This window comes from Helianthus annuus, chromosome 10, assembly GCF_002127325.2.
Source record: "Helianthus annuus cultivar XRQ/B chromosome 10, HanXRQr2.0-SUNRISE, whole genome shotgun sequence".
Taxonomy (NCBI): domain Eukaryota; kingdom Viridiplantae; phylum Streptophyta; class Magnoliopsida; order Asterales; family Asteraceae; genus Helianthus; species Helianthus annuus.
In genome coordinates, this window is record NC_035442.2 from 165,835,286 (window position 1) to 165,907,374 (window position 72,089).

Below are 72,089 nucleotides of genomic sequence, written 5' to 3' on the forward strand. Positions count from 1 at the left end.
ATTAACCCCTGAAAGGGCACCTCCTAATTCCTTCGTTTGCTTAGTTAATTGTAGGGATGGCAATAGGTCGGGTTCGGGTCGGGTATTGCCAATCCCATACCCATACCCGGTTGTAAAATCGTGTCCCATACCCGTCCCAATACCCGTCGGGTATATGTCGGGTAATTACCCGTCGGGTACCGGGTATACCCGTGGGTATCGGGTATACCCATTAGTTTGTTAAAAAATTTACATTGGGATTTCCAAATACATTTTTTACTATTATAATTATTATATAATTTTATTTATGTAACAACTATTATAAATTAAAATATACATTACATACATATAAGTTTTAGCATAAATTAATAATAACTTTATAATATTTATATACTTATATGTATATACTTCACAACATACAAAATATAAATACTATCATCAAATACATATGCTAAAAGAAAATTTATTTTTTCACATTATGAACATACTAAAATAAATCACTAATAGATAAGGGTTAATGGAAAATAAAAATATAAATTAAAAACTTCGGGTATATGATCGGGTATATAGTTCGGGTAAACGGGTATGTGGTTTCGGGTATCACCTAATCCCATACCTGACCCATACCCGCGAAAATTTTTAAAATTAAACCCATACCCGGCCCAATACCCATCGGGTATCGGGTATACCCGTCCCATTTGTGTCGGGTTTCGGGTATACCCGTCGGGCTCGGATATTTTTGCCATCCCTAGTTAATTGTCGGGTCAAACCGTTTAGGTAAAAAGTCAAACTTGGCAGCTTTATGAATATTAATTAAACCATAGATGCAGAGGTTATAAATTATATTTTAACACTCTAATAACTTGGTAATGACTATTAGAACATGTCTAAGCTGGTCCAACCTGACAATTCTAAGTTTAGGGTCGGTTCACAACCAAAAGTCGTAAAAGCTTGACTTTGCTTTGACTTTTCAGTTCTGACCCGATTAAGCTTGATTCTTCCATATTTTAAGCTTCCATTAGGACCATATTATTCAGTAGTATAACCCTCTGGAGTTATATTGCAAGGTTCCTTGTGGTTTGAATTATATGCTAGTTTCCGTTATTATGCTTATAAACGCCCATTTTGCCCTTTTGACATAAGAATGAGATTTTTAGAAATGAGAGGACAAAAACATTTGTTACTGATATATATGTTTGTCCCGAAAATTTGACATCAGTTCTTGGTCCCAAATAGGAGTTATGCTCGATATCGTAATTAGAAGCTTTTAACTAAGTAAATTGCGATATCTTGCATAAAGCATGTTTAAACTTGAATTTTGACCCAAAACTCATTACCTACTGTTAAGATATTATTTTTAGGGATTGTTGGAGTTATTGATCAGATTATAAACTGATCATATCATAGAGTTCTTGTATTATTCGGTAAATGACGATAATACCCTTTTCATGCATAAAATGAGATTTACAAATAATTCGAATGCCAAACCTTTTCCTACCAATTTAATATATTAAATAAATTATTTTGAGCATTCAAAACTGATCAAAACCTCAGATTTCCATAAAACCCCTTAATTATCGTCAATTAGCGATTTTTATGCTATTTAGGTGCATAGTATGGTTTTAAACCATAATTAACACCTAAGACTTGTTACCTACTGAATTTATACACAAATTTTAATATTATTACAGTAGGTATAAGTCGTGAACTCAGACTTCCAAAAATATCCATAAAAGCATATGTGAAATGACCAAAATACCCTTTCGGGGCATAGTTTGGCCATAAATGGTAAATTTCACATATGTGTAATATCTTACTGATGTAATGAGATAAATTAAATATTTTTACTGATTAGAAAGGACCAGAACTTCAGTTTGTTATAAAATCGCTTTTATAAGTATTAAAATTACCAAAATGCCCTTACGGGACTTAAAATGGTTTTAAATACTTTTGGGGCATATATGTTGACATCCTACTGATGTATTGACATATTCTAAGCATAATAACATATGGAACTTGTATATGATTCATTTGATTACCCGTTACGCATTTTACGCGTTCGGATCGGTTTATGTAACTAGTTTACGTATGTTTGCCGAAACAGGTTTAACCTTATTATTTTTGTCTCGAAATCCGGAATGTGTTTAGTTTACCCATATTATACAAGTATCCAAACTTGTTAGGTCTAAATAACATTCTATTCCGGTCATCGCTTAATCTAGCATGTCGTACAACTTTAGATACTTTAAGCTAGCCGGTCTAAGTCTACGACTTAAATAAAGACCGTTAGCATTCTAAATTGGTTATATATTACCATCACATCAGACTAGAGCCACCCGGTAAAAGCTACCTGCATTTAGATAGATTGGATAGAACTGAGTTATTTTGCTGTGAATCAAGTATTAGCTCAGGTAAATACTTTTAACTTATTTTCCCTTATACGGGCTTGGGATACGGTAGATTAATACCGCTTGGTCGGGTGTGGATCAATCAAACGCCGGATTGTGGCTAGTAAATCCACAAAACCTGTTTTGATGCTGTTCTGTTAATAACTTAAACATTGGGGGTTCACGACCGTGTCCTGGATATATCCTTGGCTCATTCATTTGTAAATGGCCACAACAAATGCGCAGGGTGTAGGCATACACCGAAAAGATGCCAATAATAATTTATTAATAACCCACAAGTTGGGGATAACTCCTTTATGGGTTTTATAAGTGGTAAGTCGTTTAATCATGTCTCAGTCTCTGTACTGGGCCCCAGATGTACGGTAAACATGTAATTCAGTATACAAGATTATCTTTAAATAATTGTCCCAAGTTATAAAAGGTTTTGTGCCTTGTGCACTTAAATCAGTTTTCATAAACTCTTTTCAAATGAGTCGGTTAAATTGTATTTACCAGTGGAAACTGACGTATTTTCAAAAGGCTAAGTGGCAGGTACTACTCGTAATAGGCTGGGAGTTGCTCGGTGTCGAAAAAGAGGATCTTGCAAATCCTTAAAGATGCCATAAAGTCTACTAAGCTTCATTTTATACATTCTGTAATGATCCTCCTGTGGATTTGATATTACAGACTCGTCTATAATAAATACTTTGATATTTTCAAATATTTGAGTTTGTAATAATATTTTATAATCCAAGACTTCCGCTGTGCTATTCTGTGTATGTTTGACCATGATGATATCAACTACGTCACGATACTCCCCACCGGGCCCACCGGTGACATGTAGAAATATCGGGGTGTGACAAATCGGGAACCAACTAACGAATGCCAAAGTGCTGTACTTTGTGAATTTCGTTAAACGAATGCCAAAGTGCTGTCTAAACAAGACTGAACTTTGTGAATTTCGTTAAGGTTCTGATCTCGTGACCATCGTTAGGTTTGATGTGGTTTTACACTAATACGTATTCCACTCTGTTAAACTAAATGTTTAACTACCCGAAACTCTACACCATACTCTTACAATCAAAATGGATGCTTAATCATCAGAAGATTCAGAACCATAAAGTAGATGCTTAGAATCAAGATGCTTGTTTAAACAAGACTATATGCTTATAAGGTGAGTCATTCTCTTTTTATTAACAATGTTTTACTATACTCCAATTATTTTCAAAGTTATAATTACAGAGATTAAGTCATGGTTATCTTGAATCACTAGCAAGTGGGGTATTGTGCACATTACTAATTTCTCACGGTTAGGTTCACAAACCTAACAGTGATAATCATCACTACTTGGGTGAAAGGACCCAGTAGTGGTATGACCATCGTCACCAGGGTGTGACACGGCGCCAGATAAAAAAATAAGATAGTAGCCGTTGTAATCGCTCTTATGCTGTAATTTATAACAATGTGTCTTTTTTGTACAAACTGAATGAACTCACTAGTATTTCCTGCTGCCCAAATGTTTTTAAAATGCGTTTCAGGTAATTACAGTAGATCGGAATAAGAGTTGGATACGGCACCAAAAAGCTTACAGAAGTGGCTTAATTTATCAATTAAATTAAATTGAGAAAAGTTGTTTTATGTATTCGGGTTTATCCCATATTAAAGCTACCTTTCAAAACATGGTTTTATCCCATCTATTTAATAAATAAAATCCGGTGTTTTCTAAACTCTGATAATTTTTCCTAACTCACGGTCCTGATAAATTTCCGCTGCACTACTTTTCTAAATAACCACCGGTACCACTGAACTGGTTCGCGGCTCCCGATTCCGTCCAGGGTGGGGTCGGGGGTCGTGACATGAATCTTCTGATGATTAAACATCTTGTTTGATAGTAAGTTTATGGATCAGAGTTTTGCTAATAGTTAAACATTTAGTTTAACAGAGTGGAATACGTTTTAGTGTAAAACCATATCAAACCTAACGATGGTCACGAGATCAGAACCTTAACGAAATTCACAAAGTATAGTCTTATTTAGACAACACTTTGGCATTCGTTAGTTGGTTCCCGAATCGATCGGACAGAATATTGTATCGGTGATTATTGGTTAGAACACCAACGTATAGAGAGAAGAATAGAAGGACTGAGCAAAGAAAAATGAATCCTAAGCTTCCTATTTATAGGTAAGGGATAAGTCTTACCCCATATATACCTATTTAGATATTAGGGTAAATTGCTTTTGAGTCCCCGTGTTTTATGGGTTTTAACTAGTTAAGTCCAAAAGCAAAAAGTTTAACGACCTGAGTCCCTATAAGCATTTTCTTTAACCATTTGAGTCCAAATTTCTAACCCAGTTAGAATTTTGTTGTTAAGTTTTGTTAAATGACCAAATTACCCCTATAAAACACATAAAACACAGGGACTCAAAAAGAAAAAGAATATATAATAATAATAATAATAATAATAATAATAATAATTATTATTATTATTATTATTATTTAAAAATCATAACATCATCTTCACCAAATGGATCAATAAACCCATGATAATAATCGACAGTCTCAAATCTCACTGTTACGCCATAAAATCAGGGCAATAACCCAACAATATTCGCATACAACCAGCTCATACACTTACACTCCAAACATGGCCTCATCAAAGACGCCTGCAAGCTGTTCGACGAAATGCCTGACCGAAACGTCTTCGCTTGGAACGCTATAATCTCCGCCCATATTAAGTCCAACAACCTTGATCACTCCGAAATCTATTCAACACAGCCCCATGTAAAGATTCAGTGACCTACAATTCAATGTTGCAGGGTATGCAAACAGTGCGGGATATGAAACAAAGGCGATTAATTTGTTAATGCAAATGCATTCTGTGAGGCATGAAGCGCGTGTTGATGAGTATTCGCTTACTAGAATGTGTAACGTGACAACAAAGTTGGGGAATTCGTGGTACGGGAAGCAACTCCATTCATTTATGGTGAAAATTGGGAATGATATAAGCGGGTTCGCAGTAAGTGCGTTAGTCGATCTGTATTCGAAAAGCGGGTGCTTTGATGAAGCTTATAACGCGTTTAACGGCTGCAGTTACGGGTCTGTTGATGTGGTTTCGAAAAACGCAGTCGTTGCTGCGTGTTGCAGAGAAGGAAAAGTAGATATGGCGATGGAGATTTTTTCGAATCAGACCGAGTTAAACGATGTGGTTTCTTGGAATACGATGATCGCGGGTTATGCAAACGGGCATGATAAAAACGCCATTGAATTAGCTCGTGGTATGGAGCGAAACGGGTTTAGATGGAATGCGCACACGTTCACTAGCGTGTTAAACGCATGTTCGTCTTTAAAATGTTTGAAATTGAGGAAAGAACTTCATGCCAGAATGTTGAAACAGATGATAAACTTGAATTCGAATCCCCCAATTAACACAAGTCTTGTCACCAATAATAATAATAATAATAATAATAATAATAATAATAATAATAATAATAATAATAATAATAATAATAATAATAATAATAATAATAATAAGAATAATAAGAATAATAAGAATAATAATAATAATAAGAGTAAACTGCGATTTTGGTCCCTGAGGTTTGACCACTTTTGCCACTTTAGTCCAAAACTCAAACCTTTTAAATCTGGGTCCCTGTGGTTTCACTTTTGTTGCCATTTTGGTCCAAAAATGAAATCAGCTCATATTTTGCTAATAAAATCCTGTTATTTTGTCCTTTTCCTCAGGGGCAAAACGGTCAATATAATTTTATTATAACACATTATTAATTAAATTAATGAAATCAGCTAATATTTAGCCATTTTGCCCCTGAGGAAAAGGACAAAATAATAGGATTTCATTAGCCAAATATGAGCTGATTTCATTTTTGGACCAAAATGGCAATAAAAGTGAAACCACAGGGGCCCAGATTTAAAATGTTTGAGTTTTGGACTAAAGTGTCAAAAGTGACCAAACCTCAGGGACCAAAATGGCAATTTACTCTAATAATAATAATAAGAGTAAACTGCCATTTTGGTCCCTGTGGTTTGGGCACTTTTGCCATTTTAGTCCGAATATCAAACTTTTTAAATCTGGGTCCCTGTGGTTTCACTTTTATTGCCATTTTGGTCTAAATCTCAAATCAGGTAAGATTTCTAAAAAAAACCTGGTTTTTGTCCTTTTTCTCAGGGGCATTTTGGTCATTATACTTTTATTATAACTAAATGTTAATTATTAATTAAAAATAAATGTATATAACTAAACCCCTCTCTCTTATACACATCCCCTCTCTCTATCTAACTATCTTTCTCTCTCTCAGTTCTCTCCTCAACCAAACCCCCACCCCTGCTACCTCTGTGACAGCCACCAACACCACCAAATTTGTGGCCGCCAACACCAAATCCCAACCACACCACCACTGTGGCAGCAACCACCTCCATCTGAACCCCAACAACTTCGTAAAAAAAAGTCATCAGATTGGAACATGTGTATGGCTTCCAGCTCCGTCACACTCGTCTCCGGCAACTTTTCTTCTCCAACTGTCACTAACTCTTCGTCTCCGGCAACTCTTCTTCTCCTACTGTCACCAACTCTTCGTCTCCGGCAACTCTTCTTTCCGGCAACTCTTCTTTCCGGCAACTCTTCTGAAAGATAGAGTTGCGTATGATTCACGGCATCCTCCTATTCATTATGTTGCAGCTAGTGAGGATTTGCATATTAATCTGTTTTTACTGTTTTTGTTTGATTTTGGTGAATTTTAATTAGTTGAAGTGAATTAGGTTTGTTTGATGATGTGTTTTAATGAAATGTAGGCAGGTGATACTGTGTTTTGTGTTCCGCATTCGTTGGTGTAACGCTTGAGAGAGTTTTGGGGAATGAGACTGTCGGTAAGATGTGGTTCTGTTCTGGATTCATGGTGACGGTGGTATTAGAGAGAGAGAGGGGGGGGAGAGAGTAAGTTTTGAGAGAGGTTAATCAATTTTATAATTTTATAGGTTAAATGAAAATCAGTTGGACAAAAATGTCCCTGCACAAAAAGACAAAATAGACAGGTTGCAACAGTAAAAAAGAGGGTTTTTGAATTTTGGACTAAAATGGCAATAAGAGTGAAACCACAGGGACCTAGATTTAAAAAGTTTGAGATTTGGACTAAAATGGCAAAAGTGCCCAAACCATAGGGACCAAAATGGCAGTTTACTCTAATAATAATAATAATAATAATAATAATAATTATTATTATTATTATTATTATTATTATTATTATTATTATTATATTCTTTTTATGTCCCTGTGTTTTATGTGTTTTATAGGGGTAATTTGGTCATTTAACAAAACTTAACAACAAAATTCTAACTGGGTTACAAATTTGGACTCAAATGGTTAAAGAAAATGCTTATAGAGACTCGGGTTGTTAAACTTTTTGCTTTTGAACTCAACTAGTTAAAACCCATAAAACACAGGGACTCAAAAAGTAATTTACCCTAGATATTATCTACCTCATGTATATCTTGTTGTTAAACTTTAGCTGTTTAACTTTACTTTAACTGGTTAATTAAGTAACTTACTTAACTGTTTAACTAATTAACTTACTCAGCTGATTAATTAATCTTTACTTAATCTTACTTAGCTGATTAATTAATCTTACTTAGTTGTTAAGTTTACTTATCTATTAAGGTTTCTTGATTGCTAAGTTATCTTAACTACTAAGTTGTCTTAACTGCTAAGTTTTACTTAACCATTAAGAAGTTTACTTAATTACTAAGTTTACTTAATCGCTAAGTATTCTGGTTTAACAGCTCCCTGGTTATGAATTCTAATTTATAGATACCCCGGAACCCGTATTAGCGTATTAACCCAAATTCAACTTTATCGATAATCACGAGATTGAAACTCTCACAACGAATGACAAAGTATAGCCAGATATTGGCAGCACTTAAACATCCATTGGATCGGTTTTAATCGATCGGATATAGACCATAGCAGTGATCGAGTTATTACCCTGATATCGCAGCAGAGTTTCGAGACTTTGATTGTAAATTTGAAAGAAACAGAGAAACGATCAACGAAAAGAACGAATTTTTCCGTCAAAATGTGAAATCTGAGCAAGTGCCAGACCCCTGGCTTTATAGCCATTTTTGGTCTCTCCCGCGCGTCGCGCACGGTTCGGCCTTCCCTGGCGCGTGTCGCGGGGAGGGTCGACCTGGCTTCGGTCGCCACGTATCCCACGTAGGTCTGACACGTGTCGCAGTGTCGTGACGCGTGTCCTTGGCCGCCCTTCTCGTCCAATCACGCGTTTTTCCTTGATTTTCGTGCTGATACTTATCGTGTATGCTCGGGTCTCGATCCCAATTGGTTTGGTTTTTAATTGCGAATTTAATAAGACTATTTTTGTGCGATTTGGTTCGTCGAACACCAAGATTCCTTAACCGCTAAATTTTCCATATCGAGTATACAAGTTTCATCGCGCGCACTTCTGGTTTTGATCACATGTTGTCATTGAGAGTATTTTTGAGGGTTGTTACAATATAGCAACAAAATGTTGCTAGTTTATAGTATGAAAATAATAATATTTCACTGTTAAAAAGGTTTTAAAATAATTGGAAAATCAAGAGATCGTCATTATGACAATTATGTCACAAAAACATCTCAAAATCATGCCATCCTATTTCTGCCACAAATCATTTCGTTATATAACTTTCGCAAGTGATTGCATTTCCGTCACATAAGAGTCTCAAAACTAACTAGCGACGAAACGATTTCAACGATTATTTTCGAGCCTAGTGATTTAAGTACTTTATATATATTTTAGAGTTAACTTTCGTTTTGCTCCCTGTAGTTTTATCATTTTAACGGTTTTGCTTCAATAGTTTAAAAATAGCTATTTTCCTCCTTGATCTTTCGAGTTTGTCACCAGTTTGCTCCCTGACTCTAACTCAGTTAAAACATTCAATTAAAAGTAGGGGTATTTCGGTAGTTTACTCCTTGGCTCTAACTCAATTAAAATGTTTAGTTAAAATTCGTGGTAGTCGTGGTCGGCAAGTGGTAGTTGCAGGTGGTGGTGGATGGTTGGGGATGATGGTGGCCGGTAGAAAGAATGTGGTTGGAAAGATGTGGGATCAGAAAAGAATGACTTTTATACATGTAAATAAACAAGTTTATAGGTTTATTTAGGTGAAAAGACTTACATGCCCTTGCTTTTATCTATAAAATTACCGAAATACCCTTCTAGCTAATGGATTTTTTGGATGGAGTTAGAGGCGGGGAGCAAAATGACGATAAGTTAAAAAATCAGGGAGGAAAATGACTATTTTTAAACTATTAGAGTAAAACCGTTAAAATTACCAAATCACAAGGAGCAAAATGGAAGTTAACTCTATACTCCCTCTCTCCTATTAAAAGTGTTCTATTTTAAATTTTCAAAGTATTTATTTATAAACTTTGACCTTAATAATTTTGTTTGTGTTATAGATAATACTTGATGAAAGTTATATGATTTGATTGTGTTTCATAAGTGTTTTTATCGGGTTAATTTTCATCAAATTTATATAACACAAAAATATATAATTAAAGTCAAAGTTTATAAATAAATACTTTGAAAATTTAAAATAAGACACATTTTAATGAGAAGGAGGGAGTATTTTAAATTAGTGATTTAAAATTCACGCGTCAAACAAAATCTCTAAAGTACGTAGCATGCATGACTTAACCGTGTTCACACATATCACCAAATAACCGCGCGCACTCAACTATTTTAAATTAGTTAACCGCCACAAAACCGTCGTACCCCTCCAAACAGGCACAGTACCCCTTCATGCATATATATAAACAACTTACATGCACACTTACTTTCAGACAAACAAACAAACAAACGAGATATACATTAACTGTCCTCTCTAAACAAATTCAAGAAGAAGATATGGAAAATATGGGGTATGGTTGGGGTGTTGGATCGGTCGTCGCGATGCTTTTGGTGGTCGGATGTATGTTGTTTCTGCCGCTGGGGATGGGACCCGTGGCACCACCGTCGATTCCGGTGATTGTTCTGCTTCCTTTGTTGTTGGTGGCCGTTATCATCTTTCTCTCCGTTGCCTCCAACCCGAATCGTTGATTAGTTTTCTTCTTCTCGAATGAATGAATGTATCTCAGATTTTATATTATCATGAATATTATGATAATTGCATGTTGGGATTGATTAATTTTATATATTTGAGATTCTGTTAAGAAGAAAGATGCACTGTAAGATCATTTGTTAAAACTAAAAATTAAACGATTAAGATAAAATAACCTCATTTATACACTTAATTCAATTCCATGCTCATTTTATGTAATTGGTAAGTCAAATTTTGTTAATGTTGAAGTTTTTTTTTCTGCAATTTTTCGTAAAGCGTTTTATCATATTATTAAATAATCAATATACTGGCCCAAAAATATATAAGTGGAAGAGAAGGGAAAAACGAAGTATCTAAAATGGAGAAACTAATTAGGTCATATGTACATGTTTGATATTAAGGATAATTTTCTATTAAAAATCAAGAGTATTTTAATTATTTTTTAATAACCACTTGAGAAGTATGATGTTCACTCACAATGATTCAGATGTTAATTAAACGTTGTTCGAAAATCAAAAATGATACAGAGGCCCAAAACCCGGACAAGGATAACCATTAAAATTTTATTCAAACCTAGTTATTTTTGCCCGCGCGTTGCAACGGACGATGAAGATTCGGTCGGTATTGTATTTCGGTGCATTCAGTGTAGCAAATAAAAGAGAAAACCCTAAAAATATATTGTAACATGGCTACGGCGATAGTTTTTTTTATAATTTAAATGACCAATTTAATATAAATGACCAAAAAAAAGAAGGTTTATCTCCGTTAGTTATTGAATTTTTACGCCTCGCTTGCGGTATGCGCATATAATGTATATATGTGTGGGTCATCGGGGGCAAAAGTGAAAGTGCACTAAATTTAACGTTATTTTACTAATTTCGTGAAAATAACGTTAAAAGCTGAGGACGGTTAATCATGCATCATGTGGTGGCGTTGATAGCTGAAAGACAAAAGGGTACATGTACTAATCAGTCTTTGTCCTGATTGAGTGATTGCTGAGTGTTATGTGCCTTATGTCCAAGGCTTGAGGCAAAACTATCGAGCCGGGGGTGTCACTAAAAGCAGCATCTCTATTCCTATGGGGTAGAGGTAAGACTATCTACATCTTACCCTGCTCAGACCCTATCTTTGCTTTGCTATTGGTTGGATTTACTGGGTATGATGATGATGATGAAGACTGAGCAAATCTAGAGAATACTCATGCCTCTTGGCCCAAACTACTGAATGAATCGTATTGAATTGCATAGATTAAATACATATTAAACAAATAATGATGGCTAGCATAAAGTAAAAAAAGTTACATCTTTACCATACAGTGCTTTATTCTTAGTTAAACGTAAGTAGTAAAGTGGGCCATCCAGTTAGTCAACCACATGGGCTTCAATAAATCAAGAGTGCATGTTGGGCTTGAAATAGCTTTGGTCAACAATTGAGGGCGGCTGTTAATAAAGTTTGTTGGGCTTCAAAACCAATTTGGGAGAGATGCACAAATCAAATCTAGTTTTTTCTAGAACCTAAAACAAGGTCCGGGTTTGGTCAACAAAGTCAAGAACCGGTAGAGTAGAAACCGGTTCCAGGTACATTCGGGTTTTTGACTGGTTTGGCTTGGGTTTTCAGATTTTGGTCGGGTTTTTTGGGTTTTAGCCAGTTCGGGTCTAGGTTTTTACCAGGTAGAGGTGGAACCGGCTCGGGTGGTTCCGGATCGGGTCTGGTTCGGTTCCTTTTTCTACACCCGGGAATGGAATTGGTGTACCCGCAGGTCCTTCGTCCGGGTATGGCAGGAAGCAGGTATTTTGTGCACCCCAATGTCAAATACACATTTACTCTTCTATTCAAAATTGAATAGACAACTATTCTATATAGACCAAAAGGATTTAATCTTCTATGTAAAATTGATCCCAAGTATTTTGCTTCTTTTCTAATTTCATAGTCAACATTTGAATTTCATAGATTTCCAAATTTCATGTTCCAGGTTCATCAAAAGGAGCTCAAAGTTCTAATCAACATTTGCCATGTGGCATAAGTTTTTAGTTTATTTTGAAAAAAAAAAAATTATCATCTACATGTGGCATAAGTTTTTAATTTATTTTGAAAAATGTTTTTTTTTTATCATTTAATTTGATTTTTCTATGAAGGACATGTTTCTCTTTTGGTTGTTATATCGAGTACCGGTATCGTATAGGAACTACAAGAATCAAACCGGTATCGACTGAAAGCCCGTCACAACACACGGAATTTTAAACTAGTTTAACAATGCACAGAAATGGTTCTATGGATTCACTTTTAATCATAGAATCTACGAATGATGTGGCATTTATAATAAACACACCTTTAAAAAATAAGATGTAGTTTATGAAGAATGGACAAAATATACAACAAAATGAAAAGTTTGACAGATAAATTTATTGGAAATTATTTAATGATATGGCCTTCTTTTGATACATTAACCAACTACAAAAAAAAAATATAAAGCAAGCATGTTCCTTTAAACCAAATTAAAACATGTCCAGCGATGAGAATATCCTTACAATTTTGAAAAGACAAATAACAATATAAGCATTGTCATCAGAAGTTGATACACAAACATATAAAATTAGGTTTTTCCATGCAAAGCTAAAAACAAACTCCAACAGACCCTAAATGCATCAATTGTAAACCATGTATTTAGGAGTAGCACTGAACTTCTGGTAGCCCTTGATCACCTTGTTCACTGCATCAAGAAAGTCTTTTTCTGTCACCGTCTTCCTGCGTGCTCTGATTGCATACATTCCCGCCTCTGTGCACACACTTCTAATATCCGCACCTGCATATTCAAAAATAATGTTACTTCTAAACTATACGACCATTTAATTTAATGTATAGTTTTGAACAAATATGATTGATAAGAGATGTTACCAGTAGAATTAGGGCAAAGGCGTGCCAAAAGTTCATAACGAATATCCCTTTCGCAGTTCATTGTTCGTGTATGAATCTTGAATATTTGAGTCCTGCTTTCCATATCAGGTAACCCGAACTCCACTTTTCTGTCTAATCTTCCGGGTCGTAATAGTGCAGGGTCCAGGGTATCTGGTCTGGAATTATAACAATTGAACAGGTGATCGTATCAGCAGTTGCGATATTTTAAAATCAGTTGTTATCAAAAGTGGATATAGAACATGGGTAAACTACATGAAACCGACTCACAATCTATTGCCAATTTCTGTTACAAACATTACATTTTTTCTGACCCTTTTTTTAGAGTTAATTACTGTTTTCGTCCCTGTGGTTTGTCAAAAATCACTATTTCAGTCCATTAGTTTAAAATTTGCGATTTCAGTCCCTGTGGTTTCACTTTCGTAACCATTTCAGTCCACCTCGTAACCATTTAAGTCCCTGTACTAACTGAATAAATGGATTGAAATGGTTACGAAAATGAAACCACAGAGATTGAAATGGTTACGAAAGTGAAACCACAGGGACTGAAATCGCAATTTTTAAACTAATGGACTGAAATAGTGATTTTTGACAAACCACAGGGACGAAAACAGTAATTACAACCGTAAAACAGTTGATACTATGCCAGTAACCACATCAAACGCCACATATGCGAAAAAACTGTTCATCTGGTTTTTTCTCAAAGATTATCGTATTTACAAGTTAAAAAAATGTTCACTTTTTAAATACAGATACAATAATTATAAAATGTCACATAAGATGCCACACGGCATTATCGAAATATACACCAAAATGACAAAGAAAATGAAAATTTAGCAATTTAACAAATTTTAAAACTCAGCAAAAAAATAAAAAATAAAAAGATAACTAGGAATAAGACATGCGCGCGTTGCGGCGCGGGTACATCATAAACATCGAATCAATTAGTCCAAACGTTATGCGATGCGTTAACCATATGGAAACACACATTTCAACGTATCCAATTGAACTCTATGTAACCTATATAAGCATTTCAATTGGATCAAAACGTAAAGTAAATCGAGTTTATAACGTACAATCATAACGTATTATATGTGACCCGATTCGTACTTAGAAAACGTAACAGATATAAAAGAAAAAACTAACACGTGTATATGACCCAAATCGTGAATAGAAAACGTAACGGGTATAAAAGAAAAAACTGACACGTAAAATCAAAAGGGATTAATTAGAGCTTTTGAAAAAAGAAAAAGATGAAACCATAATTTGACTCCACTCGGTTCGAAACAAAATTCCGAAACATCCATAATATAAGCACGAAAACATATTATATTTTACCTGACTCGTTTTCCAAAAAAGTTTACATCGAATTGTAGACTAACTCTAATTTATACCAAAACGTATATTAAAATATGCATGTAAAAATGTTTTTTTTAAAGAAAATGTATTATATTTGAGCTAACTCGTTTCCGGAAAAAAGTTTACGTCAAAACGTAGAGCAAATCAAATTTATACTGACACGTATATAAAAAAAATGCACGTAAATAATTTGTTTTTTTAAGTAAAGGAAGTATAGGGTAAACTCGAAACAAATTATTAGTAAAAAACTTAATATATTAAAGACCTTCGTAAAACTGTTCCAAGTAGCATCAATGCCACACCACCGCCAACAACCACCAACATCAGAAAAGGTCGTAAAAACGTTGAACCACACACGCTCGTTGCGGTGTGTTAATGCGAAGAAATTAGACCGAAACGAAAGAACATAGAAAAAAATAACTAAATCGATCTGCGAACCGCACGTTGCTACGAATCTATCAAACAGGAAAAATTGACGCTTGCGACGGGCCTGTTAAACGGGAAAATAGATGAAAAAAACGTTGAACCCCACACGTACATTGTGGCGTGTTAATTCAGAAAATTTAAAAGAAAACGTAAAACGAAAAACTTGCGAAAGATGAAAAGTATGGTGACCAAAGTTGAAAATAAAAAAAATGTTGGGATTAAATTGCAAAAAATAAAAACTTTGTGTCAAAAGTAAAAAAAAACAAAGGGGTTAAAATATAAATGATGAAAACCTTTGGGTTTGAAGTGAAAAATCAAAATTTTTTTTTGAAAAACTCCCTATGCATGAATTACAACACCATGATGCATTAGAATGTTACTAATTTATAGTATGGTAATTAGTTGCAGGTTGCACCAACCACCAATATTATTTAACTTGGTTGCTAGAATTGGCCATAAAATGAAGTTGGTTCCTATTTTGCGCCTAATTATTAGTAAATTACTAAAATCTGGAAAAAGGTCTAAAGTTTGTTTCCATTTCATGCAGTTTACCAGTTTATATAAAATAATATAATATAAACATACCTATTTGTTGCCATTAGAACCTTGATATTACCACGAGCATCGAAACCATCAAGCTGATTCACAATCTCAAGCATGGTACGTTGAACCTCATTATCACCACCAGCACCGTCGTCAAAACGTGCACCACCAATGGCATCCACCTCATCAAAGAAAACAATGCAAGCCTTTTTCGACCGAGCCATCTGTTAACCAAGTGTCAGTTTTTTCTCGTCATTCGGTTAACCCATGTTCAATAATAATGATAATATAATTCAAACTTAAATGTAGAACCTGAAATAGTTCGCGAACCATGCGGGCCCCCTCACCCACATATTTCTGAACCAATTCACTTCCAATCACACGAATGAAACATGCATCGGTTCTGTTAGCAACGGCTCTTGCTAGAAGTGTTTTGCCAGTTCCAGGTGGGCCATAGCAGAGAACTCCTTTCGGTGGATCGATTCCAAGTTGAACAAATTTCTCAGGGTGAAGCATGGGTAGTTCAACAACCTGCACTTGCATCGAATAAAAGATATTATAAAAGTTCACTATTTTTCTAGAGTAAAATACCTTTTTCGTCCTTAAGGTTTGACCAGTTTTGCGACTTTCATCCAAAAGTTTGTTTTTCTGCATCTGGATCCAAAAGGTTTGAAATCTTGTCGTCGGCTTATTAAATACATCCATTTTTCTACGTTAAGTCAAGAGTATTTCTCTCTTTTGTTAAACTAAAGGGCAATTCGATCTTTTTCACTTTATGTAAAAAGACCGCATACCCCCGAAAAAGACTGAATTACCCTTTAAGTTAACAAAAAGAGGGAAATACCCCTGACTTAACGGAGAAAAATGAATGGAGTTAATGAGCAGGCTGAAAACGGCAAGATTTCAAACCTTTTGGATCTTAGATGCGGAAAAACAAACCTTTAGATGAAAGTCGCAAAACTGGACAAACCGTAGAGACGAAAATGGCATTTTACTCTTTTTTTAAACGCAATCGTTACACACCTCTCTCATTTTTTCAATCTGTTCTTTACATCCACCGACATCATTATATGTCACATCTGGCTTTTCCTCCACTGTCATCATGGTGACGCTAGGATCAATCTTGGGCGGCAACGGGATCTGAATCTGGTATTTATTTCGATCAACACTGCAACGGATAATTAAGTACCAACGTTAAAGATTACTTTGAAAAATCGTTAAAGTTAAAAACAAATAATGAACACTGCAACCTACCCAACACGCATGCCTTCTTCGATATCAGTTGGTGAAACTTTGTCACCCAACCCAACAACAAACTGTAAATTTATAAAAAAATCAAATATCAGATGAATTGGTCCATCTATAAACATAGTACAAAACTACGAATATAAACTTAACCAAAGTTTCAAATACCTTTGCAATTTGTTTGACATTGATAACGTATTTTGCGTCTTCTGTGTTAGGGTTAATTATCTTTGTGCATCTCGCCACCTGCGTGCATAAACAACACAGTATTTGTAAATCGAAGAGAAAAAAAATGTTTTTTTTGTTATAAGGTAATATGATTTATGAAGTTACGAACCTGAAGAGGTTGCTCCTCTTGCATCATTTGTTTATCGGAAACAAGATCCCATTGGCTAGGTGCAGCTAGACCAGTGTCCGATTCCTTAATACCTGTCAAAGTTGAAGATGATTAGAACTCCAGTTCACGAAAAAATCGGGCATCGTATTTGACTAACAGTATCCACATTATGTGTGTGTAGGATATACCATAAGTCACAGCTAAGGGGTTGTTTGAAATTAGAGATGGCAAAAAAAATCCACAATCAACACCAAATCCCGAAACATTCCGGATGGCTATTCGGGTACGGTATTAGTTCTAAAAATTTTGAAGGGGTTTGGGACGGGTATGGTATTATTATTAGGTGATACCCGCCCAATTACCCGCAACAAAACCGTATATAGTAGTATTTTTTTATAATCTTAAAAGATGTCATAACCCGTCTGCTTGGTTTTAAAAAACAAGAAGCGCAGAAAACCGATAAGGTCTAAAACTTAGGCGCCAGACAAAAAAGCACACTGATTTTCATACCCGAGGTGCGAATAATTATATAATTTTTTGTATATTTTCTACACGATTCTAGCGTCAGTTATCCACTATTGAGAAAAAAGTAAACTTTATATATATGTTTTAATATGGAAATTACATACATGTACAACCTGAAAAGCATGTTGTACAACAACTTGCTACCGAAAGCGCAAGGGCTTGAGCCTTGTTGCAGACGCCTAAGGCGCGCTTTTTTAAACCAAGATCATACTATAAAGTTGTTTGGAACAGGCATGAAACACGGTTTTGTAATCGGGTATGTATGCGAACCGATACCTCTGAACCCAATGGGCAAAGAGTAACAGGCATGAAACATGGTTTTGCAATCAGGTATGTATGCAAACAGTTGGTTAAAGTGTTTGTGAATTAGGTCATAATCAGAGATTCAGATCTACACATAAAAGATTCAATAACCAACGCTGAAACTGCTTACTTCACCTTCAAATAATCAAACAACTGTGTTGTACCAAAAACAATTAATCAAACAAACAGATAACATAAACAAATCCCCTTAAGTGAAACATACCACATAAATCATTGATCCTTTTGGCCATATCCTTCACATCTTTCTCTGCTTTCTTGATGCTGGTAGAATAAGGCCCCAATCCCTACAACAATAACAAATCCACCTTAATACAGCTAGCAAATACTAAATCTAAAACAGAAATAGGATTATTATATGGAAATTTAAAGAACGAAACGAGTAAAGATAAAATTAGGGTTTTGTGGAAAGAGGGAGGGGTTTGTTACATAGGTCTTGAGGAGAGCGATATCGTCTTCATCGAGTGGTGGTGGGTTCTTCTCGTCTCTGATCTCATCTTCAATATCGGTAGGCATCTTGTCGCCGGAGAGAATGGAGGAGGAACAAGTTTTCTTGAAGAGCAAACAAAGTGAGATGAAAAAGTGTGAGGGGTATTGTGAGGGAGGATGCTGATATATATAAATGGAAAATAAGGGGATTTTATGTTTATAACTCTTTTATTATTATTATTTAATTAATATTTAATGGAACGGTGACAAAGATGTTGATGATGCGTTTGTCGCTCGCTCGACACTCGTTCGAAATTTGTCCCGAAAATGTTTGTTTGATTTTACGCTCGGTTGTAAACGAGCCGTTCTGCTCAGTTCGGTTTGTAAACTAGCCAATCATGAGCAAAGGTCCGCTCAGCTCGTTCGGCTCAAATTATTTTTTTTATTAGTATATATACATATACATATACACATACAACCATCATTAGTGCTCTAGTGGTGGCCATGGGTATTTAAATCCCACCTATGGTGTGCCCGGATGAGTTTTCCCCTCTAGGTCTCAAGTTCGAGTCTGGGTGATAGGGGTTTCTCATTGAGTGATTTAAATTGAGGATCTATTGTGCGAGGGGGCTCTCTAGCACGGACCCGGTTAAGACATCGTATGCTAGACCTCCAGACATTCGTGAATAATGGACACCTTTCAAAAAATACATATACACATATATATATAAACATGTATATACATATATATATATACACACACAAATATAAATTATACATATACACACACCTATATATACACACATACATATATACTTAAATATAAATTAACTTTATAGTTTTATATATACCAATCTATTAGATTTTGATCCACTATATGCAAATTTACAACTATGAAGAGTTCAAATGAAAAGAATTTTTTTGTAAGAAGAAAAAGAAAAATTTCAACCAATAAGAATTCTTTATTTTACTTCATTTAATATAAGTATTTAATGTTACTATAAGGATACATTGGTAAATCTACATAGATCATTAATTTTTAGTCTTTCTTTTTAATAGCTAACTAAATTAAATTTTTTGTAACTTATCTTCAAAATATATATTTTTTCAAAAAAATAAAATAAAATAATTTAAAGTGTAGGATAAATTACGAGGTGTATAGTATAAACTAAAAGTTGTGTAGGATAAATTTCAACGTGTAGGATAAATTTCGAAATATGTAGGATAACTTTTGATGTGTGTAGTAAAAAAAAGTTAGTGTGAAGGATGATAGTTTTTATGAGTAATTAATTTGTTAAAGATAATAATACTGAGATAAGTGAAAAAACCATTTAATGTTTTACAAAATTACTCTTTGTTCTTTTTCTTCTCAATTAAATTTTCTTCTCAAATGAACCTTCCCCTTTACAACTATATCTATACGTACTAGCCCAATCACGCCAATAAAAAAATTAAAATCAAATCTAAAAGTTAGACCCTAAACCGATAAACGACAGTTTGCTCACCACCTCAATATTTCATGTCGTTGCCCTGAGTCAACCGTCTCCTGCTCTTAACGTCATTGTTGTGCAATATGGTCATCGTCTAGTCGGTCACAACATTGTTATTCATAAGAAAATTATTATGCCATGAAAATATGCCTGTTTTTAAAGACATATAAACTTGAGACCTAACATTGTCACTATCCCTCTCAGCAAATTTAAATCGGGCGACACAGTTGTCTAAATCGCTCAAACTTCGCTCGACGCTCGCTCGAAATATTTATTGCTCGAAAAATGCTCGCTTGATTTGAGGCTCGGTTTTAAATGAGCCGCTCCGCTCGGTTCGGTTTGTAAACGAGCCAAGCATGAGCAAAGGTCCCCTCGATTCGGCTTGGCTCGTGAACAACCCTATTAAGAAGTAAAAAACGTTAAACTTTTGGCTTAAGTATATTTTTTATGGTTTTTCTAAATACAAAAAAAATGTTAAACTTTTGGCTTTAGTATATTTTTATGGTTTTTCTAAATACTAGGGTTTTTATATATTATACTATTGCGTTTTAAAATAGTTAGAACAGGAAATATATGATTTTTATTATCTTTAATTTTTATAAAATCGAATGTTGATTCTAACAATACATCCAAATTGTTCAAATAAAGTTACATCGGATATGACTATAGTGTGTCGAAGTTGTTTATGACACACGACTTGGGTCATTCCCCTAAGGAGTACATGGTGTGGTGAAACAAGTGATTAGTCATAATAGGCGGGACAGTTAGGTTGGTCTTCAACTATCCGCCCCAAGGATGCCGTGTTAAGTCAAAGTCACCATCCTAAAAGTAAATGATAGCAATGCAATGTGGTGAGAGGAGATCAAATGTTGGTGCATGTGACTACTAACAAAGTTGCCCATGACTAGCCGTAAAATCAAATGTCATGTGGAGTTACTCATGATTGCGAATTACGTTAGTGGTCAAAGATGTTTATTCCCAGAAATGTCATGGTGGCATGAAACAACAAAACTTTGTGTGCTTCGCTTATCCGGTTATCAAAATTAAGGAGAAACACAAACCTAAGTGAAGATTGTGATTGATTTGGTTGTTAAGAATGTTCAACACTCGGTGGGAGTTTCCAAGGAACTGATATAGGGATGATAGTCGATGTATGTGACAACCCTCACCAAATCAGGTATCCGTACGAATTAATTAATTTTTAATTAATGCTTAATTACTGTGCTTGCTTACAGTTGTGAATAAACTGCTACATGATTTCTGAAATATACATAACCATGCATCATACTTTATTTGCTGTCACTCCATTATTTACACAGAACTCTAGTGACAAACTTGATGCACAAAAAGCACAGTAGCACAATAAACGGATAACCCAGTAAACATGCTGACATAGCCAGCATCAGACAGGCACTGTCTCTAAGGCCAGTATGAGCCGGAAATAGTTCACTACACTAGTAGGGAGTGTAGGGAGGTGAGGATTGTAGAACTGCGTCACTAGGTGATAGTTATAGTGACCGGATGTGCCTAAAACATGTTTTAAACACAAAATTCTGCACTATAATACAAAATTCAGCATTTAATATGACTAGTAAAGTGCAAAAACATGGGAAAATAATACTAGACACTTTCCAAAGTGTCGGGAATTCACTATATCACTAAAAATAATATTAAAGACACTTTAAATGCTTATTAAGCACTTTAACAGATCAGTATCCAACCGAACAACCGGACTTTACCCGGAACATAAAAATTTTGTCAATGACACTGTTTTTCCTTTTCTGAGCCAGTTAGGGTCCCCGAACACCCTAACACCCGTTACAAAACACTACACACTAGTAGCTTATTTAATCTCTAACTAGCATAACTAGACACTAACCATCTAGTTGAAATCAAACCAAATACCCCCCCCCCCCCTTGACCGATTCGGTTCCCCTAGGGAACATCCTCCACAAATTTTTGATTATTTTAATCATGCATGTCTAGTATCTTGATGACATGTTGTACAATGGACAAAGCCTTAAAATTGGTTTATAAATTTAACCAAGAGCACCATTCCATTCATAATCACAACACAAAAATTTTCACCTCTCCTCTCCCTCTCTTTGGATCGGCCGAACCCTCACACACACCCACCATCACTTTCCAACTTTGATCTTGCTAAACCACATACAATCCAAGGTGCAAGGGATCATACGAGGAGACCCGGTGCTTACGGAATCACAAGGACCTCTCTACATTGCTTTTATCCACCTAGTTTTCGCTTTGATTCTTCCCTAGCCTTGAGCTAGTTGTAAGTGATTCTAGACACCCTCTTAATCTTGTCTAAAAGAACATATGAAATCAAGAACATGTGAAAACAAAACTAAAAGTCTTGTAAGAAAGATGAACTTGTTGGTTAAAGAGTGAATAATGGTGTAAAACTCATGAATCTTGTTTAGTTATGGTTATTTTATGTTGTTGGTTGCTAGTAGTGGAACGGATCGTCATCTAACCACGCTAGATCATGTTCATGGAACATGAACTAGCATTATGTTAAGTAGGAAAGTTACTAAATGACGAACTCTTTCATACATAAACATGAACTTGTGTAAAAATAGTTTTTCTTGTAAAATGGAGTTCTAAACTAGTATATCTAAAGATCTACAAGTGGTATTTTCGAAGAACCAAGTGTAAGATGCAATCACATTTAAAAGCCGGATCTTTCATGAAATAAAAGCCTTTTGTGAACAAACAAGTGTGTAAACACTTGTGTGACAAAAGGTTTTAACAAAGAAATACTTTTGTAATTTTTGACTAAGAAGTTGTAAAGATGCATTTTCTTTAAAAATAAAGCTTTCAAGAAACCGATTTCATTTTTAAAGATAGAAAGACCTACTAAAAAGGTTGGAAGGTTATTACATACTTTTACACAACTTACAAGTTCATGTGTTTGCAATTTATGCATATTTTTAACTAGTTTGATGTTTTGATATTGAATGTTGATGACTGAAAATTGATTGATTGAATTGTTAAAAGAAAATGATACGCTTGTAAGCGTGGCCACCTCCAGTTACAGAGGAAACTCTGGCGAAAATTTTCCAGAAATATAACACTTGGAAAATATTTTACAACAAGTGTTATGAATATATTTTAACATGTTTTGCCAAATAAAGTTCGCCATGAATTTTTATTACAAAATAACCAAGTGTCGGAGGTGGATTTTCATAAATAAAACTTGCTAAATATATATTTAGAATATATTTTTTTCATAGTAACACTTGTGTGGATTTTATGATTATTTTGTGAACTACATAAATATTATTTTAGGGTAAAAATAATATTACTGGAATACACTAAACAGTAACGACTACAAAATAATACAAACGCCCTCACAAGAAATATTTAAGTTACACCGGTATTATTATTGCCACACGAACCTTAAAATGTAACTTATATATTTTCGGAAATTACTCGTAAGTGTGTATTTTGAAAAAGTATTATTTTGGAAAATTGTATGGAATAAAATATAATATTTTTGGGAAAAATATTTATATTTTGGAAGTAGAATATTTTAGACAAATAAAATAAAATATATTTTATTAAGTGAGACTTAATAGTATATTCTTGGAATTATACAAACCCACATGTATTAAAGCCCCCATCCTTGGGAAGGAATATAATTAATACATAATTACGAAGTGTAAATACGAAATAGTTGTCTAACTATTTCCCAAAAACGCTAAACCTTAAGCCAAGGCACGGCTGTCCGTCTAATAGAAGTTAGTACGTGTAGGTCGTCACGCAGCAGGTTGATTGGGAGATTACTATTTCGAGACGCACTTCAGTGAGTTCATGTCCCCCTTTTCCTTTAACTGTTTTTCAGTTTTTATACTGCGGGGGTGAAATACATGTTACAATGTTTACGAATACTTTTTACATGGTATGGTTAGCGTAAGGAGGGTTACTACTTAGATCATGTGAGTGGGTAGGCGGGAACTGGAGGCCATTAATCCTCATTGTAGGACCGAGGGTCTTTAGCGGTAGATCTATCTGGGTGTAGCGAGCCCAGCCCCATGCCCAACAGTACGGACCTCGGGGTGACTTGGTACCCGACGCAAAAATCTGCTAGGTTTGAGTCTTCCTACTGCACTTCACACATATCAATGGTCTTGCAAACCATTGGTGATCTCTTTATTTCCTTATTTGCTACATACCAGGGTTTTTATACTTACAAAGGTTTTACATACTCACTACACATGAACTCGCTCAACATTTTTGTTGATTTTTCCAACTTACATGTAATTCAGGGAATTAAGGATCTGGCACGGTATGCTACGTTTTCACGCTGCGTAAGAGTTATGGGGTCATCCAAGTTTAGGGGTTGTGGCTTTTACCTGGACGAGTCACAGTTCTTAAACTATGTTTGTTTCATGTTTGTGGTTATGTCTTATGAACAATGTTTTTATTTTGTTATGTTGTAATTCCGCTGCATGTGTCGACGTTTTAAAACAATGTTGTGGTACTTTTATTTTAAAACATGAATCAATGGATGATCTGCATGGTTTACTTTCATATAGCGTTGTTGTGATTAAGCTATGGTATTAAGAAGTCACACCAAATAAACCCACGCTTCCGCAAAGCCAAGGTGTGACAGCTTGGTATCAGAGCTTTGATCATAGCGAACTAGGATTCCTTCTCGAGTCTAGACTATGATCACTAGGGCTCTCACGAAAACATTTTTACATTGCATACACTAAGTCCAGATCCAGAGTACAAAATATTTTTACAAACAAAAAGTATGAACACTTTTTCCAAAAATTTATGGGTCAGTCATATAGACTGAGGGGCCAATCTGAGAGATTTGGAAGGTCCTGGTCTGAGAGGCCAGGGAGTCAGTCTGTAAGGCTGGGAGGTTAGTCTAGTGGGACTAGGGAGTCAGTCTGGGAGGCTGGGAGGTTAGTCTAGTGGGACTAGGGAGTCAGTCTGGGAGGCTGGGAGGATAATCTAGTGGGACTAGGAGGTTCAGTCTGGGAGGCTGGGAGATTGATCTAGTGGGACTAGGAAGTTCAGTCTGAGAGACTGGGAGGGTAGTCTGAGACACTAGGAGATTCAGTCTGAGAGGCTGGGAGGTTAGACTAGTGGGACTAGGAAGAAATGCTTGCTTATTTATTGGTGACTAACATGTTTATTTGATTATATGATTGATTGTTTGTGCATATGTGTGCTTGTGTTACATACGTCATGCCTTCATCTGGTACTGGAGAGTCGGACACTACAGACCCCATGGCCGTAGTATCAGACGACATGGCCGGATGTCGAGTCACGGAGTTAATGTGAAGGCAAAAGATCTATTTAGGGGCATGAATGCTCATTGCTCGACAGGATAAAACTTTTATGAGTGTTCCCTTAGCTGATAAGCGAAAGTAAAGCCAATATTTAATAGTGTTATCGTTGATGAGCAGCAACACACAAGCACATGCGTGGTTTTCTTTCTTTTTTTTGGAGGGGGGGATGGATGTGACGGGCCAAAATTTTGAAATCTACATCTACCCAAAGTTGTATTTAACCAGGTAGGTCTCTCATGCGTATTATTCGAGGTGTTAATTAATAGCATCTCATAATCGCTTGCACTTTTCAAATCCCATTGTTCAAAAGTTAGGGCCACTCCCCATGGAAATGACCCATGATCATAAGCGACAAGGCGACTAGATTGTCATCGACCACCCATAGGATGTCACATGGGTCTTAAAAGATGGCTTCGTGACAATAAGCTTTATTGGAAAATAACCTTGTGTTTTTTTATTTGAAATTAAACTCTAAAATCTAGTTTAATTGGTTTTTTTTCCTCAAAGTTTGAACAATGTACTATTAAGATTTTTATATGGTATCGGTACTATGCTCATCACTACTCAAAACAGTCGAATTGGCGTACTTGTTCGATGATTTGGTCAGTTTCAACAATTTTTAAACACACAAGTAAGCTAAGACCATATGTAGTGGTTAACACCCCACCCTTGGACGTTTTGCGTCATGTGACAGCCCAGTCAGCAATGGGGCATTATGGGGCATTTTCTAAAATGGGTGTAGTGGGGATGTGGGGCATTATGTTAAAAGGGGTGTAAATAGAATTTAAATAAAAAAAACCATGAAAATTTGTTATTGGCCAAACAAAGAACAGGAGCACACTCATTGGCCAAAGGCCTTCTTCTCCGGCGTGATTAAAATCACGCTGCCCGAATTTTTTTGAAAGAAAACGCCATAACACGCCCACAGGGGCGGCATTGCGAGCGTTTTGGGGCGGGATTGAGGGCAAAAAACGCCTATTACGCTTGGTCTAATACAGTGAGACTTTCTCATTTTACATGAACAAATCAAGCAACTCAATTTTAGTTACTAGCACAATCATTACTTACATATTGGCTATACACTCTTTAGTTGAAGTATATAATATGCTCTTTCGCTAGCATAAAATACTACAATAACGATAACAATATATTATTTGAAATTAAACTCTAAAATCTAGTTTAATTGGTTTTTTTTCCTCAAAGTTTGAACAATGTACTATTAAGATTTTTATATGGTATCGGTACTATGCTCATCACTACTCAAAACAGTCGAATTGGCGTACTTGTTCGATGATCTGGTCAGTTTCAACATTTTTTAAACACACAAGTAAGCTAAGACCATATGTAGTGGTTAACACCCACCCTTGGACGTTTTGCGTCATGTGACAGCCCAGTCAACAATGGGGCATTTTCTAAAATGGATGTAGTGGGGATGTGGGTCATTATGTTAAAAGGGGTGTAAATAGAATTTAAATAAAAAAAACCATGAAAAATTGTTATTGGCCAAACAAAGAACAGGAGCACACTCATTGGCCCAAGCCCTTCTTCTCCGGCGTGATTAAAAACACGCTGCCGAATTTTTTTGAAAGAAAACGCCATAACATGCCCACAGGGGCGGCATTGCCAGCATTTTGGGGCGGGATTGAGGGCAAAAAACGCCCATTACGCTTGAGGGCAAAAAACGCCCATTACGCTTGGTCTAATACAATAAGACTTTCTCATTTTACATGAACAAATCAAGCAACTCAATTTTAGTTACTAGCACAATCATTACTTACATATTGGCTATATACTCTTTTGTTGAAGCATATAAGGGTGAAGGGAGTGGTGCGGGAAACCACTCGACAAAGGTGTTTGCCGCGCGGCAACACCGCCGCCGGCCACCTTTGCCGCTTGGCAAACCAAACAACTCGGTATACCTTTGCCGAGTGACCAAAGAAGAGAGAGAGGGGGGCAATAATGATTAGAGCATGATTAGAGCATGTTTTTCCGTGCTACGGCGACTGATGGTGACGGCGATGGGCGGAGCCACGGCGGTGTTGGTGGCGGCGGTGTTACCTTCAGCCGCAAACCCACTTCCATCATTTTTTCCGGTGGTTCGACGATGCCGGTGGTTGTTGTGGCCGTGGTTGTGGTGGTGGCGAGTGGTGATGGAGGTGGAACCAGTGGCGGTGGTGATGGAGGTGGAACCGGCGACTGGTTCTTGAGTTTTCCGGCGACTGGTTCTTGAGTTTTCCGGTGGTGGTGGTAGTGACCGGTGGTTCTTGAGTTTTGGCTGGTTCTTGAGTTTTGGCAGGACTTGAGTTTGTAATTTGTTCGTGAAAGTGGTATTTGTGGTGGAGGGTAGGACAAAAAATAAAAAAATAAAAAAAATAGTTTTCCCATTTCAAAGGGTTTAACCATTGCCAACACTTTTCAGCAAAGTTTAAACTTTTTCTCCTCTCTGACGTGGCACTCTCTGATTGGTCCATTTTAAAGTTTACCACTTTCACCTGTTTAACCACTCCCTTCACCCTAATATGCTCTTTCGCTAGCATAAAATACTACAATAACGATAACAATATATTATTTGAAATTAAACTCTAAAATCTAGTTTAATTGGTTTTTTTTCCTCGAACAATGTACTATTAAGATTTTTATATGGTATCGGTACTATGCTCATCACTACTCAAAACAGTCGAATTGGCGTACTTGTTCGATGATCTGGTCAGTTTCAACATTTTTTAAACACACAAGTAAGCTAAGACCATATGTAGTGGTTAACACCCCACCCTTGGACGTTTTGCGTCATGTGACAGCCCAGTCAGCAATGGGGCATTATGGGGCATTTTCTAAAATGGATGTAGTGGGGATGTGGGCTATTATGTTAAAAGGGGTGTAAATAGAATTTAAATAAAAAAACCATGAAAAATTGTTATTGGCCAAACAAAGAACAGGAGCACACTCATTGGCCAAAGCCCTTCTTCTCCGGCGTGATTAAAAACACGCTGCCCGAACTTTTTTGAAAGAAAACGCCATAACACGCCCACAGGGGCGGCATTGCCAGCGTTTTGGGGCGGGATTGAGGGCAAAAAACGCCCATTACGCTTGAGGGCAAAAAACGCCCATTACGCTTGGTCTAATACAGTGAGACTTTCTCATTTTACATGAACAAATCAAGCAACTCAATTTAGTTACTAGCACAATCATTACTTACATATTGGCTATATACTCTTTTGTTGAAGTATATAATATGCTCTTTCGCTAGCATAAAATACTACAATAACAATAACAATATATTATAAATAAACTTTCCGTGTAATTAAACAAGTACAAAAGGCTTAACATAAGAAAAAAAAAGTCAAACAATGAGAGAATATGTTAGTTAATGTCTTTTTTCTCCGTTAGTTTTCTATTGTATTAACCCGTTTAATGTCTTTTTTCTCCATTACTAATTAGTAACATGTATTTTAACATTTAAGTCTGGTTATGAAACAACAAGTAACGAATTTATCGTTTGGTAAAATGAAAAACCTAAACACCTAAGTTGTACTTTGTGTTGAAACCAAACAACCTTATGCATAATCCATCAAGCAAACAGCACAAAACTATAAATCAGATCCAAGTCTACGGTTCAACAAATCAAAAGTTACACTCTTGGATCAGTTTGGTTGAACCACACATCTGAGCAGCCCGCTCAGTGAGCTTGATTTACCTCTCACGTGATAGGCCCGGAGCAGTTTGGCAAGCGCCATTTGGGGTTAGCATGTCACACCCCAACCAATGGCGGAAACATCGGGATGAGACGAAGTGTGAAGATTGCTAGAGTCATCATAACGCTATTTGTGACAATATTTAATAAACCGATTTCATTTCATAATTCTTTTGTCAACATTACAAAGAAATCAAATAACATCAAGTTCAAAGGAAATACAATACAACATAATCAACATTGATACAACGATTAAACCTAAACGTCTATATGCGTATCTAGGCATCAACGCTACTTCATTTCATAGCATCATCGTCCTCAACCTGTAACATGTTTAAAATAAAGTTCAATGCAAAAGCAAAGGCGAGTATACAAGTTTGATACGTACATAGCAAAAGATAAGTTTGAACAATTCCTCATAGCAAGCATGTGATTCAAGATAAACATTTAAACATGGCATGTGTCTAACATATCAAACCAAGAAAACGCAATATGCTCATGACATAACCGATGATAAAGGGCGGGTCGTTAATCCTATAGCGCTACATATGTCACGGTTTGGCTCGTACGAAGTTAATGATAAGTTCAACACATAAGAATCACCCAAGTTTAAAGTATCAAGCCATCACGTATACAAGCATGTTATAGGAATGTTCATGTGTTTAAGCAAAATGTCCATGTGTAAGTTTGTTGATAGATAAAACGTGTTACACCCCAAAAGTGATAAAAGTAAAAGGGGAATACGAGTATACTCACAAAGTTTGCATATGTTTTCCGATTATCCAATGTGACAAAGTTGCCGAGGTTGGAAGGTTGAATGCGTAAGGGTTTAAGTTCAAGCATGTTTAGAGTCGAGATTTGGAATGAAAGTGACATGAAAATATTATATCAAAATATTCATCTTCACACATAACACTTGTATGACACTTGGTAACCTCATGGGTTATAATGATTTTATGAGTTGAACACCCATAAGAATCATAACAAGGTTTAGGTCCTTAGATGATAACCTACTACTTTGACAAATGAATATGATTTCAACATCAAAGATTCGAGTGTACATAGATAGTATGTAGGTCGTATATTATACACATATTATTAAGTCCAAATGTTCAAGTATTCAAGTAAGAGGTAGAAGATTACATCTTCATTTAGGTACCTCAAGTTGAGTCATGGGTGTCATGGATGGGGTAGGAAGACAAGGCTTCCATTTAGGTACCCCTTTGATGTTCACCACTACACTTGATGTAAAAACAACCAAGGAGGGTCATGAACTAAGGTCTTTACATGTATGTAAAGTAAACTAACTAATAGAAATCATCAAATCATGTGAGGATTGTATGTTTGGACAACCCAAGTTGTTCCATAATCACTCATGTATCAAAGACTATGTTTGACATGATTTGTGGGTTGAAACCCTAGACAAAACACCAAGTTTATGAGGTTTAATCCTCTGATTTCAAATGTCTCAACCTTGTTTTTAAGCTTAACCAACCATGGGATAAGTTGTAAGCATTAGGACATAGGCATGAGATGTGTTAGACACAAGTTGCATAGGTTTAAACAAGTTTTGAAGAACACAAAAATCAAACAGAAAGTTTATGGACTATTTCGGGGCATTTCCAGGTCTGATTTCTCCAAGGAGAAGTCTAGGAATCGAACCCCATGATTATCCAAGCAAGTAGGAAAAAGAATCAAGTGAATCGGATAAGAATTGGGTGAGTTATGCTCATTTTCGTGAAGGGGTGTCAATCTGCTCAAACCTTTGCTTTCAGCTACGGTTTGGAGGATGTTTTGAGAGTTTTTAGTGTTGCAAAAGTGGTAGGGAGGCTGGTTATAAGTGGTATTTATAGGGGGAAGGATTAGGGTTTCAATGGGTTGGGCTTTGGAAGTGTTTAGAAGGGGTTACACCTTGAAACTAGCCCACAAAACCCAACTATATGGGGCTGAATTTTGCTGAATTGGGGCTGCCATAGTTCTTTATTTTTTTTATTTTTTAAAACATCATAATGAGTAATTTTGTTAATTAAGTTGTGTAATAATATGCAACAATGTTTCCCCTAACTTGTAACAAGGTGAAATATGAAATAAAACATGATTTAACTAGGTAAAAAGTGTAATGTACAAGTATGTAACATGTTTGTAAGTGACAAGTATATGTCACATATTAGATGATTAACCGTTGTATAAATAAGCATATTATTAGGGGTTTTTAGGTATCAACAATATAAGGACAATCATGGACATGCATCGTGAATAAGTATAAGTATGAATTACAAATAAGGATTCGATGTACAATGAATTCGAACGTATGAATATGTATGAATATGTAGATGGTGAATTTAAAGAAATACGAATTTTATTTATGATCCAAGTCTCGGATTTTACAACGAAAAGACGACTACAATAATACAAGATTTCCAAAAATAGCATTACAAGGCGAGCTTTCTAATTATGGAAAGTATGAAAAAGCAGGGCGTTACATAGCAGGATTCGTTCTTTTAAGGGTTGCTGGTATTTTAACACATCCATTGTGTTCAAATCAAAGACCTTGCAAATGTCTTCTAATCTACTCCAGGTAGTCTATCAAGTTTCCTCATATGCTTGCAATACCTGCACACACAAGTATGTTATTGATGAAACACCGATTAACACCAAGGTTAATAGATGAGGTTATTTCTTCTGTGGGTTCAACCTCTTTCCTTACTCGTGATAATAGCCTGAATCCTGCAAAACAATAACACCGTTAGTCTCGTTAAGAGGGGGAGATGGGGGTTTTCCCTCTTAACCAGGCTCCGGCGTGAGAATAAGTACTGTTCTGAGAGAATAAAACAGTGTGTGTATAGAGTGGGTAAAGAGAGTAAAAGATCCTGAACCTGAATGGTGAAGGGTCCTATTTATAGCCGGAGGGTGAAGAAGGGAGGAGCAGCTGTGCCAGCTGTGGATGCGCGCCAGCTGTCCGACCAAGGAATATCCTCTTGGTCAGCTCTGTCACGTCTGGTGTAGTGGTACACGTGGCGCGCTTACGTTTGTCCATGTTGGAAACCTTGTACTGGTGTTGTCAGCTCTGCCCCCTGATTTGTCGCAGGTCTATGTGGCGTTCTGCGAGTGGTGACACGTGTTGTCCTTTTTGTCTGGTAGAGCATCTTTGGTGCCACCTGCAGATCTTCCAGAAGTTCCTAGAAGCTTCTGGATTGCTTTTGCTGATGTGGTCTCCAAGTATGCTCAGAAAGTGGTGTGTTCCCTGCCATGTAGGCAGGGAATTGGGACCATACCTCTTCAAGTCTCCCCAGTCCAGTGTGCCTTCTAGTTGAGTTGATAGTCTAGGAGGGATTCTGGACTTATAAGAGTAGTGGTTTTTATGGCGCGTGGAGTTTGGTGATTAAAAAAAATTTGAGCCAAACAGACGCGTCGCGCATGGGTTTTAGCACTTTATAAAAAGTGAGCCAAATGGACGCATGGCGCATGGGTTTTGGCACTTTGTAAAAAGTGAGCCAAATGGACGCATGGCGCATGGGTTTTGGCACTTTGTGAAAAGTGAGCCGAATGGACGCATGACGCATGGGTTTTGGCACTTTTATAAAAGGTGAGCCAAATGGACACATGGCGCATGGGTTCTGGCTCTTTGTAAAAAGTGAGGCGAATGGACACATGGCGCATTGGTTTTGGCACTTTTATAAAAGGTGAGCCAAATGGACGCATGGCGCATGGGTTCTGGCTCTTTGTAAAAGTGATCCAAGTGGACGCATGGCGCATCGCGCATGGTACTTATTGTTTCCTTCTGATGGAAGTTTTGGTGTCTTGGGGAAGATGTTGATGTGACTGTCTGATGTCCCTGTGTTGTCGGAGATGAACAGGCACCTTTTCAGTTTCTTTCTGTCACGTCGTCAGGCCCTGTTACCCATGCTCTGAAAAAAGAGGTGACGTCTTCTCTCTCCTCTGACGTGTCTTTCCCCTGTTGGTTGCTTTTCCTGGACTCTGACGGCCCACTACCCATCGCATTAAATGCGATGGGTATAAATAGGAGGCGGTTTCTCCCTCTTCTTCACTTTTTCAAATTTCTCACGTCTTCTTTTCTCCGTCTCTTTCATTTCTTTCTTTCTTTACTTGAGTATTTTGTTCAACCTTTCGTTATCTTCGTCATGTCTGGTACAAATCTCACTCAGAGGAAGAGAAAATATAAAGGGAGAGCTCCTCCTGGTCCTGACCAGGCAGTCATTGGATGGAAAGAGGAAGAATTTAATAATCTTGTTCAAGGGATGGGTTTTCGCCCTGAGTGGGGAGCCCAATATCCCCCTGCTGGTTCCACCGCCCTGGATGCTCCTCCAGGTTATATCACTCTGTATGCTGCATTTTTCCGAGAGGGTAGCTTTAGGCTTCCGATTACGAAGTTTACGGCCTCCGTGTTGAGGAATTATGGGTTGCATATTTCGCAGATCAACGCGATTGGGCTTCCACGTATTACTCATTTCGAGTATGTTTGCAGGGCTTACCGTATTGAGCCGGCGTTTGAGATGTTCAACGTCTTTTATAGCGTTACTTATACCAGTGGGTTTTATTCGTTTCAAGCGCGGACCGGTGTTGCTCCGGTGTGTTCTGTTCCGTTGAAGAGTTTGCACGATTGGAAGCAAAAATTCTTCTACATCCGTCGTGGTGTGATTCCGGTGGATATGCATTATCGGTTGGTGAGTGAAGGGATTCCAAAGGTTGATGTTATGGGGGATTATGCCGCACAAGACTGGTATAAAAAGATAACACATAAAGCAACTGCCATTTCTCAGTTGGAGGAGATGGCTCTGGTTGCTGCCGGAATGAGTTTGCTGTGGGTACCAAAGAATCCTCTGGGTCAACCCGTGTATAGCTATCAAGGCAAATGTATGTTATTTTTATAAGTTACTTCTGAATTATCCTTCTTTATGTTTGTTATATTTTTATGTGTTTTCTCTTATCTCCTTGTCCTTTTGCAGTTGGTTATAGTTTGATAAATGTTTTAGACCCGAAGGCGGCGGGTGCCATGGTTGAAGCTATTCAGAAGGATGGAAAGCCAACATGGCTAGACCAGATTCGGGGCCGCTTCCTGCACCCCACTGATGAAAGCTTCAGTAAATATGCCAATGATGTTTTAGGTGAAGATGGTGAGGGCGACCCTGTCGATCCTGCTCGAGAGGAAGTCGTTGTTCTTTCGAGTGGAAGTTCTGACCAAACCCCTGAAGGTCTAACCTCTCGTTGCGCGCGTGCAGGTACCGCGCGGGATGGTGTTGCAGAACCTGTGCATGAGGTTGTTGATGATGCTGCTGATGCAGAGATGCCTGTTGATCCTTCTGCACAGTTGGAGACAAGAAAAAAGGCGAAGACTGATAATTCTGAGAGGAAAAAGGAAAGGGCGGAGGGCCGAGCTGCTGGTACTTCTCGTAAGCGACCCTCTACTCTTCCTTGTCTAGATTATGTGGTTGTCTCTGACACGTTGTCTGGTCTAGGAGTTGGTGAGAAAACTCGGGAATCTAACCCGGATGATCAGTCTACTTTGACTGATCATATGAGGAAAAAAGCGCTTGAAGATAAAAAGCGCAAGCTTGATGAGCAGGCTGCTTCACTTCTTGCGGCGAAGAAAGCTAAGCTCCACAAGGAGGCTTTTCCCGCGCCTTCTGAATCTGAAATTGACATGGGCATTTTTAGTGAGAACCGCGGGAATCTTTTGGAGGAGATTTTTGCTGCTTCCGCCCCTCCTGGTAATGGTTTTATAGTTGCATTTTTCTTTCATGTTTCTTCGAGTTTCTTCTAACTGTTGAGGTTGCTTTATGGCAGAAGTCAAGACTGGCAAAAAACCGCGTAGGGTGGATATTTCACAGGTTACTCCCCCTGCTTCTCCTCCATCAAGGACGGTTGGGTTAACCCCTCCGCGCGATGGAACCGGGGAGGAGAAGAAACCGAGTGAGGTTGTTGCCGAGACTGTAGGTGAAGGTGGTGGTGATGTTGCTGGTGATGAAGGTATTGGGGGTAAGGGTAAGGGTGTGGAGACTGAGTTGGAGTCTAGTGAAGCTACTCCGCGCCAAACTATCTATACCAAACGTGCTCCGGGTGGTGATGGTGCTACCTCCGGTGTTGCTCGTAGCCCTCAATTTGAGAAAGTTCATGCTGATTCGTGGGATACGCGCAATCCGGCTTGTGATGACCTACCACACGCTCCTCGGTGGAATCTGACTCAAGGTTCCCGGATGAGTGACTTGGCTAATTGTCATGACTTCTTCTCTATGTCTCTCCCCCCTGCGGAAATAATGTTTCAAAAAAGGCGCAATCAGTTTGAGTTGTTGTACGATCATGTCCATGCTGGAGTTAATTTCTTTGCCACCTCTCAAGAGATTCTGCGCGAATGGCAATTGATGGGGGAAGAGTCAGCCGAGTTTGAAAATGCGAAGAGAGCGTTGGCTGAGAAAAGGGAGAAGTTTAATGCGGAAAGGAAAGGTTTACAGTGGAGAATTTCTGATGCTGAGCGGAAGCTTGAGGAGCAGAAACAACTTAATCTTCAAAAGCAGAAAGATTGGGAAATTGCTTGTGAGCGCACCAATGTTGAGATGCAATCTCAGCGTGATGCAGTTATACGATTATCTAATGAGAAGAAGGAGTTAGCAGATGAAACTAATAAGGTGCGCCTTGCAGCTGAGAAGAAGGAGAAGGAGTACGTTGACCGGATTGATAAGTTGGAACTCCTTGCGCAGCAGAAAGTTTCTGAGTGTCAGGCTTCTGAGCTCCTGGCTGAGGAGGCATCTGCCGATTGCAAATGGCTGCTCTCGCGCGCTGTTCCTTTGGTAAGCTTTTCTTCCTTGTTTTCCTCTTTGTTGTATTTGGTAATGTCTTTCTGATCTTGGCGTTTGCCTTGTGCAGCTTGCTGACCGTATTGTGAATTCCCCGGAGCTTGCCACTTATATGTATAAATTGGGGCAGGCGGGATACAATAGTGGTCGAAAGTACGGTTACTCCGAGGGTAGAGCTGCGGCTGTTAATAAGGAAAAAAATTACCATTTTGAGCTTTTCAAAGAAGATTGTGATGGTAAATATGCTGCAAAATGTAAGGAGTTTGCATCCTTGGAGTTTGCGGTTGTGAAGGCTGCGGAGAAGTTAGCAAGGAAGGGGAATGGTGTAGCTTTGTTGAAAAAAGCTCTTGGAGACGACGCGAGTGTGACAGGAGGCGCTGGTACCAGCCACTCTTGAATGGTGGATTCCGGCCTGCGAGCCGCGTAGGCCTGGGGCGGCCTTGTAATTTTGATAGCCTGTTTGAACAATTTCATTTTATTTTACCTGTTATGTTTATGAACAGCTACTCACCTGATTTTTGGTATGTTATTTGTCTATGTTTTTACGCAACTTTGGTTATGCGAATTTTGTTATCGTCATAATATGTGCATGTGCAATTACTTTGATTAGGTGTCACGAATGAATGATGACGCTGACAGGTTATGTTGTGTTAACTACAACGTTTATTCTGTCGTATTTGCGCACGAGTAGGTTCGTGATTACGAAGTGATCGAGTTGCAGGTTATTGTGTGAGCTCAGCTGTGTTCAGCTTTGGGAGCATTACAATGTTTATTTACCTTGCTATCGATGTTTTCGTGTTTGTGTGGGCACGAAGTTTTTGTTTTGGCGTTTATAGGCTTTAGTTGTGTTTTTGACCCGGCTGTGCACTTGGTTGTGACGAGCCTTGGGGATCTACAACGTTTCCTATGGTCGAGCCATTGATGTTTTCGTGTACGCCCAAAGTAATAAATGCAGTTGTGACAAGAAATTTGCATGAAATAAAAGTAGCCAAACACTTCTTGTATTATAGTAAATGTGTTGGCGATTCGGCCTTTGCGATTACATAGCTGTTTTACATATAGCACTTTCTAAGCTGCTGAGCGTTCCAAGTTCGTGAAACCTCTTTGTCGTTGATGGTGCGCAGTTTGTAAGCTCCTTTGCCGAGTACTGCATCGATGACATATGGGCCTTCCCGTTTGGGGGCCAGTTTTTCGGGCTTTTTTGCGTTGGAAGCCTCATTGTCTCTTAGGACGTAGTCTCCCGGGTTGAAAGTGCAGACTCGGACTCTGGAGTTGTAATACTTTTCCAGCTTCGTTTTGTACTTTGCCTCATTGATTGCTGCCATCTCTCTCCTTTCTTCTAGGAGGTCCAGATCAATCCTCCTTTCTTCTTCATTGTCGATTAAGTTCATGGAGAGCATTCGTGGAGACGGCAACCCGATTTCTGCTGGTATTACTGCTTCAGACCCATAGACTAAGCTGAACGGTGTCTCACCGTTGCTTGTCTTTGGCATTATCCTATGGGCCCACAGTATGCTGGGCAGTTCGTCTAGCCAACCTCTTATTTTCTCGCCTAGCCTTGCCTTGATACCATCGACAATGCTTTTGTTGACTGCCTCTACTTGACCGTTCCCTTGCGGGTGCGCAACCGAAGAGAAGGTGTGTTCGATGTGCAATTCTTTGAACCATCGTTCGAGGTCATCTGCTGCGAAGTTCGTTCCATTGTCGGTGATGATTCTGAGAGGTAGGCCAAAACGGCATATGATTTGTTCCCATATGAATCGCTTGACGACTGTTGATGTGGTTGATGCAAGTGCCTTCGCCTCTACCCACTTGGTAAAATAGTCGACTGCGACTATTATGAATTTGACCGCCCCTGGTGCTTCTGGGAAAGGACCTACCATGTCTATGCCCCATTGTTGAAAGGGCCATGCGGTTGTGATTGGTACTAGTTCATTTTTGGGGCGCATTGTCTTAGGCGCATGTCTCTGGCATCCACTGCACTTCCTCAACTCTTTCACAGCGTCTAAATGCATCCCGGGCCAGTAGTACCCGACGTTCATCACTTTTGCCACCACCATTCGAGGTCCGGCATGTATACCACAAATTCCTTCGTGCACCTCTCTAATCAAATAGTTTGCGTCTTCGGCGTCAACGCATCTCAACAATGGACCGAGGTATGACTTTCGGTATAGTATTCCATCGGCCATCTGATAATGTTCGGCTTTGTACTGGATCTTCCGCGCCTCAGCTTTGTTCTCGGGAAGTATCCCTGACTGAAGGTACATGATTATCGGAGTCATCTAAGACGTTGTCCCTGTCTGGATGACGCTTACTTCTCTGAGTGGAACGGATGGGTTGCTCAAAACTTCTATGCGCACATCCTTTGCTAGGTGTTGAAAACTTGTCGATGCGAGTTTACTCAGCGCGTCCGATGGCTTGTTCTCGCTTCTGTTTATGTGATGCACCTTGTAGGAGTAGAAGGTTTGTAGCAACGTTTTTGCTTAGCCGAGATAGAGTGCCATTACATCCCCTTGGCTTCGTATTGGCCGTTGATTTGCCCTGGTACTAGCATTGAGTCTACGTGCGCTTCGATGTGTTTGACTCCCATTTTGAATGCCAATCTTAAGCCGGCGAGGAAAGCTTCATATTCGGCTTCATTGTTCGTACTCTTGAAGTCTAGCCGTATTGCGTACGTGAACTCATGTTTGTCGGGGCTTACCAGCCTAAGCCCTGCGCCTGCTCCGTCCTCGTTAGACGCGCCGTCTGTGTATAACAACCACGGTTCTTCTACCTGCTGTTTCTGAGCCTTCTCCATTGCTTTGCATTCTCGATCCTTGTCGTCTGGAACTTCCGTCATGAAGTCTGCCAAGACTTGGCCTTTGATTGATGGTCGTGGTCTGAAAACCACATTGTGACCTCCCAGTTCTATCGCCCATTTGGCTAGTCTTCCTGATATTTCCGGCCTTGCGAGGATGTTGCCAATATTGTAATTTGTTAACACATGGATAACATGGTTGGCAAAGTACCTGCGCAGCCGTCTTGAAGCGTGAATCGGCGCGAGGACTAGTTTCTCCGTGATGTCATACCGAGTTTCTGGGTCGGTCAAGGTTCGTGACACATAGTAGACTGGTGTTTAGATGCCTTGACGATCGACAAGTAACACTGCTCCAACTGCCCTATCAGAAGCTGATAGATATAGTACCAAGGGTTCTCCTTTGTTTGGTGCGGTTAGTGTTGGCAGCTTGATGAGGCAATCCTTCATCTCGCGGAATGCACTCTCTGCTTCCGGAGTCCATTGAAACTGGCTTTTCTTCATACAATTGCGCAATGTTTTGATGAACGGAAAGGACTTTGATGGGGAAGGCATCCTTTCAATTGCTTGGACTTTTTCTGGATTCACCTTGAAACCATCTTTTGTGACAATGAAGCCTAAGAATTTCCCTTCTTCCATACCGAATGAGCATTTTGCTGGGTTCAGTTTAATACTTACGCTGCGCAGCGTGTTGAAAGTCTTTTGGATGTTTGCCAGCATCATGTTTTCTTCTTTGCTCATAATCACCAAATTGTCCATATACACTTCTATGTACTTGCCGATGGCGTCGCTGAACGTTTCGTTCATCAATCTTTGGTAGGTCGCGCCCGCATTCTTTAGGCCGAAGGGCATCTTGGTGTAACAGTACAGCCCTGTCGGCGTGCGGAATGCGGTTTTGTCCTCGTCTTGGACAGCCATTTGGACCTGGTGATATCCCTTGTAGCAGTCGAGGAAGCATTTCCACCTGAATGTTGCTAGAGAATCGATTTTTTCGTCTATGTCTGGTAAGGCGTAGCAGTCGCGCGGACATACCTTGTTTAGATCTTTGTAGTCGACACACATTCTCCAGCTGCCATTTGGTTTCTTTACCATCACTGGGCTTGCCACCCATGTTTGGTATCTGACTTCTCTAATGATGCCCGCATTCAGCAACTCCAGTACCTGCTCTTTCATGGCGTCGTGCTTTATATCGCCCAAGTGGCGCTTGGCGTGTACCACTGGCTTTGCTTCGTCTGAGACGTTTAAACGGTGTTCTGCTATGTGCCGTGGAACACCAACCATATCAGCTGGTGTCCAGGCAAACACGTCCATGTTTTCGTGCAACAACTTCTTGAGCGCCGCGCGTGTTAAATCGGACATCGCAGGTCCTAGGGTAACTGTTTGTTCTGGGTATGCGTTGTTCAATACCCATTTCTCTGCCTCTACGCGCGGTGCTGGTTTACTTGCTCTTGCAGGCCTGACCTCATCTGTTGCTAAAACTTCTTTGCTTGCGTATATTAATGTTATGCCTGTTTCCGTTGGGAATCCAACGGCTGAATGTGGCGCAGAGCATATCATACTGAAGTCTCCCTAGGATTCTCTTCCTAGGAGGATGTCATGTCTTGAGTGTGCTGGCAACACCATGAATGTGACTTCTTCTGTTCTTGAATTTCTTCCATCTGAGAGCAACACCGGGAATGATATTTGTCCCAGGGGAAAGACGGCTTCGTTGCAGAAACCAGTGAGTGGGTAATCAACTGGTTCCAGGCGCGCCTTGTCCTCCTGATCAAATTGATTGAAGCACTATTCGTATATGATATCCGCGGTGCTCCCCGGATCGATGAAAATGTAGTCTGTTTGGTAGTGGCCAATCACTCATGGGATGACTATCGGTCGCTTTTCCCTCGGGCCCCCTCTGACAATGGGAAAAATAACTTGCCGCTCGCGCCACGAGTCGTCTTGTGTGCGCTTGTTGTAGTTTTTCCTTGGCCTTCGTGGGCCTCCCTGAACCATGTGGGTTTCTAACTTTCTGAGTTTTTTGTTATCTGGCCCTTCTTCTCGTCTTTGAATTTGGCGATAATCGCGTTTTCCGCCCTTTACCAAGTGAGTGAGCTTTCCATCTCTCAGGGCCCTTTCAATTTCTTGCTTTAAACTGAAATAGTCGTCGGTTAGGTGGCCCGTGTCTTTGTGGAATTCACAGAAGAGATTGGGATCTTGACCCCTTTTGTTGCGCATCTGCAGGGGTGGTTTGAATTGGTGGTTTTCAGTGGCCAAGACCTCAGAAGGAGTCTTTGTTAGTGGCGTCCACTGTTTTTTCCCTGTTCTCTCTTTTTACTTCTTTTCAGTGAGCTATCTGATTGATTGTGTGCCGCGCGTCTTCTCTCGGTGGGCTTCTTTCTCTGTGGCCGGGAGTCTTCCATGACTGACTTCTACCCCTTCTGCTATGTCGGTCATTGGAGTTATGCGCGCGTTGACGGTGGTCGTCACTGGTCAACTGTTTATCTGTTTGTGTTATTGTTTTGGCTGCCTCAATGAAGTTTTCCCAGTCTTTGGGTCCTCCGTCTCTTCCTTTCACGCGCTTGATTAGATCATCACACTTGACTGCCCTCATGAAGTGCGTGCGCATCATCTTTTCACCTACGTCTCCGATCTCCAGACATTCCTTGTTATATCTTGTGATAAAATCTTCCACGCTTTCGTGGTCTCGACGCCATATATTCAGACAATCGGCCGGGTCTCTGGTGTGTCTTCGCTGTTGAGAGAAGTGCGCAAGGAACTTCTCTCTGAAGTCGACCCATGATTTAATTTTTCCTGCTGGTAAGCTGTCGAACTAGACGCGCGCTGCGCCCACAAATGTTTGTGCGAAAAGATGACACCAAGTTGGTAGGTTCCAGCCACCTGTTGCTCCTGCGCCTTTAAAAACTTGGAGGTGGTCATCTGGGTCTGTCAGGCCATTGTATTTGCCCACGTTGTGCGGCAACTTTGTCTTGTCTATAGCAGCTGTGGCGATTTCCCTGATGAATTTTGAATCTTCCGCCATGTCGTCTGGACGATAGCTTAAGGTATAATCATGTTCTGCCTTTGGGTTGTACCCTACGCGCTTAGCAGGTTTGTATGACGCGTGTTCTGGGTGTAGTCTGCTGAACACTGTGCTTTCTTTGTATGTTGGGTCTTCCTCTTCGTCTTCCCACTCATTGTTCATATTGCGCGCGCCCAGGCGGCTTTGAATCGGCCGTCGTTGTAAGTTGGAGTGCTGCACATAATTGTTTTCTGTTCGCCGTAGGTGTCGCGCGTGTCGTGTGCGCTGGGATTTCTGATGTTTGTTGCAGGTCCTTTTTCTGGGCGTAAAGTCCACGCATTGACCTGCTGAGTCGTGTGTGTGCTTAGAGATCGTTGCGGTGGGGTAGCGAATGCCGACTGGTTAGCCTGTGCTTGGAGTAGGGCTTGTTGCGCGCTCAGTTGTGTATAAACAAGGTTTATAGATGCCATCTGTTTGGCGTACCAGGAAGCCAGAGTTTTTCCTTCGGGTAGCCCTAAAAGTGCAGAGAAATTTAGCTGTGCTTGTTCCGATGGAGCTGAGGGGCCAGCTCCATGGCTTGGTGTCTGCACTGGTAGAGGTGTTTGCTGGACTACTCCTGGTGGAGGTTGGAAAGTGGCTCCGTTTGTGGTCTGAGTGATTATCCTACTGGGGGCTTGGAAAATGGGTCCAGTAGTGGTTTGGCTAGCGACCCTGGATGCACTTCCAAAAATACTAGGAAAATCGTTGTTTGTCTGTGTTGGTGCATTACGTCTATTGACTTCGTCTTGTATCATGATATAGGATAGGATAGGTTAGAATAACCAGTGCACGAGGTTCGGAAAACGAGAAGTGGTTAAATAGCATGTAGGACCGCTTATATGGACATTGTCCATAAAAGCGATCCACACTATCTTCCTGGATCGCTTTTATGACATGTACGTATTAGCGGTTCCTGATTCCTATATATAGGTGACTGGTTATTTCATTTGGAACGCTCGGAACTTGTAACGAAGTGCTGCCGAATTGCTTCCAGGTTGTAAACATTATCAGAATCAATAAAGTGAAGCATTATATTTAGTTTGAGCGTCTAATTCACTGATTCCGCCTTTGAATTGGAAAACGACTCTTCTGATCGACTCATTCAGGGTCAACGACGATCCAACAAGTGGTATCAGAGCACAGGAAGAAGAGTTCAGCTCAAATTTGATCTGTTTTCTGTCTTCTACACCTTCTTTTTCGATTTAGACGAGTTTCCACGGTTAAAATTGGACGAATTTTTCACAGGACGTGTATTATTGGACAATAACAAACCCTTGAAACTTTCAGATTAAAACTCGAACTAAAAATGGACAAAACAGCCTTCGAATGTAGGATCGCTTTTTCGGACATAGTGTGAACCGCTTTTAGGTACATTTGAAGTCTGGACCATTCCAAAATTGCCTTGGACCGCTCGAGCATACACTATCTGGACCGCTTTTACGAACAAGTCTGACCCGCTCGAACAGACTCATTCTGGTCCGCTCCAAGAACAAGTTCTGGTCCGCTCGTGTGACATTTTCTGAACCGCTCTTTTGAACAATTGTTGCATCAGGCTCGCTCGAACGGACAAACCTGGCTCGCTTATTTGAACCGCTCGAGTGAACTATTCTGGATCGCTCATAGTACATATTTGGACCGCTTATAGACACATTGATTTAGTCCGCTCATCTGATTTGGGCCGCTTATTTGTCCAATCAGTTTCGCTTATTTGTCAAGTTTGGTTTTGCTCGTTCGATCAATCTGTGTTTGCTCAAGTGTCAAGATTATTACACGACGTCGAGTGTTAGTGTATTTCAATTCACTTGATATTGTTTGAACTGATTAAATTTGTTTGTTGCTTCCAGGTTATTGATTTTCGAGATATTAAAAATGTCGAACAACGGTGAAGAATTCTACAATACTTTCTACAACGCATTCACAACTGAATCGTCTGATAGAAGAGCTGAGTTGAAAGAATATTCAAAAGAGATTTCGGATAATCTGAAGTTCGAAAACATGTACGGAAGTCAACAGAAGCCACCAAAGTTGATGAAAGTCGAAGATTATAATTGGTGGAAAAACAGATTTGAAGGATGGGTGAAAGCTTTTGCTCCTGAAAGCTGGTTAAAGTTAGTAAGTGAATATCAAGTACCAGAGAAAGAAGGAGGAGAGTTAATTGAGGAGAAAGATTTTACAGAAAAAGATGTAAAGAATGTTGTTGCTGAATACAGAATGATAACTTTGATCAAACAGTCAGTTAGAGAAGATATCATTTCATTGCTTGAAAACGAGAAAACGTCAAAGAAATTATGGGAAGCTTTGGAGAGAAAGTGTGTTGGAAGTAACGAGATTGTAAAGAATAAGAAAAAGTTGTTGCGCAAAGAGTTTGAAGTGTTCAATTGCATGAAAAATGAATCTGTTTGTAAGATGTTAGAAAGACTTGGACATCTGAAAATGGAGTTGGTTAGATATAACATAGACTATTCTGAAGAATTGATGGTGGATAAATTGTTTGATGCATTGCCCAATGATCAAGATTGGAAATATTTTGCTCTTATGCTGAAGAATACAATCAAGCCAGATGAGTTAAAGATTGATTTGCTGATTGAAAGGCTTGAAAGTCATGAATTGGAGTTGAAGAGATCCAAAGTCAACAGTCCAGGGTATCAGCAGAATGTGGAACTTTATTACAGAGGAAGTGTACCAAATGCTGGTTCTCCAAAAACAGCATTCTCTGCAGAAAGCTCGAACTCAGTCAACAATGAAAGTCTTCACAGTGGTTTTCACAGTGGTGCTTCTTCAAACACTTCAGATCAAACTGCTTCAAAGAATGTATTTCAGTGTAATATTGCAATCGATTTAAAGAATGGGCAGAACTTCAGTGAAGAATCAGCGAAACAACAGATGGTTTTCTTAGCATCTGTATTGGAATCGTATGAAGGCCTCGTCGCAGGGAAGATTGGAAATACCAACTTGACGAAAGAAGAGTATGATCAAATAGATCCAGAGGAGATGGAACTGATGGATATCAGATGGTGCATGGCCAGTGCAGTTCGTAGAGCACAACGGTTCATGGAAATTACGGGGAGGAAGTCAATTGGAGGGCCATCTACTAAACTGGGTTTTGATAAATCCAAAGTGACGTGTTTTAAATGCAAACAAAAGGGTCACTTCAAGCGCGAGTGCAGAAATTCATATGTTGCTGAAGATTCTGAAAATCCGTTCAACGAAGACTATTACAAGAAAGCGATTTATCATCAAAATAAGTCTGAACCACCAAGGTTGAAACAGCAGGAAGAAAAATCAAGGGCTATTGCAGTCATTTATGATGATGAAGGCTATGATTGGAGCAAAGAAGTTCTTCCAGAACAAGATGCTGTAGGTTATGCATTTGTTGCAAGAGAAGAGCATGATGCCTGGTGGAGAAGAGACAGTGCAAGATGGGAGATTGGAAAGTTGTATGAACCATTTCAAGAAGCACAGAGAGCCAACAGATGGAATGAAGAGTTGGAGTGTTACTTGGATCCACAGGGGAATCCAGTGGTCGATCCGGAAAAAGTTGATTTTGATGCAGTAACTAATGTGTTTCCAAGTGAGCGTGTTTTCAACACAAAAAGGCTTTCTGATAGCAGCTATCTGCCAGAGTTGATGAATAAGTTGAGAGAAGTCTTTGAAATGAGTCTACCGAAGGTGGTAGAGATGAAGAAGAGAAAAGAAGAAGAGCTGAAGAAGATGATTGAAGAGGTAAAGAGTGTTGCAAAGCTTGCTGGTGAAGAGAATCACAAAGCTGAGGAAGAACAAAAGCCGACAGAGATGGAAGAAAAAGTTGAGAAGATACAGGAGACAAAGGCAGCTGATCATGCCGAGGTGTCAATTACTGAGGTAACAGAATCTTCTGAGCTACCAGATGTTGATTTAGTTCTAGAAAAGGAAAACAAGTGCAGGAATTGCATTGAAAAGTGCAAAGCCTGTATTGAAAAAGAAGAAATAATCAAAACAAAAGATAATGAAATGAACAAACTTGAAAATGCGTTAAAACTGATATGTAAAGAAAGGATTGACACAGAGCAAAGTCTAAAATTAAAAGTTGAAAAATTAACACAAAAGTGTCATGATTTTGAAAAAGAAAATAAGGTTTTAAAAGAAAAATGTGATACAAAATGTGTTGATTGCATTGAAAAAGAATCTAAATTTCTAGAATTACAAAAACAGTATGATTCGTTAAAACGATCAAGTCAGAGAGTACAAGAAGCTTATGATACTTTGAAGAGCCAAGTCAAGAGTTTAGATCAGAGATTGTCTGAAACTTTAACAACTAAAGAATTATATGAAAGACAATTTAAACAAAAGCAAATTGAATTAAACAAGCGTGTTGATGAAATTGCGAATCTTAAACAAGTCTTGGCTGAAAAAGAAAAGATTGTTACAAAGCTTCAAAGTTATCATAACTCTTCGTACATTCTCGAACGTATTTTCAATATCACACCTGATAACAAAGATACTAATGTTTGTAAAAAGGGTATTGGTTCAGAATATCATCAGGTACCACCACCATTGAGAGACAATTATACTTTTTATGATGAGGAAAAGGTGGCAAAGGGTTTGAACATAGCTGACCAATTACCTGAAAGTATTGATGTTACTTACACCAAATCTGATGATGCTGATGATTCAGAGGTGGTGAGTAAGGTGGTTGATAGTGTTTTGAAAGGTAAGTCTGAATCACAAGATGAAGATGAAGGAAATCTTTATGATGGATATCTGAAAGACACGAAATCTGAGAAGAATTTGAATGATGATTCAAAAGGATTGGTTTATACCATGATTGGATTGGACAAACTATTCTTGGATGTGGTTTTCCCGATTCAGAATGTGATTTCAGAGAAAATTGACAAAGTTTTCAAGATGGTTGAAATTGAGAAGTCTGAAATGTCGAAGTTTGCTGGTAAAGGTTTCAAAGGGTCGTATAACAAACCTGGGTATAAGAAGAAAAACATGAAGTCTGGTTTGGGGTATAAGAAGAAACATAATCGACACAGAACTGAAAGGTCTAATTTTCAGACAAAAATGACTTTTGTTCAAGGAAAAAGTTTCACTGAAGAAGAAAAACTCAAACTTGGAACACAATCGAATGCAGAATTTGAGGCCATGAAAAAGAAACAACAACAGTCAAAAGATGTGTCAAAAAAAGTTTGTTTTAAATGTGATCAAATTGGACATGTTGCACGAAAATGTTCAAATTCAAAGTCTGTTGATGGTGAACCACAGAAATCTGAAAGTGTGAAACCAAGGTCAACCAGATTTGATTCGAGACAAACTTGGAGGTACACTACAAACAAGTTTGCATCAAATCAAATTTGGAAACCAAAATCGGACAGGTTCGATTCAAGACAGACCTGGAATTCTCACACATCCAGATCGACTACAACACAGATTTGGAGACCGATAGTTGTTGTGACAGAACCTCGAAAAATCTGGAAACCTAAAAATGTTGTTCAAAAGCAACAGGTTCAGAAAGAAACAAATTTTTATAAAAGAGGTGCTTCAGAAGGTCAAAAATGGTCGGTTAAGAAACGTGTTGATTTGATAAAAGATGAGAAACAGAAACAAATGTGGAAACCAAAAATTGAAACAATATGTTCAACTTCTGAGGTGAAAACTTCTGAGGATTCAGTTTTGGTTGCCTATGATGCAAATTTTCCACCGCTTAAGGCTGAAAATTTTAAAATTCAGGTTGCCAGAATCAAGGTTACACCTAAGGCTCCTGAAGCCTGGGTGGACACCATGTTTGATTAAGTGGTTGGAATTGCCGGAGCTTCCTGAATCGCGAAGCATGAATCGGCATCTATCTTTATTCTTTGAAATTTTTATGAAAAAATTGTTTGTGTATTTGATAAAGCTTGAATGTGCAGGTACTAGATGCAGATGAAGATTGTGAGAGTGTTGCACAAGAAGAGGTCGAAGATCCCTGGTTTTGGACAGACAGGGAGTTTGTTTGTTGTTTTGTATGAATTTGTATTGTGTTTGATGTTTGATGTATGTTTGTTGGTTGTGTTGGTTTGGATTGATGTTTGGGTTGATTGATGATTGTTTACTTAGAATAAGTGGTGATGGACTATGCCGAAACCCTCACGGCGGAACAAACATGATTACTCACAAGTTGAAGAACGGTTTTTCTAACGGTCAAAATCAATGGGTTGTAAATCATGGGGGTACGTTATATTTTCTGCGAAACAGAGCATGAGATGCAGAAAATGGATGGCGAGACAAAGCTATCAGTATCGGTTTGTCAAATTTCTTTAATGGTTTTGCATTTTAGGGGGAGAAAAATTGTTATTGTTAGAAAATACAAAAACATTAGAAAATTTGAAAAATACAAAAACATGATAAAATCAAAAATTTGAGTTTTGCGTAAAAAGAGGAAATGATAGTACATCAGTAGACAGTTGCAGTATGCTAAAGATATGTAATGATTAAACAGCATTAAGCAGTCTCACTGATGATATGTCGATAGGTTTTTATACATTTAGTAAACTTTTTCGGGATATAAACCTAAATTCAAACTTGCTTATTTTGTGGGGAACACTACTTGGATATATAGGTAACCCCTGAAATCTCGTTTGAAAGGTCTCGTATTCTGATATACTAGGTGTTTATACTCTATGATGTCTGGGGTATTATTCCGGGACTTCTGCTGAACGGTGGTTCTGACCTAGTCCCTGGCTAATACTTTCACCAAAATGCTTGAAACATAGCATAAAGCCCTCAGCTGATTAGACGATAAAATTGATAATCAGTTGTTGTAGCTGAAAAGATTCTCTTAAGGGAACACACTGCAAAGTCGAAGCTGATATCTCTCTGCTGAACGGAAGTTCTGACCTGAGATCCCTCAGTTCTCGCATACCCTAATTTATGTACAGACATCATTGTAGTATTCTTACCTGTAAGACTGAATATTGGGATTCTGGATACGGGAGTATATTCAAGAGGTGGGACACATGAATGAGTTTAAGTCTTAAAACATCTAAATCGTATCCTGAATTAGTTGAAATTTGTATGAAAATTTAAATGGATCAGTATATCGACAATCTAAGTGAATTGTTTAATTCTAAGTATGATTTAAAGCTTAACGGTACTTGTGACTGGTCAAAGACTGATATGATCCTCTGACGCATACTCAAACAAAAATATTGTTTGTAAATATGTTTGTATATATTTCTTTACAGCTTTATATTTTCAGAAAACACAAAAAGATTTTGATTTCTGCGTTATTTTCGATAAACCGATGTCTGAGTTGCTGAGTTTCAAAATCTTAGTATGCTGATTGTGTTTCTGAAAACAAAACGAGTTCATTAATTTGAAACTTGAAATTTCTTGGAAAATTTTCAAAAACAGTTTGTGAATATCTTCAAGGTCATTAATTTGAACTTGAATGATAATTTGTGAGAAAATTGGATTCTTTATATTGCCATATCTGTTAAGTTTGTTGACAGGGGGATTGTATTAGAGAACATGTTTAATGATTTTGAAAATATTGTTACTTATGAATGTTTGAGAATTACAGGAAAGTTTCAGATTTCGATCCCAAAGAGCTGAGTCTAAGAGGGAGTCTGAAGATAAGTTGTAAGTGAAGAAAAGCTTGTAGCTGGAAAAGTTAGGTGATGATCTCTAAAAGCACGGAAGCTTGACGAGAGGGGGAGCCTACTGATGATGAAGTTGTAAAGGTGTTCAAAGTGAAAGATTAAAGGATTCTTATATGGTTGCAATCTGAACAAGTTGGCAAAGATGATAAAGACTGAAGAGGTGGCATAACAGAGAATGTTCACTGAAGACTTCGTCAATATCCGAGGGGGAGTCTGTTGGTGCATTACGTCTATTGACTTCGTCTTGTATCATGATATAGGATAGGATAGGTTAGAATAACCAGTGCACGAGGTTCGGAAAACGAGAAGTGGTTAAATAGCATGTAGGACCGCTTATATGGACATTGTCCATAAAAGCGATCCACACTATCTTCCTGGATCGCTTTTATGACATGTACGTATTAGCGGTTCCTGATTCCTATATATAGGTGACTGGTTATTTCATTTGGAACGCTCGGAACTTGTAACGAAGTGCTGCCGAATTGCTTCCAGGTTGTAAACATTATCAGAATCAATAAAGTGAAGCATTATATTTAGTTTGAGCGTCTAATTCACTGATTCCGCCTTTGAATTGGAAAACGACTCTTCTGATCGACTCATTCAGGGTCAACGACGATCCAACAGTCTGCCCTTCCTGGATGATTTCGTTCCTTTGACCCCTTTGGACGTGTGCTGTGTCCGAAACGAGTTCAAAGGAAGAAACTTCTCCATCTACATGGTGTGAAGGGTTTTGTTCAGCCATTTTTACGAGTGTTTCTTGAAAAGAAAAGAGATGAGATTGGTTTTGCAAAAAAGCGGATGGCGCCAATGATGAAACACCGATTAACACCAAGGTTAATAGATGGGGTTATTTCTTCTGTGGGTTCAACCTCTTTCCTTACTCGTGACATTAGCCTGAATCTTGCAAAACAGTAACACCGTTAGTCTCGTTAAGAGGGGGAGATGGGGGTTTTCCCTCTTAACCAGGCTCCGGCGTGAGAATAAGTACTGTTCTGAGAGAATAAAACAGTGTGTGTATAGAGTGGGTAAAGAGAGTAAAAGATCCTGAACCTGAATGGTGAAGGGTCCTATTTATAGCCGGAGGGTGAAGAAGGGAGGAGCAGCTGTGCCAGCTGTGGATGCGCGCCAGCTGTCCGACCAAGGAATATCCTCTTGGTCTGCTTTGTCACGGCTGGTGTAGCGGTACACGTGGCGCGCTTACATTTGTCCATGTTGGAAACCTTGTACTGGTGTTGTCAGCTCTGCCCCCTGATTTGTCGCAGGTCTATGTGGCGTTCTGCGAGTGGTGACACGTGTTGTCCTTTTTGTCTGGTAGAGCATCTTTGGTGCCACCTGCAGATCTTCCAGAAGTTCCTAGAAGCTTCTGGAGTGCTTTGCTGATGTGGTCGCCAAGTATGCTCAGAAAGTGGTGTGGTCCCTGCCATGTAGGCAAGGAATTGGGACCATACCTCTTCAGTTATATTAAAAGAAATAATAAGATTGTCTTTTTATAAAATGCTAGCTGAGATAGCATTGGTTCTAGGCCATAACTGAACCAAACCGAAACTGAAATTTTCGGTTGTATGAGAATGTCAGCTGCATTGGTTCGGTTAACCACAATTCGGCCTAACAAAATCTGGCATGAAAATTTGGTTTACCACTTAGGAAATTTTGGTTAACCACTTTTCCTAAGTGGTAATGACAAACTTCAAAATCAACCAATCAGAGGGTGCCATGTCATTCTATCTAAAAAGTTTAAACTATGCTGAAAAGTGTTGGCAATGGTTAAACACTTGAATTGGTAATTTTTTTTGTTTTCATTTGTTTTTAAAAAAAATTACGTGTTAAATGAGTCATCTTCCGGCGAGGCAAACGTTCACCGCTCGGTTTCCTTACCGATAGGCAAAATGGGTCGGCGGCGGTGTTACCGCTCGACAAACCCATTTGCTGATCTGGTTTGCCGCCCACTCCTTATACCCTAAGTTATAGATTTTTTTAACATTCAAACAATAGTGATTTAATCCATTAATAAGTTAATCAAATGATATAGAAGCCCTCTTAATTTATTCAACACCCAAAATTTATGTGAACAAATAAAATTCATACACACACGAATATGTTATATGTATACATATAGTGATAGGAGAAGGATAGAAAGGAAACCCACGTGAGTTACAAAAATTCTAAAAACTGATATACATATGTATGTATCATGTATGTGTGTGTCTATACATAGGTGCCTGTCAGATCCAACTGTGCATAGACGGCAAAAGCAATTAGCAACAGTCTCCTCAGGTAGGAATGAGCAAATGGTACCGGGTATCGGTACCGAATTTACCGAACCAGAATATTTTCAGTATCAGTCCGGTACTTATACCCGTTTTTGAGGATTTTCAGTACCGGTACCAGTTTGTACCGAGCTCATCTGATAGGTATCCGTTGAGTGGATTAAGCTTGAAAGATAAATAATCCGTGTCAAGCTCCAAGAAATCTAGAGAGTTTCTTGTTTCATTAACTTGATGAAGGTGTATAAATACAATCAACAATAAAGGAAACGTGGGTTATTGGTTACTACTTACTAAACATGCAAACTAAAATGTAAACCTAAGACTATCAACTAGGGAAGAACATGGGAACAAATATGCAAACGTGGCACAGTTACAAAAAACGGCAACATCCTATATTAGCGGCGACAATGAATCCGGGAGCAGTACCGAGGATGGTTCCTGGCCGTTGCTAAGAGGCTTGATCCAACGGCTGCTGTTTGCTCGAAAACCCACCCCCCACAAAATTTTCCCTCCATTTATACTCCTTTCCCAGATTTCCCTCCATCCACCTTCGTCTTGCACCTCACCTCTTCATTCATGTAAGTCTTCTTCTTTCTTCCTTCTGTTGTGTTTTAGTATTATGATGTTATTGTTAGGGTTCTTATTATGAATTAATATTATAGAATCTGACTTTAAGAATTAACTGCGGAGTTTAGGGTTTTGTTCTGTTTAACATGTTGATTTGAAAACGGGTGAATTTCACTTTGGGGTAAGCAAAACTCAAAACCAGATTTCTTTATTTAATTTGTCTAATTGCCAATTGGTTTGGGATTAATGGTTATTATATATGTGTACGCATGGATGTATATGTACGTGTGTATATAATACAGTAGCAGCAGTAGCGAAGCTTGACCAAAAGTTTTGAGTGGATGGAAAGTCATGGGACCCAATTTATATATTGTATAAATATTTAGGCAAAATAATTGGGGGACAATCATATATAATTCTAAAATTTTCGGACGAAAAATAGGAAATTTTACACTTCTAACCGAAACATTTGGGGCGGGTGCACCCCCACTTTACACTAAGCTACGCTCATGTGTGTATGTATGTATATTTCAATTTCGGACGGGTATTTCTAAATCATACATACATACATGAAAACACACTCATCTGTGATATACGCACATACAGATGGGTGTGTTTGTATGTATGTATGTATGATTTAGAAATACCCTTCCGAAATTGAAATATCATGAGCTTAAAAATACTTGCCCGAAATTGATTTAGAAACTAATTTTGGTTTGTCCTCGTTTAATTTGGGACTGCTTTTTGAATACTTTATCTCATTTAGGATTTAAATGTGTATTACATGATTGTTTGTTTATATTAAATTAGAGTTAATTACATAGTTAGTCCCTGTGGTTTGCACAAAATAACATACTTAGGTACTAATAGTTTAAAATCACCTTCTAGGGTATTAACTTTTCATTTTGTAACGTTTGGAGGGATTAACTTCTAGGGTATTAACATAGTTAGTCCTTGTGGTTTGCACAAAATAACATACTTAGGTACTAATAAAATGTGATTTTAAACCTACAAATAACGTTAATACCTCCAAACGGTACAAAATGAAAAGTTAATACCCTAGAATGTGATTTTAAACTATTAGTACCTAAGTATGTTAGTTTGTGCAAACCACAAGGACTAACTATAACTATGTAATTAACTCTATTAAATTATGTTTCAGTTGCATCATGTCTGTGGATAAAAGTTGGCTTAACTCTCCACGTAACTCACCTGAGTACGAGCAAGGACTCAATTCTTTTATCGAGATGTGCAAAGGACAGATTGACAGCGAAGGGAATGTTAGATGTGCGTGTGCAAAATGTAAAAATTGTGGCTTAATACCCTTCACAAAAATGAAATTTCATATGTATTCTTTCGGTTTCTATCGGTATTACACGACATGGGTCTATCATGGTGAAAGGCCACGGCCTCCCGTCATAGTTGTAGATGGCCATGCGCCAAGAAATGATAAGGATGGTGTTATCAAAGACCTTACGGGGAAGCGTAAGGAAAAGGATGCGAACCTTAACGAAGGGAACTCGGGTACAAAGAGTAAATGTGTTCGTGATGATTTTGAAGACATTTTTAAGGAAGAATTATATCCTGGTTGTACCAAGTATTCTACCGGTGACTTTTTAGCAAAGCTTATGCATCTCAAGGCGGAAGACGAATTGACTGATACTTCAATTGATCAGCTGCTCAAGTTGCTGCAAACTTCACTTCCAAAAGGCAACAAGGTTCCCCCTTCGTGTGATGTAGCTAAAGAGATGTTAAAGAAGACTGGTTTGGGGCATCAAATGTAGGAGACAAAAATGATGAAGAAGACGGGGACAGGAGCGGCGATGATGATGATATGATGTAATTTTATGTTTTAAGTAGGTTTATGAAGCTTGTGACTTTAATGTCCCAAAACTAGAATGTTATGTTTTTAGTAGGTTTATGAAGCTTGTGACTTTAATGTCCCAAAACTAGAATGAATGTTTATGTAATTTATGTTTTTTTTAACGGCTAATTTTTCCCCTTAAATACTTAGGGGACAGGGGGCGGTCCCATTATTTTTCCGTGATGCATAACTCAACGCGTTGAACTTTCAATATTCCCACCCCCCACCATGAGTTTATAACGCGTGGTAATGTAACGCGTGTAAAATTCAACGGCGTGATGGCCAGATTTTGTGAGAGGAATTGTTGGTTGGGGGGAAATTGTTGGGTGTGGTGGTGAGTGATGGAAAAATGGTTGATGACATGGCGGAACTTGATTGGTGCTTGTGAGTGATAGAATTCTATCACTAGTGACCACCCCCTCACCCCTTACACCTCTCAAGGATTGAACCTTGGTCTCCCTACAAGAGATAATTCCTCTTGCCCACTAGGATGACGTTTATGTTGTTTTTATGTACCAAAACTGAAATTTAACATAACATATTATAAAGTTGTGGATAAAATGATTTATATTGAGTGAACATAGAGCAAGTAATATAGTGAAAAAATGGAAGCATAGATCATAAAGGCCAAGTCATGACATGCTTTTTTGTCTAGTTTTATATTACACATGCACAAACAACAACTACAACTACAGCTTCTAATCTACTAATCCACCTCATCTTCATCCTCATCTCCATCCTTATCCTCATCCTCATCCTCATCCTCATCCTCATCTCCATCTTCATCAACTTCAACCAGCCTCCCACAAACCCATTTTCTTCTTTTGCCTCCTTTTTCCTGTTTCTCACCATCTTCTTTCACTTCCTTGGTCTTCAAAGTCGAATCACTCCATGACGATGATGTTGCCGTTGATGATAGATTAACATGTTCTACTCCATTCACATTTGCTTGAAGACCCTCCTCCTCACCAAACTTTGCAATATCTAAAGATCCTGTTCCGTTCACTCCTCTTTGCTCGATTTCCCTTACACCTTCAACTATCTCCTCTTTGTCAAAACTAGCCCCTGCAGATCCACTATTACCCATCTCTATGGACTTGATATAACTCTTTGCTTCAGCAATCAACTTTCTGGTTTCAATTAACGAAGCTTCCGCTGTCGGACTCGTTGCCGCTGCCGCCTCTAGTGCCTCTGCAGCTCTCTGAGCTTCACCAATCAAAATACTGAAAGAACAATAATTTCTTTAGTCTCGCTATACATTTTTAAGTTATAAAAACTAATTGGGGTGTTTGGCATTGCATTTTGAAGCAATAATGTGATATAAAATAATTAGTTGTGTGCTTGGATGTGTTCTACCATTTGAAGTTGAGATGAATCGATGATAAGATAATTAGTTGTCGAGTGTTTGGCAAATTCTGGTTATTTAAGGATTAAAAAGCTACATAACTAGATAATCATAATCAGTTTTCTTGCAACTACTCCAAGATAGTTGGAATAGCGTAGGCCTGTAAATGAACAGAAAGAACACGAACACAAGCATGTTTGTGTTTGTTCTTTTAACTTTAACCGAACACGAACATATAATCGAACACATTTTTTTGTTCGTGTTCGTGTTCGTTTATGTTCGTTCGTTTAAATTCTAAACGAACAGTTCATGAACCTAAACGAACATAAACATCATCATCATCATACTCAGTAAATCCCACCAATAGCAAAGCTAAGGTAGGGTCTGAGGAGGGTAAGATGTAGACAGTCTTACCTCTATCCTGTAGGAATAGAGAGGCTGCTTCCAGTGAGACCCCCGGCTCGAAGCAGACATAAAGTATCTTTTTTATATTAATTATTGATTAATTATGATAAGTTACATTGGAAAGGCCATTTTTATTACTGGAAAACCCAATTATCAATTAGTTATATGTATATAAGTAGTTAAAGAACCCCCTTTATGTTTATATTCATATAAATATAATTCCATATGTATTTATTATTTATTAAAATATTAACAAACATAAATGAACGACGTTCACAAACATAAATAAACGAACACCACGTGTGTTCATGTTCGTTTAATTAAATTAACAAATAATTTGTTCATGTTTGTTCGTTTATTTAATATACAAACATAAACGAACTTCCCGCCGAACAAATTCACGAACAGTTCATGAACGTTCGGTTCGTTTACAGGCCTAGGAATAAGTTTCACTGTACCCAAACACCAATAACTGTTATATATGAACCGAAAACGCAATAATCAGATAATCACTATCAAAACGCAAAGCCAGACACTTCCCCTACGATTCGAAAGGTGAACTTACTTGGCTCTTAAGATAGCTTCACTTATTTTGGGATCTGAAGCTGCTCTCTGTGCTCTAATACTCTTTATCATCTCTAACTTGTATCTAGCATGCGGGTCCTTGAATCTAGCCTGTGGTGGTACCTTTATAGGACCGCTACTTGTCTTTACCTTAGCCCGTTGACTTCTAGCCTTGGGATCGTACAACCTGTCCTTCACGGGTTTGACTTTTTTAGGTGACTTCTTTTTCGTCCCCCAATCGGGATCTCTAGCCTCAGGATCTTTGCCACGCTGTTTAGCTATGCCAGAGTAAACCCGATCACGATACGCCTGTTCCAACATAATTAAACAAACAAGAGTTCCTCCATAAACAATCAATCTAGGGGCAATTTCATATATACCCCTATAAACTTGCAAAATATCATATATACCCTTACAAAATAGTTGATATCATATATACCTAATTCATTTAAAACAATTTAACAAATGACAATTTTACCCTTATTTTTCTAAAACTTTGAAATCTCATATATGACCTTTAACTACAAATATTTAGCTTAAATATTATATATGAAGAATACTATTGTTTATGGGAAAAAATAGAAAAACAAAAATAAAAATGGGTAAAAATAAATTTAAGTTTAAAATGTGTTATATAAAAATATGCAGTTGAAAGATGAGCATATATGAAAACTTGAAGTTAAAAAAATAAGGGTAAAATGATTATTTATTAGAGTGTTTTTAATAAATTGGGTATATTTGATATTTTAACTATTTTGTAAGGGCATATATGATATTTTTAGTTTTGGTTGGGTATATATGAAAATTTTCAAGTTTGTAAGGGTATATATGAAACTAATCCATCAATCTAAAACTGAAATGAAGGGCTTAGAGCGGAATCCATTATGTGTAGCAAAAACTTACAGGGTCGGCCCATTTGGCAGCAATGGCCTCTGAGATTTTCTTTCTCTGCTCGAGGGTTTTGGGTGCTCGTACCCCTGGGCCGGACCCACGTGTCTTTTTTCTTGATTCAATACCTTCTTTAAACTCCTTACCGAGCTGTTGGTTGATGACATCGTAAGAGTCCCACTGCAGCTCTTCCTCACCACAAAAGCCCTTTCTAGAAGCTTCTGCTAGTAGATTAAGCCACTCACTGTGGCAACGGGCTATCATCCTCCGGTTATACCGCTTCCTGTCCCATGTGAGTCGCACCGCCGCTGCAATCTTTAACCTTGTCTCGAGACTGCACAATGGTTCAAAGTATACAAATAGCATGAAGGAAAGAAAAGCCGTTTGACTTTAATAAAATCAAGATTTAAATGTCAACAACAGCATTGGAAAGTTGAAGAAATAGTATTATTGAAAGATACGAATGAAAAAAGACGCACGTTTGCTTATGTATTCCCTTAAGAAGTTTCATCTTGACCTGCATAAACAGATGTTGTATATGTAAATAGGTTCTTCAATTGTTCAAAGAGTAAACTGCCATAATGGTCCCTGAGGTTTAGTCACTTTTGCCACTTCAGTCCAAAACTCAAACCTTTTGAATCTGGATCCCTGTGGTTTCAATTTTGTTGCCATTTTCATCCAAAATCAAAATTTGGTCAGATTTTTCAGTTAACATCCAGCTTTTTTATCTTTTTCCTCCCTTTTAATGAAGGGCAAAACGGTCTTTTAACGTTTTATTATAACAAATTAAAAAATCTGACCATTTTGCCCTTCAGTAAAAAGAAGGAAAAGACAAAAAAGCTGGATGTTAACTGAAAAATCTGACCAGAATTTGCTTTTGGATGAAAATGGTAACAAAATTGAAACCACAGGGACCCAGATTCAAAAGGTTTGAGTTTTGGACTAAAGTGGCAAAAGTGACCAAACCTCAGGGACCATTTTGGCAGTTTACTCATTGTTCAAACTTATGACAGATAAACAGATGATAAAAACAGAAGAAAAGAAACAGTTTTCTTAACTCTAAACTGATGTTTAAATAACCGTTCATCTACTAATCAACATATATGTAAGATTAAAACTGTAAGCCTAAAGGCTATCTATTCATTCACATGTTATCATAAACCAAATTAACAAATCACCTGAGGACGACGCATAGCAAGCCTGGTTCTCTCACGTATCTTCTGCCGAGTTTCTGCAAATATCTTCACGTTAGAAAAACTATAAGTATTATATAGAGTTTGGATCAAATACAAATGGGCTTAACCTACAAAATGTGTGAATCAAAGAGAAAACAGATTTCACGCAGTGGCAAACGTGTAAACACAATTGGAGTTACCGAGCTTTGTTGACTCGGACTGATAGATCAATTGGAGTAACAGAGTGTTATGTCGTGTTTTTGCGAATTGGTTTTGTTCGCTATTAATCGACCAAGAGATAAACATTAATTTGCATTAGGTGTTCGATAGATTTTTTTCTTTCACTTTTCCATCTTCTTGCTTAAATTTGACAGTTGCAACATCAAATTACACACATGTTTTGTTACATACCCGTTATTGGTATCAGAGCCAGAACATTGGTATCAAAGCCAGAACTCGGAGTGGTGGCCTGGAGAGAGCCAGCCGTGACCAACGACGCCCGGAGTGGTGGCCCATGGAGTGATGGCCTGGAAAGAGCCAGCTGTGACCTTGGTTTAAAAAAGCGGGAAGCGCACAAAAGCGACAAGGTCTAAAACCGAGGCCCAAAGCGCAAAAGCGGTGAGCTTTTCGTACGCAAGGCGCAAAGTGATTATATAAATTAGTTTATATATCCCATAGGTTTTTAGCATCCCCAACCTTTGATTTAGCTAAAATTAAGCTTTATATATGTTTTAAAATGAAAAAAAACAGAAATGTACAGCATAAAAAGCCTGTTGTACAACACTCAGCTGCACAGAAACACCCCATGTACAAAAGGCGCGCGCCTCACCTGCGCCTCAGGTCAAATTTTAGCCTAAAAAGCGCGCCTCACCTGCGCCTTTTGTACACCCTGCGCCTTATGTCACACAAGGCGTTTTGGTTCGCGCCTTAGGTCGCCTCGCGCCTAGGCGCGCCTAAGATGCACTTTTTTTAAACCAGGGTTGTGACCAACGAGGACGTTGGCCCTTAAGGAGGGTCTATCAATTTTATCTGTGGATTTCAAGTTTCTATCATGTTCATAATTACTCCACTGCATATAACTAGCGTAATTATGTTTAAAACTAGCGTAATTACTTCGTATAACTACTTTTGTTAAAAAAAGATTTGTATTTGTAGAGTAATACTTTTTGTAAGTAGAGTAATTCCTTTGTATAACTACCATAGTTATTGTTATAACTAGCGTAATTATGTAACTATATTCTAATTCAGCTCAAACATATAACTACTCTAGTTATATAATATTGACAATATTTACCGTTATGCCACTGCGTAGCCCATTTGTAGAAGAACCTTACTCCTCGTATTATTATATAATGAAATCATCAAACATATAAATAAATATGAAATAAAACAACTATTACTACCTGGACTATGCTTAACCCCCTTATTCCAAGCCTCTTTCCCTTTATTAGCCTTAGAAATCCTCTTACGTCTCAACAACTCCTTATCATCTTCAATTGAAGATTTAGGTTCAATTGCAGGTACTTGTTGTGCATTATCGGTTTCCTTATTGCCAGTAGATAAAGGTTCTAAAGTAGCAACTGCCCTAATCATCATGCGACCACGAGATACCTGAATACGAGCGGTGAAACTGTGGCAATATCTCCTCCATCTGGCGGTTGAAGCATGATGAATTGAGTGGAATCCAATGGAGTAGAGGTTGTTGTTGTTGTTCGTGAATGGAGATTGGGGAGTAATGATATCTAATAAAGGCATGAGGAGGTCATTCAGTCAGCAATCGGAAGTGTAAACTTTCATGAGCAGGATTGTTAGGGTTCAGGTTGAAGATGAAGAGAGCAGGGGAAGGAAGATAGCCACACACACACACACACCACGGCGAAGCAGGAAGATAACGATATTTTGGTTTGGTGTCAATTTTTTTTTAAATTTATTTTACTCCAGTTAATGAAATTGTGGTTTTTCCGTTATATGCAAAAAAAAATAAAAAATAAAAAATAAAAAAAATAATAATTGTTGTGTAATAACTAGAATCTATTAGCAATGTATAGAAGAGAATGGGAGTACAAGAGATGAATTTCTTATTGATATCACATATAAAATACATGACCCACTATATATATAGGCTATAACATTAATACAAACATAAATATGACATGGGGGTTAGAAATGTGGATAGTCACTAATAGTGGATGCATTCATAACACTCCCCCTTGACTATCGACATGATGATATACTATTCTTTAATACGCTTGGTGATGCTGTCTCGTTAAAAACCTTGCTAGGAAAACCCAGTGGGACAAAACCTCAGCTAAGGGAAAAAGAGTGCAGCTCGTATTGTCTCCCCTTGATACTTCTGGATCAGGTATGTTGCCTCATTAAGGAAAAAGAGTACATACACTTTGTATATTATGGGTACATTACTCCCCCTCAATTTTACTTGTAAATCTTGATGATGTTGAATCCAATCTTCTGTGACAATTGCTTGACTTGATATTTGGCGTAGTGTTCTTTGATTTAAGTGTTGTTGTCTACATTGTCTTCATACAGTATGGCTTGAGCTTCTCTTGATCAACTCTAATTTACATACTTCTTAAATATGCTGAAATCTTCGACCTTCATAACTTGTATCTGGATTGAGATCGAACTCTATGCAAGTCTAATATATATCAATCATAACCCAGGACGCCATATTGTTCTTGTGGAACTATCCCGTGTCTCGAGATTGTAAATATGTCAAATAATTATTTAATGTGCTTTATAATTCTGCCTCGTTAAAAACCATGCCAGGAAAACCCAATGAGACAAAACCGTAGCTAAGGGAAAAGAGTGCACTACGCATTATACGTAATTAACAACATGATTTATGATGATGTTAAATTAGTACTTCGGGACCTATAAGATAAACTGATACTACTGGATCAGTTATGTTGTCTCGTTAAAAACCTTACCAAGAAAAACCCAATGGGAAAAACTTAGTGAAGGGAAAAAGAGTGCAACATTTGAGATTAGAACTGTAATCTTACCAATACAACGTAATATCAGATGTCGTCTTGTTTGCAAGATACGTCAATGCTCTGATCGCAATTAAGTATGGTACTTCTTGACTAAGTAGTTCAACATCCTTTTCTTGGGGTTGATAAGAATAATTTTTCTATGTCAATCGATCAGACAATCGTTCATGTTCTCAACGAATGAGCTTTTTCTATATAACATCTTCTAGGTGTAGTCAGATTGATGAGCAAAAATAGTACATATATACTCGAAACTACAGTTCGAGGATAACTACACTTTGTAAAGGTCATTCAAAATTTTCCTCTTTAGTTTGAGAGTTCCCTCTCGATAATGTTTACATTATCACTGTAATAGTGAAATCTTGTTAAATAGATCTAGCTCATTTTATCAAAATTATACCTCTATTTTCAGAGTATAGACGAATGTACCACATACGAGTAGTTTCCTTTAAGATTCATATATATAACACATATGGGGTTATTGTTTCATAATGCTTTGGGCATTTTTAATCCTTCAGGGGTTTTCATACAGATGCCATTTGCAATTGTCTCGTACATGTATACGGTGATGACATCCATAAGTTGTTTTATCTGAAGTCATTCTGAGATTGCGAGGCCGCTTAAACATCTAAAGATTATCGCATCCACTACAGGGGTATACGTTTCCTCATAATTAACTGCTGGGATTTGGGAAAAATCTTTATGTTAAAATGCGTGCCTTACATCGCAAAAACTCATTATTTACGTTTCCTTTTATTTAAAGACACCCATTTATAACCTACTGGTTTGACGTCTATGGGTGTTCGAATTGCTGGTTCGAAAACGTTTAGTTTGTCGAGCAAATTTAGTTCAACCTTAAGTCATTTAGCCATTTTGACTATTTGTGTGCGTACACTCTTGCACACTTTCTATATATGTAATCCTTTTCTTCATTGATTACATCTATTGCTATAGCATAATCAAATATATCATTTTACACGTGTTTCATTACGGTTCCATAGTGTACTTATTTTGTACATAATTCATCGCGATCTCATATTTGTTTGGTACTAGAGTTTCTTTCAGAACTCCATTAGCCTCTTTTGGGGTTTTGACAACAACCTTCTTTAAGGTTTAGTATGCAACCACTTCTGGGGTTTTGTATGCAACCACTTATGGTATTTTGTGTGCCACCTCTTTTGGGGTTACACCAACTGCGTTACTCTGCTCTTTTTGTGTTTGTGGGTTTTGTCTTTTTTGGAACCGATTTATCTCTCACAATTTATTAATATGATAATCATTTTGTGAGTACTTCCATTCGAGCAGATAAGTTTAAGCTGGCATATGTGACTTTGTCACCTTATTTGTGTTAGTGAATGCATCTTGTATTTCATTTGTTATTATTTGCAAATACACGCTCTTTCTTTTGGACTTCAGATTTGTATTGACCATTTCAGGGGTCGATATATAATATGATGCATTTTTTTTATGTTACCAGTCTTTCATTTTCTTGTCTCCCCCTAAGACTGGGAATACGATGTACATATCCCATTTATATGTTATGGTGGTGCTATTGGTACATAGTTTGCACAACAAAATATAAAAAAAATGGAAACTTGATTCTCTTCAGGAGACCAGTTGTAATGGGGAGTATTTGTGATAAGCAGTTGGTTTTGAATTGATATAATCAATCGACGAATTCCGTCTCGACTATGTATGCCTCTCATTATATTTCACATTGTGCCCACCAATGGTCCCTACAATTGGGTTGTCAAAGAACAGTGTTAAACCATGTAAAAAAACAACGTTCCATAGTGTTGGGCATATGCTACATACGGGTAGCTAAAAACTCACATGTAACCATGTATGAATGCCACAATCCACACAACTGTACATTTCAATGGTCCCATATAAGCATTTTGGGAGCACTTTTTTTTTGATTACTTAGAGGTGCTAAGGTACCGGTTAGCATGTTTGATTGTTTAGCATATCATGATGCTATCTTGATGACCTATTTGGTCATGCCATGTGGTGAACGTATAAATATTCTAGTAACTTCTGGTTACTCACCATATTTGATTTAATGGAATATTGTGGAAAATTAGTATCATTTCTAGTAACTTCTAATATAGTCTTCTGGCCATATTTGCTATATGATATATTTTAGATATTTAGTACATTTTCTTTTACACCATTTCAAGGTGATGACTTTTCATTCAAACATAGTGGAAACTTAATAAATTTCTTCGGTATACATTAGAATATGATGCATTATGAATTACAAAATTCGATATCAGCGGGTAAACTATCGATGCTCTTTTGGAGCATTTAATATGCTATTAACACGTGAAATAGTATCAATAACGTCTCTACCACGTGAAATATTATAGTTTTAGCCTTTGTTTAGAGGGAAAACATGTACTATTCATAAGGTTTTCCATCACTAGGCTATATGTTAGCCAAAAACGCCAAGTGCGATGAACTAAAATTTGGGTTAAACTTGAAAAATCATTATTAAAAACAAACGGGACTTTGTATACTTTTGGGAGAACTTTGGGTTCTCATCATTGATTTAGGATTCATGTGAGCATCAACACTAACTCAAATGAATTATTATCTATCAATTTAAGTAACTAACATCAGAGTAGTTTACTTAAGCTAAAGTACATTAATTATTTTCATAGCTATTTTTCATCATTTTCATGTGAGGGCTCATTTCTAATGACTATATCAATGTCTATTAATATTTGTTTAGCAACAACAAACAATTAGAAGAATAACCATACAATTAATTATGATGACTATGCATAGCATTGTAACAAGCTGAAATATCAAATCACTAAAGCATAACAATGTTTATCTCAGCGTAGTTGTTTTGGTAACCAGCTACCAATGAAATTTGTATTAATTTCTTTAGCACATTTAACTTGTCAAAAGGCAATACATATAACATATATGCTATCTAAAACAATGAGACCGACAGAAGTATTGCTAAACAAATGAAATCCGTAATATCTACCCATAAGCAAGTTATATGCATGTTAATTATTCACAATTTATATGCATATCAATTACATATATAAATCACACACAATCCTAGGACATTATACGTATACATATATATGTGTGTGAGTGTTAAAAAGATTAAGTTCATATTAATTTGCTTGTCATGTCTAGAAAAAAAATATTAAAGATCATTTAAATTATAAGAATTAATCAAATTTCTAATTAAAAGATATTAATAAGAATCAACTTTCTCGATCATAAAATAACATATGAATCTTTATTACTCGTAAATGAGGTTTCTTATACTAATAAATTTTGTTGCTCAAGAAAATATAACAGGCATCTTGAGAATTTTTGTGTCATGTTAATTTACAAATAATATCTTTTACCACACAAATATTTTATAGAATCAACTCACATATTTAAATATCTAATAACAAATAAAGGACTTATACAATTGCAATAACAATGATATACAACAAAGTTGACTAAGTAGTTGTCATATTATAACATATTTATCATATAAACATGTGCATTATTGTAATACCAATTGTATTTTGGTAGTTCATCATAAATTGTCTTAATACTAATAACAAAAACTAATTAATGGACTAATCAAAACTCATAACCATAATAATAAAAGCACATAATGATTTAGAATTTGTAATTTCTCTTTGAAACCCCAAAATCTAATTAATGGACCAATCAAAACTCATAACCATGATAATAAAAGCACATAATGATATCAAAATTCATAACCATAATAATAAAAGCAAATAATGATTTAGAATTTGTAATGTCTCTTTGAAACCCCAAAAACTAATTAATTGACCAATCAAAACTTATAACCATAATAATAAAAGCAATTTATCCCACAAGTAATAGGTTGATTACAATTCAAAAACCAAAACTAAATCTTCCAAGAGTTAGTTGACATACAAGTAGAATTATATTATTAAAATCTTTAGAGTGGTTTCAAAATGAACAATTGTGGAGATTTAAATATATATTGCATATTTGGGACAACTAAATTAACGCATAAATTCACTAGATACTTCAACTTTTCAAACCGCTAAATGAAACATACCTATTCAGTTTAGTGTACCAAAACTTCTCTTGAAATCCAATAAAATATTTAATGATAAAAGGGAGATAACCAAGAGGTGTAAGAAATTAGTTACAATACTGTAAATAATCAATTAGATAAACTAGAAAAACCATTGTGTTTCTGGTTTACTTTTACTTTCTTTTCTTCACATCTCAATGTTTTTCATAGGTGTTTGTTTGTGAAAAGAAAACTATTCAGATATGTTAACACATAGTAAAGTAAACAAAGAAGTAAAAACATTATGATCCTGGTTAAATAAGGATGATATCAATGTTGTTCATGATAATTTTAATCTTAAATCATAACCAATAAAAAAAATCAAGAAAAGCGTAAGTTAATTTTAGAGTTTTATCATACCAACAATCGATGAGAAAAGAGGAAATAAAATTAAAACAATTAAGGGTTTTCATACCAGATCAACGATTTTGTCTTTTATCTCTTTCGCCAACGTTCATACGACATGGTGTCTTGTGTTGATACAATCCAACTTCAAAAGCAATTCGTGCTGATAACGTGTTGTGTAATAACTAGAATCTATTAGCAATGTATAGAAGAGAATGGGAGTACAAGAGATGAATTTCTTATTGATATCACATATAAAATACATGACCCACTATATATATAGGCTATAACATTAATACAAACATAAATATGACATGGGGGTTAGAAATGTGGATAGTCACTAATAGTGGATGCATTCATAACAATAATAATAATAATATAATTAATTAAATAGGCAAAAGATCAAATACAAATAAGAGAAAAATGTCCGGATAGTCCCTGTGGTTTCGCCTTTTTTCACCTATAGTCCCCAACTTTCTAAAACTACCTGAATAGTCCCCAAGTTTTCATTTTTTGTTCCCGGATAGTCCCTGGTCTAACTTCAGTTAATTTTCTATGTTAAATTAATGTTAAATGACAAAAATACCCTTTCCTTAAAAGGCCAAACCATAGGGACTATCCGGGCATCTTCTTCATTTTTATTTATAAAACCCCACCACCACACTTCATCTTCAACCTCCACCCACCATCACTCTCCTCCACCCTCCACCATCACCGCCACAGTCACTCTGCTCAAATCTAAAAGAACAGAAGTGAGGGATTACCGATTGAACTCGACTGACCCGGATCTGATGAGTCGTTATGATCAGTATACATTTTGTTGTTTTGCCTATTAACATCTCTGTTTTCTGTCATTAAAGCCACCTTCAACCTCACACTCCCTCACCAACATCCTAACCCTGAAGCTGTGGTTCAAGAAGTACAAAGGTAAGATCTTTCTGCATGTTACCACTTCACAAGATTCTAATTATTTTGTAAATTCTCAAATTAATACAAATCTTATCTGGGTTTTGCTCATTACTATGTTCTACCATCTGGGTATGATTCTTCAACAAAAAAATATAATCAAAAGGTTAGATCTTTCTGCATGTTGCCACTTCACAAGATTCTTGAACTTTGTAAATTCCCAAATTAGCACAAATCCCATCTGGGTTTTACCCATTACTGTATTCCACCATTTGGGTATGTTTCTTCATCCAAAAAAACAATCAAATTCAACAAATTGCCCTCTTTTTTCCTTACAGGAGACTAAATATATCCATTCACAGAAGACAAATGCTGGACACCGCCGGCGGCTGTCTCACCGGAAACCCAATCGACGATTGCTGGCGTTGCGACCCCAACTGGGCCAATAAACGACAACGTCTTGCTGACTGTGCAATCGGGTTCGGAAAATCAGCATTTGGCGGGAAAGGAGGTCAGATCTACGTCATCACCGACTCCTCCGACAACGACGTCGTTAACCCAACTCCGGGCACTCTTCGGCACGCCGTTATGATCAGTCGCCGGAGAGCCGGCCGGAATCCCTACTCGCCGGTCAGTCTTTGGGGGGAAATAGAGAGTGAAGATGATGATGCTTGTATGTGTTTTATTTGGTTTGTGGCTTTTGTGTGTATGAGTGTTGCTTTGAGTTGCAGAGTGACTGTGGCGGTGACGGTGGAGGGTGGAGGAGAGTGATGGTGGGTGGAGGTTGAAGATGAAGTGTGGTGGTGGGGTTTTATAAATAAAAATGAAGAAGATGCCCGGATAGTCCCTATGGTTTGGCCTTTTAAGGAAAAGGTATTTTTGTCATTTCACATCATTTTAACAGAGAAAATTAACTGAAGTTAGACCCAGGGACTATCCGGGAACAAAAAATGAAAACTTGGGGACTATTCAGGTAGTTTTAGAAAGTTGGGGACTATAGGTGAAAAAAGGCAAAACCACAAGGACTATCCGGGCATTTTTCTCTACAAATAATCTTAACATACTAAACATACAAATTGAAAGAAAACTCAAAAAGACAAGATGACATTTTTGTAATTACCACCAACTATCAAAGTTACTATACAAATGTGAACTCAACCAAAAATACCTAAAAAAACAATTTTTTTAACATTTTTTTTATTAAAAAAGCGCTACATTTTGTTAGCAAAAAAAAAAAAAAAATTTTGCTGCAGCGATTTTTAATAAAAAATGTTAAAAAAATAAAATAAAATAATTTGTGTGTGTTTTTAGGTTTTTTGGGGGGTTTAGTTTTTAGCATTTTAGCTTGGGGGGGGGGGGTTAGGTTTTTTTTTAGGTTTTTGGGGGTGGGGGGGGGGGGGGGGGAGGGGGTTAGGTTTTTTTTAGGTTTTTAGGTATATTTGTAGAGTAACTTTGATAGTTATTGATAATTACAAAAATATCACCTTGTCTTTTTGAGTTTTCCTTCAATTTGTATGTTTAGTATGTTAAGATTATTTGTACAAGAACTTTACCCAATTAAATAATGGATAACATACGGGTTATATATTATGTTTATACAAGTGTTATTGTAACATCTTTTTTACAAGAAACTAACGGATTTGTTTTGTAGTTGCGTGTGCATAAACTTTATAGAAGGTCACTCATCCATGAATTATTTCAACTTGTGCACGCTTAATTGTTGAATTTTTCTCTTATCAATTGTCATTATGTCTAAAATGTGTTGTGATATTTGAAGCATATGTGAGATTTATTGTGCATTGATTTCTCTTGTGCACAAATGTAAACAATAATGTGAGATTTGCCTAAATATGCGGCTGTCACTTTTTTTTCTAGCTATAGATTTAAAATTCCATAAAAAAATTGCGACGTTAAATAACTGAAAAAAAACACATCATGTCTTACCCAGTATATTCCACAAATAACGAAGCTACATGTAGGGTAAGAGAAGGGTTGTATGAAAACAAAACTTACCTTTATTCGAGGGAATAAAGAGGTTGCTTCCAGAGAGACTCTCGGCTCCAAAAAAACAAGATAGCATATGAACAAACATCCTAACACTATAGATATATCAAGCTACCAAATAACAAAATGAGTGAAAGAGTAACCTAGTAAGATAGAAACAGAGACGATGATAACATCATAAAAGCATGTATATATAAGTACATGAAGACAATAACCTGCAAAGTCCACCTTAAATATAGGAAAATATAGGAAAAAAAACCATAGTTGGGCTAAACAACTATCATCCCCCTAAAAGTCCTTAACCTTAATCTCACATCTTCACAAACTCCTATCTTAGATCTCTTAGATCACGTTCTCAAATAGGTGCAACGTTGGCAAATCATGTTGCCCATCCCAAGTCAATTTGTCCTCTATTCCTCATCACTTCTACAATGATGTATTATTATTATTATTATTATTATTATTATTATTATTATTATTATTATTATTATTATTATTATTATTATTATTATTATTATTATTATTATTATTATTATTATTATTATTATTATTATTATTATTATTATTATTATTATTATTATTATTATTATTATTATTATTATTATTATTATTATTATTATTATTATTATTAGCACCAGTCATATTTCGATTTCTTTGAGGTGAGCATATCACTTTCTCTACTTTTACAATTTGGTCCATCAGTAAAGAATAATGAACGTCAAAAACTCGCTCAAATATTTAAGCCAGTAAAATTTATCTTAGATTCAAGGAAAAAACAGTACAAAATTAAACCTAAGGTTAAGTGGCATTATAGGGGTATGACATATGTTATCAAGTCTTTTCACAAATATTAATAAATAAATTAGTTAGTTAAAACCATAAGAGCTACTTGATTGAAAAAAATTCTCAATCAAACTTTCTAAAAATAAATAGAAGTATAGTGGAATAATTTTAGTAAATTTAAGTTTAAAAAATGTAAAACTATATATGAATTTATTAATAAACGTACCTAGAAAAAGTTTAAAAATATATGGATAAATGAAATAACATATTGTTTTTGTTGGTCTACCAGTCTTATATATGGTTATAGTTTCAATTGTTTTTATAAAGAATGGTTAGCAGAACTCATGATAACATTTTTATTTGCTAATAGTAGAAACTTTAAACAAGAACTATTTATAATATGATAATCAGTTCTATAAATTAAAAAAAAATAAATGTGTATTTTATTAAGTCTATTCATCTGAAACAATAATAATATTGTAAAACAACGGTCTATTAGCAACATGAGAACAAGACTATAGAAATCAGGTAGAAAAAAAATATGGAGAATGTGAATTCTTATTCATTGAGTCGTAAACATACAATACAAAGAACCTCTATATATAATGTTCTTACATTAATACAAAGGACACGAAGAGACGGGAGTTAGAATGTGGATAGTCACCATAATATAGTTTATTTATAACACTCCCCCTTGACTTTCCACATGTGTAACACCTCGGAAATTTACGTCCAATAATGCATTGACACGTGGCATAGGCTTTGGATATGTGAAAACATACTTTAGAGGGACTAAAGTTGACAAACAGTGAAACTATGGGAATATAAGGGTCCAAAGTGTCAACAATGGAAAAATAGGCTCTACAATAACCGTACATGGTGTTTATAATCCTAAACGGATATATCATGGATCATACAAAGCGGAAAATGAAAGAAAGTGAGGAATTGCAAACTACAGGGGCTAATTGTGTCAACATGTTGAATGTATACCTCTGACTGATCTTTTGGCAAACCCGAAGCTTTGTAATGATAAAATATACTCACTAGAATATGTGGTAAAAATTTCATGAAGTTTCGTTATCGTATGAGAAAGTTATTATCAAAACCGTGCACGAAGGGTTAAAGGCGTCAACGTTGAAATTCGTGACTTTTCGGGTAAGCACAAAGTTAACCAAGGACTTTACCATGTTTGTAAATGTCCCAAGGTCCTTAAAAATCATATTTGAGGGTCTAATGTGCAAGACAAATAGCTAAAACCACGTAACCAAGGACCAAGGACCAAAACATCAACATTTAAGAGGTTTTTGTGGATCAGAAGAAGCCAGGCGGCCCGCCTGGGGTCCTTAAGCGGGCCGCGTTGTGACAACCCGGACTTCCAAGGTTAGCTACACTTTAGTCCTGTGAACTTAACTCCGTTAAATGTAGACATTATATAATTAAGTTATATAATTTAGCAACACATGACGCCCGGTAGACTTAATTGAGTTATGCGACCACAATAACTAGTGTAATCGGCCCACATGTAGAATATGATCAGGAAACCCAATAGCCCTTGTACAGCCCTTTGTAATCGGCCCACTTGAACATCTTGGAGTTTCGGCCCAGTTAGAGTAATAAGCATGATGGCCGGCCCACTATTGTGATGTTTGGTATTATAACTAGGGGTAAGGCCACACTTTTGTATTACATAAAATATAACAACACAAACCCTACTGGTCATTCTTGGGTGACGGCAGCTAGGAGGACCCCCTCGCATTATCACCTGATTATTTAAAATTCCGGTTAGTGAATCCTTGTGCTATTTGATATTAATGTCGTTCAAATCGCATGCTATGTGATGTTTAGGCTATATGGATGATAACATTGATCAGATCGTACATGTTGTGTGTAAATCGATAAAGTGAATCAGGTTACTTAGATCACATGAGAATTATGTATGATATGCATGTAGTATGTGATTTATGTATGATGTGCAACCTAGTTGTGGTGCTAGTGGTCGCATGGATTAAACTGCTTATTGCCGATCTGCTTATTAGGATGTGATGGCATGGATATGTGATGTAATTTATTTAATAAATCGAATAGTAATAGTTGATAGATAATTGTACACATGTGCAGCCCTAGACTCCATGGCCCCTCAAGTCGACCCCACCAGGAAGTCATGTGACCGAGGATGTGTATATATGATATGATCTATGCATGTTGAATATAGTCTTAGTAATGCTTAGGGATGTGTATTGAGTAACATGGATGTGATGGTTCTGATGATTGTGATTGATAAAAGAATAATGGTTATATAAAAAAAAAAGGGATATAGGGAATTGATATGATAGTGGTACTATTGGTCCAATGTGATTTAGGTAATGTGGCCATGTGGAGTCTGATCAAACATAATTACAAGGTATTGTCAATGAGCATAGCATGTGCCATAATGAATGATGAAATGATGTGTTGGAATAGAAAATGACGGCTCTTTTCTTGAGTTGAGTAGCAAGTACAATGTGACTATAGTACATAAAGGATAATCAAAGATGA

The 72,089-nt window shown here is 37.4% G+C and overlaps 4 protein-coding genes across 5 annotated transcripts; 2 read left to right on the top strand and 2 right to left on the bottom strand.

The window, feature by feature from the left end:
- The first annotated feature begins 5,010 nt into the window (after positions 1-5,010).
- On the top strand, positions 5,011-7,121 carry LOC110883215 (putative pentatricopeptide repeat-containing protein At3g18840). Its single transcript, XM_022131024.1, has 3 exons — positions 5,011-5,038; positions 5,183-5,701; positions 6,862-7,121. The coding sequence occupies exons 1-3, from the start codon at positions 5,011-5,013 to the stop codon at positions 7,119-7,121; spliced, it is 807 nt and encodes a 268-aa protein (XP_021986716.1).
- A 5,813-nt stretch (positions 7,122-12,934) lies between these two features.
- On the bottom strand, positions 12,935-18,731 carry LOC110886401 (26S proteasome regulatory subunit 7 homolog A). The gene is made up of 10 exons (XM_022134190.2): positions 18,568-18,731; positions 18,344-18,425; positions 17,293-17,384; positions 17,124-17,201; positions 16,965-17,026; positions 16,734-16,878; positions 16,023-16,241; positions 15,753-15,934; positions 13,365-13,540; positions 12,935-13,272 (listed from the first exon to the last, which is right to left on the bottom strand). The coding sequence occupies exons 1-10, from the start codon at positions 18,652-18,654 to the stop codon at positions 13,115-13,117; spliced, it is 1,281 nt and encodes a 426-aa protein (XP_021989882.1). The 5' UTR covers positions 18,655-18,731; the 3' UTR covers positions 12,935-13,114.
- A 33,146-nt stretch (positions 18,732-51,877) lies between these two features.
- On the top strand, positions 51,878-54,160 carry LOC110886402. Its single transcript, XM_022134191.2, has 2 exons — positions 51,878-52,185; positions 53,337-54,160. The coding sequence occupies exon 2, from the start codon at positions 53,344-53,346 to the stop codon at positions 53,956-53,958; it is 615 nt and encodes a 204-aa protein (XP_021989883.1). The 5' UTR covers positions 51,878-52,185; positions 53,337-53,343; the 3' UTR covers positions 53,959-54,160.
- A 430-nt stretch (positions 54,161-54,590) lies between these two features.
- LOC110886403 (nucleolin-like) lies at positions 54,591-60,355 on the bottom strand. Of its 2 annotated transcripts, none has more exons than XM_035978759.1 (6): positions 59,819-60,355; positions 58,419-58,471; positions 57,720-57,757; positions 57,256-57,574; positions 56,354-56,661; positions 54,591-55,261 (listed from the first exon to the last, which is right to left on the bottom strand). In XM_035978759.1, the coding sequence occupies exons 1-6, from the start codon at positions 60,168-60,170 to the stop codon at positions 54,745-54,747; spliced, it is 1,587 nt and encodes a 528-aa protein (XP_035834652.1). In that variant the 5' UTR covers positions 60,171-60,355; the 3' UTR covers positions 54,591-54,744. The 2 variants fall into 2 exon arrangements, with proteins under 2 accessions (XP_035834652.1, XP_035834653.1); XM_035978760.1 differs by having other exon boundaries at positions 58,419-58,481.
- Positions 60,356-72,089: the final 11,734 nt, after the last annotated feature.

Bases quoted from the DNA above. Each gene is read 5' to 3' on its own strand.
- LOC110883215 (XM_022131024.1), top strand. From the start codon at position 5,011: ATGGCCTCATCAAAGACGCCTGCAAGCT. The intron at 5,039-5,182 runs GTTCGACGAAAT...TCAATGTTGCAG, and splicing joins ATCAAAGACGCCTGCAAGCT to GGTATGCAAACAGTGCGGGA. The intron at 5,702-6,861 runs GTTCGTCTTTAA...TATGGCTTCCAG, and splicing joins CACTAGCGTGTTAAACGCAT to CTCCGTCACACTCGTCTCCG.
- LOC110886401 (XM_022134190.2), bottom strand. From the start codon at position 18,654: ATGCCTACCGATATTGAAGATGAGATCAGAGACGAGAAGAACCCACCA. The intron at 16,879-16,964 runs GTAGGTTGCAGT...TATCCGTTGCAG, and splicing joins GAAGAAGGCATGCGTGTTGG to TGTTGATCGAAATAAATACC. The intron at 13,273-13,364 runs GTAACATCTCTT...TTGAATATGCAG, and splicing joins CCTTTGCCCTAATTCTACTG to GTGCGGATATTAGAAGTGTG.
- LOC110886402 (XM_022134191.2), top strand. From the start codon at position 53,344: ATGTCTGTGGATAAAAGTTGGCTTAACTCTCCACGTAACTCACCTGAG.
- LOC110886403 (XM_035978759.1), bottom strand. From the start codon at position 60,170: ATGCCTTTATTAGATATCATTACTCCCCAATCTCCATTCACGAACAAC. The intron at 56,662-57,255 runs GTAAGTTTTTGC...ATGTTGGAACAG, and splicing joins CTGCCAAATGGGCCGACCCT to GCGTATCGTGATCGGGTTTA. The intron at 55,262-56,353 runs GTAAGTTCACCT...TTGTTCTTTCAG, and splicing joins GAAGCTATCTTAAGAGCCAA to TATTTTGATTGGTGAAGCTC.